General features: G+C 34.3%; 1 long non-coding RNA gene and 2 pseudogenes across 1 annotated transcript; 1 reads left to right on the top strand and 2 right to left on the bottom strand.

The window, feature by feature from the left end:
* The first annotated feature begins 317 nt into the window (after positions 1–317).
* On the top strand, positions 318–8,129 carry LOC104646709 (uncharacterized). Its single transcript, XR_740893.4, has 2 exons — positions 318–1,487; positions 7,832–8,129. It is a non-coding gene; the product is annotated as an uncharacterized lncRNA (long non-coding RNA).
* A 10,600-nt stretch (positions 8,130–18,729) lies between these two features.
* Positions 18,730–36,588, bottom strand: LOC104646067 (ethylene-responsive transcription factor ERF069-like; annotated as a pseudogene).
* A 23,003-nt stretch (positions 36,589–59,591) lies between these two features.
* On the bottom strand, positions 59,592–67,092 carry LOC104646069 (ethylene-responsive transcription factor ERF069-like; annotated as a pseudogene).
* Between the last annotated feature and the right edge of the window lie 4,997 nt (positions 67,093–72,089).

The following is a 72,089-nucleotide window of genomic DNA, read 5'->3' as shown; positions in this document are numbered from 1 at the left end:
CGTTGCTACAAATAATTTATTAGAATTAGACGTTTTCAAAGATTGTAAACGGCACACTTATGTTGTATAACCATTTGAAATAAATTAAAAAGTAATATATTGATTTTTTTACTAAAGAAAAAAATAGTATAAAGTACAGATATTTCATATAATTTTAGGCTAATTAATCATATCTAAGAAGTTTTCTCAATTACAAAAATCTTGAATTTTTTATTCCTTTTGAATATATTTTTTGATTTTCCAATACATTGCAAATGACATATTGAAAGAGATAGATATATATGTATCCAAGAGAAAATAGATGGATTCGAGAGAAAATAGAATGCATCTAAAAGAAAATGAAATATCTTAACTTGTGAATTTATCTAATTTTTTCATGAAATTATATTGAATTCATATTATGGAACTTAAAATATTTATATTTATTATTTATTATTTATTATTATTTTATTACTATGTAGAAGAGCCATGTAGTGGACGATCACCGACAATATGGTAAATACGTTCATTTTAGTTAAAGGGCAAATGGTTTAAGAAATCCACGAGTTAGCCTTTCTTTCACAAGATATTTTGTACATTTTTTAATCACGTGACTGCCTCAGATCCACAAATTAGAAAATTACTGAACTTACAACACTAGGCCAAGCAATGGCACTTCAGAAAAAAACATTAATATGTAAAGGGTAAAATAATAATTTCCAAATCTCCCACTTTTTCTCTTGCAAAGGAGACAGGAGGACTCCCATTAATCTCTTGTTCAACACACTCTTCAATTTCCTCTCTTTCACAACAATTTTTTTGTTAAAATGTTTTTTTCTTTTATATCCTTCAAAGCTTACAACACATCTACATCCGATGGTTTTCTCTTTTACTCCATTAATTAAAAAAGGGAAAGAAGATTTTAAAAAATCAATCTCAATTCGCAACGTATTGTAAATGAAATTCGATAAGAATTATCCAACTTTCTTTGTATCTAGAATTTATTTTTTATTTATTTATTTTGTTTTTTAATTATATATTTCGATTGCTTTGTAGTTTGTTCAATGAAACGATAAATTGCCTGATATTATTTTTGGTAAATCATAATTATTTAATTAATATAATAGGATGAAATGAGAACTACAAGAGGTGAAATAAAAATATTGTTCAAGGAAAATTGTTGTTTAGAAAGTCCGAAAGGAAAACAAAAATGAGAAAAGGATACACTCTTTTATAGCAGATCTAGAGTTATAATAAAAGTATGGTTATACTATTGTACACACAATATGATATGTTTATTGACACCCTATTTGATTTTATTGTGCTTGTTCCCTGATTTCTCTCCACGTGGCGAAATACCAAACACAAGTATAAAAATATTTCTCTCTAGAAATTTCTATTCATGCTTTAAATAAACATGATACCAACTGCCATCAAAGAGCTCATCTTCTAGATTGTCTAGTTGTAGGTTCTAACTGTGCCTGTTGTTTGGCTTCTTTCAATTTCAGGTAAGTCATCTGTGAATTTTTTTTATTCTTCTCTTGAATTTGATATCTCTAAATTCTACTGCATTCAATTTCATTGTCATCTATTATATACTAGGCCGCCATAACGAAGTTTTGATTTTTTAGTGTACAATGATTGTGAATTTTGTGTCTGCCTATGGTGTGGCATGTAAAATTGCATTGGTATGTCGAAAATGTATATTTATACAATAGCTTTCACGATTATCCGTAGTTTATTCTTGTGTGGAAGGTAGGAAAAAACTCTCTTATACGATCCATATTGGTAGAGCTAGATACTTCAGTCAATCACTTAGAATCGCTAATTATACATACTCGGTTAGTAATACTGAAATGAAAAATGAAAATAGGTGGGAGAGGTAAATCATATATAGATATTCGATACTATACTTTGTTAAAATTTATTGGTAGACACTTGTGAAAAGTGTATTGTGTTTGTATAAAATCAGAGTGGTCATTACTTAATCTCAGAATAACATATGGTGATATGGTATTACATGGCCAAACGCTTTAGTACGTAAATATATTTATTTATGTGAATGTTTGCATTTTTCACTGACAAAGTGACAATGATAGTAAAAGTAGTGAGTAATTACTGGAAGACTAAAATCCATTGGTTGAAGTTTCTATAAGATACCTCAATTAAGCTATATTCATTTTAGACACTTTCATGTGGCATTTTGTTGTGTCATTTTAATACTTTTTGATGACATGTCAATTGAGTGTGATGCACTCAACCATAGTGCGTGACAGACTTGATTTAATTATTTTTTAATTTTTTTCTTCTCCAGTTTTCAAGCCACCTCCTTTAAAAGTCAATTTTTTTTATCAAATTTATTTTTAAGTGATTTCCTTCTTTTTCATTGTATTACTTATCTAAATTTGTCATCACTTTCTTACATTTTTTTTGCCGGAAAAATATATATCAATACCCTTATTTCAAATTTATTCTCTCTTTCTTTCTTTTCTTTTTAAAAAATAATACTAAAAATAAAGAAGAAGAATAAATATGAAAAATAGGAAAAGAAAAGAATAATTTTTTTTAAAAAGCACAAAAAGAGATTTTGAATGTAATGAAATACGAGATTTTCTTAGAATAATATACTTATGTTATTTACTAATAGATTTTATAATTATTTTTAACTGAAAATAACGCATGTAATTATTTAATTGATTGTTTGCCACGTCATGAACGAGTGTATTATACTCTCCTTTAGTTTTTTTGTTTATTGTCACTAAAGTGTTAAAATAATATAATGAAATCTTACATGAGGTGTCTAAAATGTGCGATGTAATTGAGGTGTCTAAGTGAAACTTGTTGCCAACTTTAAGGGGTCACTGATGGGTTCGGCCTTATTGGAATCTCCGAAATAGAAAGGGAAAAGGGTCTTAAAATATATCTGAACTTTGACCGAATTGTTGTACGTTATCAAATTTAAAAAGGACATTTTATATCATTCACTATTTAATCATATACTTTAAAGGTATATATGTGTTCACTTGGACATAAAAATATTGTCTAATTATAAATAGTAATATATCCATGTGAACATATATATACCAAAAAATTAGTAAATTCCTAATAGTAATTTTAATAATTATGCAATATTCATATGAAAATTTGATTAATTATACTTTGCGTCGAAATAAGGCCTATTCGAATATAGCGCTCCCTATTAAGATTTTTTTTTTTCATATCCAAGACTCAAAATCAAGATATTTGGCTAAGAGAGAAGCAATATCAAATTGCTTCTCTCTTAACCATATATATATATATATATATATATATATATATATATATATATATATATATATATATATCATAGGAAAATAATTTTTTTTGTAATGATAGATTTATCCCTAATACATTAAAGAATAAAATAATTTTTTGTATATAAAATATAGTCATTAGTGGCGAAATGAGATTTTCTTCAACTACGAAATATATTTAACTATAGAGACAAGTGATTTTGTCACTAATTGAAGTAAAATAACTAGCAACAATATAATTCTGTGCGACAATATAATTCTGTCGGTAGTAATAACCTTTTATTGACAAAACATTATTAACTACAAAAAGGTATACGTACTTTTTACGACAAATAAATTTTGTCCACAATTGTTTAAGGATTTGGGGACGATTTTTCTTTTTGTAGTTAATATAATATTTTCAGTGACGAAGCACTAAATTGTCTTTGTATACTTTTAGTGACGAATTATTTTTCGTCACACAAGATTTTTAATGACGAAAAATTGTTTATAAATGACGAAATTATTTATTCCTGATAATCGAATTTGTTGTAGTGTATAGGCATGAGTTTCTCAACTCAAGGACCTCCGTGGGTAACCGATAGTAGCCCCATGATTAGGAATATAATCCCTAAATGATTAGGAACTCAATACTCAAGACTTAGACCTTGAAGATACTACTCCTCTCAAAGATACTCAACTTATGAAATTCATACCAAAATTTTTGGGCATTAACGACTCGACTTGAGGGTCTAAATAACAATATGGAATTCATGTATATGATTTTTCTCAATTTCATACTTACTTTATCAAAACTTAGCCCAAATCAATAGTTGATCTCAAAGGATTAACAATTGAACTCAAAGACTTTCTTGAACTATACTCTTAGCTCTTTCTTGAATTTGAATTATGAATTAAAGATTTATGATTCATTATATGAAGGATCTCGATGATAATGTAGACTCATGAATATATTTTCATCATTATCATACTCAATTACTCGAGTTTTGAAACAGGTTATTACAAATTAAAGAAGACTTCTCAAAAGAATCAAAAGGACTTTCTAAAGAAGATTCAAAAGAATTTTCAAGACTTAAATCTTAGCTCTAACTTGAATTTGAATTATAAATTCAAAGGTTATTATTTGTAGTGGAAATTTAGATAGTTAATCATGATGAACGGTCAATAAAATATTGTATGAGAGTAATTCCCGACACATATATACATTTAATCACGAAATAATAAATTTTAGATTGAAATATTGGGCCCGTGTATGTCCCGACACATATATACATTTAATCACGAAATAATAAATTTAAGAATGAAATATTGGGTCTGTTAACGGGTCCTTTCTACCCAGTATTATTAATTAATAATTATATAGAAGAGCCATGGTAGGACAACCATGGCTATGAAGAGTTGTACAATGAGGAAAATCAATTGTACTATGTACTTAACCTTGTCTTATTCACTCACCAATAGCCTTTAAACACCAATTGTCTTATGTACTTAACCTTGTCTTATTCACTCACCAATATCCTTTAAACACATATAATAATGTAGGTCTTTTCTCTTTATATCATTACAAATTTACTATCTATTATAAATTTTAAATTCTCAACAATTATTAACTTCATTCAAATATTGTGCACCTCATTTATTTTTTAATATTTAATATATTTTTTTTACCTTCCCTATATTTAGTCTTCAAAATATAAAATGAAGTTAGCTTTTACAACAGTACAATTTTAAAAATGTTTTTAACTATAGAATTTATCTTTTTGGCAATTTTAGAACTCAAATTTAAAAATAAAAAAGAAATTTAAACATTAGAACGCAAATTTGACAAATTATCAATTAATTCTACATATTACTATCCCTTGTCTCATATAAGAAAGGGGATTTATTTCTTTTAAAGTAAATTATTTTGTTTTCGAAATATTATTAAATTTTATTAACATACTATATGACAAATTTAAATTTTAAAATTATTTTATATGTAACTGTAATTCATAAAAAGAAGAAGATTATTAAAAGATTTATTAATTGAATCAAGACAGAAAATATACAAACATAACTTATGCTTTGAAATTACATGTAATATCTTTCAATAGAGACATAAATGACACAAATATTTTAAGTATGAATCATATTACCATGATTAAAAAAAAGTAATACAAATTTTTATTATACTAAAAAGGTAAAATTATTGTTACAAAAAATATTTTTATCTTTAAGATAGACAAAATAAATGTAATTCATCCGATTTTTTTTATTTTGCTATTAAAAAAGTTAATTGAATGGAACTGTAGTTGTGCAAGTTGGACATAGAGTTTTTAATATTTTTTAATAAAATTAATTTATGACTTGACTTTATATATTTAAAGTCCATTAAACTTGTCACTAAATTTTATTTTGATATACAAACTATGACTTATTTCAATGGAATACCTAAACACTTCACACATTTTTTGTTCAAATTTTGAAAATAAAACTTTGTGTGCGTGATTATAAATGCTTATTAGATAGTTATAATAACCACATAAAAATGTCATCATAGTTAATTATATCTACATCCATCAAATTAGAACATTCTTGAGGTTTACCCTTTTTTTATATGAGTTGAATACATAAAATTAAAGAAGATGACATATTTTTTATCCAACATATATTGTAATTTAATTTTATGTTAATGTCTAATATGATGTTAAAATGAACATTAGGTTACATATTCTCTTAATATTAGTCGACATATATATATATATATATATCAACTAATATATTGCGAAAATCCGATGTTGTATGAGGGAGATATGCCTTTTTTTCGGAAGTTGGGCTGTTTAACTGAGCAAAATTCAATCCGGATTTTACTAAGGGTAAAGTTTGTTTTTCACCCTAGTATTTACTAATTCGTATTTAGGTTATATTAGGGGTAAAACCAAGTCCGAAACCAGTTTTATAAAAACTAAGAATGCTTAGGGCTTGGGACAAAAGAGAAAAGACGAGAGAAGATAAGGAATTGTCCAAGAACGCCAAGATCGTTGCGTGGAATTCGTCGTGTGGGTGATCCCTATCGAGATATGTGAGATCATTCGGTGCTGGGTCCTTTCACCCACACCAAATTTGTTTCAATATAGCAAGTTAAAGTATATGGAATGATGAATATGAGAGTTCTTGATAAAAATTTGTTAAATTCTTGTTGGTTGAATTGTAGTGTATCCCAAGTAGATTTAATTATGTTTCCAGACTGTCTTTGGTTCTAGTCTGTTGGGTAATAATTATTTAGAAATCCTAAGTGTTTGGGGTGGGATCCATCGAAGTTTAGGAGGTTTAGAATTGAAAATCCAATAAGAAAAGTCGGAAAACCCATCTAATAGGTCCTGGGGCGGTGTGCCTACCAGCGTGCCTCAAGAGAGACTTTGTCCGTCAGGTCCAGGCGCTCCGCGCCTCTCACAGCGCCAAGAGTCCCTGAAGAACCCGTTCTTTTCCTATATTTTCTTACCAATTCTTAAGTTATGTACCTATCATTCCTATTTGATTTCAACACTCTAAAGTAAATCTAAACATCATGAAATCATCCATAAAATAAGATCATGATTCTTGAATCCATTATCCTATTCAAGGAAATAGGAGTCAAGTTTAAAAGTAAGAAGCAAGTCAAAGTAGGTTCTGAAAGTTTTCAAAGAGTCTTAAACAATCATTTTAACTTTGGTTTAAGGCTCAAGTTTTAAGTTGAGCAAACAATAAAGAGTTGAATTAAATTCTCAAAAGCTATAAGGGGACTACGTGTTTCCTAAGATTTAAGTTTCCAGTTAAGTAAAGAGCAAGAGTTGAGTTCATTTATCAAAAGATATAACGGAACCAATTATTTCCTGAAGGTTTATAAATGTTTCACATTTAAGTAAAAAGGAAACTAAGAGTTCCAAAAGAGTTTTGAACTAAAAGGGACCACTGATTCCAAAGATGGGTTTTTTAAAACTAAAGGGTTCAGTAAATTATCTCAACCCAAAGGAAGGAAATTTATTAAAAGTTTGAGATAAAGTATGTTTTGGGAGTAGTATTGAGCACCGGTATGGGGATGATAGTTCATAATCAACTGAAGTCTCCATGTGAACCATGAACACATAATGGGAATTGACAGGTCATACTTTTTAGATGATCACGTAAGTTTATCGAGTGGATCCACTAAGCTAAGTAAGGTCCTATACTGATGGCAAGGTATAGGATGGTCCTTGGTCAACGTGAGGTAAAACGTTATATCATCACTTAGGCTCAAAGTGATGGTTGTCTTGTTAGAGAATCTCCAACAAAAGTTATATTACTTTCATATATAAGTAAAGTTTAGTTTGTTAATGCATTTGTTTAACGAACTAAGTTGTTTTATTGTTTTACAATTTTTATATATATCGCATGTTTTTTAAATTGCTTTATATACATACTTTAAGTTAAGCATATTCTTGAGTTGAGCAGAGCAAAGGTAAGTTCATCTTAACCCTTAAGTCGTCGTTTAACTTTCCAACTACAATACTCGTACATTCAATGTATTGATGATAATTGACCTGTATCATTTCATGATGCAGACGCAGATAACCAGAATCAGCGCGCAGCGCATCATTGACCCAGTTGAGCACTCTGAAGTCACTTGGTGTGCCTCCTTGCATTCTAGACGACAATTCTTTATTTGTTTTCTAGATTAGTTCATTAGGATGTATGAGGTCTATCACAACATCCATCTCTGTTATTAGAGGCTTCATAGACCGATAGACAGTTAGTAGTTCAGTTTTAGAGTTTGTTGTGCTTTTTAACTTCATATGTTTCAATTATTGAGACTTAAGTGCTTTTTGGATAGATTATTATATTGATTGTTCCTTTTAAACATGTCTATTTCTTGATTGAGTTGAGTTGAGTCATTTGCAGAGTTAAGTAAGTTAGGCCACGGGTTCGCTTGGGGTCCAACAACGGTCTTCGAGTGTCGCCCTGTCCAGTGTGTAGGTTCTGGGTATGACAAAAATTATCTCCCTCAAACTCATTTAGAATCCTAGACTCACTTATCTTATGTTATTTCTCTAGAATTTTAAGAAGAAAATTTTCACGACTCAAATATGGACGTGATTACACTTGTCTTATCCCACCAAGATAAGTCAGCCTAAAACTCAGCCTTTACGATAAAATGCAGATATTTATTATATTCTTAAAAATAAAACCCCAAAAACATTGTATGTGTACAAGCCTCTAATGTGTTATAACAATATTAAAAGAAAATACAAGTCTTAATTGACAATGTCTCTAGAACAGAACAAGATTATAATTAAGGAGAAAGAAGGTGCGCTGAAATAACAAGCAACTGCCTTACAAACTTCCAGAAGAAGCCTCAAACAAGGAGAAGAGAAAATATCACAAAGGTTCGGGCTAGTAACCTACAGAAAATGTAGTAGCAAGGGGTGAGTACCAAACTACATGATACTCATCAATTGAACTTCTAAACATAAGCAAAGGGAATAGAATTCAGGTAATCCTCACACCCCAACCAAACCTCCACAACTATAACCTGTATCAAACAATCCCAACCTAATATTTCATAATTTATGTAGCAACCAGCTCAAGAACAACACTGTAACAATTAAATATCCTCAACAACAAGCTTATTATTAATCAATCACAGCCTGCATAAAATCAGCCCAACCTAACAGTTCACAGTTTATAAAACACACAACTCAACACCAACACTAAAACAATTATACATCCTAAATATTAAGATCATTATTCATCAATCATAAATTTCATAGGAAGGAACTCAAACATCAAGTTCATCAATGATAAATTAATGCAATGCCAAGTATAATAACTCTCTACGAAGTTGAATTGATTTAAAGAATAATACAATCATGATACAACATCAACAATGAGACAATAAGACTTTCAAAACCATTCTCAACACATTACACACCAACGATTAATCACAATGATTTGTACTACCCCTTTTCATCGTTAGAATTATTCAACGTGGACAAGTCAACCCATTACCAATTCTAATTATTCCCAACACATACCACAAGGAAAAATATGATTTATGCAATAAATAAGGGTTTAAAAATTCACTTTTCTCAAATAACCGAATAATCAATACGGACTTGAGTCTTCTCTTTTCGTTGATATTTCAAAAAATGCAATCCATTAATGTACATATTCACAATAAGATTTCAAAACTAAGAAGACCAACATTACTATGTCTTTAGCCTATACATGAAAATTCACTAAGATTTATGATCAAGTTCTTAAATCTTGATGTTAATTATCATTTCAACTATCATATTTTCCATGTTTTGAGTCAAGGATTAAGTCTGAATTCATCCAATATTATAATCTACTTGTAGTGACATAATACCATGTAAGAGTAAATAGGCTCGAAAACTTTAAAAAGAAACAAAGGCTCGAAGGTTAGGAGAACTGTATGCTTAAGTCTTTTCTATTTTTCAGGATATAAAAATACTGGAACGTACATCTTTATTCAGACTTAAAAAGACAAACTACTAAGTCACTGAATGACCATTACTTTTATTAATTATACAACTAACTACTAACCAAAACGCAATTAGGAAGTATTGAACCATGATTAACATATTTTCTAACAATTAGCCCTAGAATATAGGATTCTACTAACAAAAATAATTGACATGGTGATACTTTGAATCACTCTTAAATGTTACCCCTTGATTAAAAGTTACATGCATAAAGCAAAGCCCTCAAATAGACAAACTTGTCTGCTGCCAATGACTTTGTAATTATATTAGCTAATTGGTTATGAGTGTTGCAATGCTTCAATACAATATCCTCCTTTGCAACCAAATCACGAATGAAATGGAAATGAACATCAATGTTCTTCTTTCTACTATGAAATTTGAATTCTTTGTCATTGAGATTGATGCTTTGTTGTCTCAATATATCTCTGTTGCACTTTCTTGCTTATGCTGAAATTATGCTAACATGCTTCTTATCCAGATAGCTTTGCAAGCGGCTGAAGTATCTGCAATGTACTCAGCTTTAGATGTGGATAAGGACTTTGTAGCTTACTTCCTTGAGATCCAATATATTTGTAACACCCCATATCTAGAACAGACAAAAAAAATCTGCAGATGCAATCGATGGTTACCATCGACGAACCGTAGCATGACCGATGACCCGTATTGCACATCCGTCGTTTATAACTAAAACTCTCTCAAAACGCAGCCCAAAAAATGTGACTAACTGTCGAACGACGGACGGACCTACATTCCGTAGGTCAGACTATGGTTCATAGTCTGTGTCCGTCGATCAAGACCCCATTTACCTACTCTCTAACAAAACCACGATTGACTAGTACGGTCCGTAGGTGAAAATTAGCAGACAGTTAGGGAGAAATGCACTTGGGTTAACTTCAAATGATCATAAATCTTAGAAAAAAGTGAATTAGGTGTCCTATGATAAACCAACAAATAATAATTGAATTAGCCTTCCATAGCCATCGACCTTGCTAAAATCAAACCTTCGAGTAAAAAGTTATGTCCGTTTTAGCAAAGCATTATCGAACAGACCCCACTTATGGACCCAAACGACAGGCTGTCGATTGAACGACGGTCCGTTAGTCCAGGTCGTCGTTTGGTCCAACAACAATTAACTCAAGGGCCTTTTGGTCTTTTCCCACTTTATTTAAATCTTAAGATACACCGTTTTGACCCTAAGTCATTATCATATTTTAGTCAGTTTAAGCCTAGAAACATAACATGAACTTACCTAAGTCAAAATCATATATCAAAAATTTGAAAATTAGAAGCAAGAAAATAGAAAAAGCTCAAGAACCCTAGTTCAAGAATGCTATAAGATTTCATCAGTTCCATCCCTGAAATCTAACTATTTCTCTATGGATTTTATCACCAGGCATGTGGGATTTCACTAGTGGGTTCCTTTTACCCATTGGGTCCCTAGTTTTCAGTCATATTCTTGATTCACATATCATGATTAGAACTTGGGTTTCTAGAACTTCAACAGAACTTTATGAATTTGTTAGTTATATGTTCCAAATCTGACTATCATGTTATTACTCATACTATTGCATGAATTTCAGAACCCTAGCAATGTATTTCTTTAGTTTTTGAATTACATATGCTAGGTCGAATATTTAGGTTACTTCAGATATAAATGTCTCAGTTATAAAGGCATAATTACAAGATTAATTATTGCATTCTCAGTTTTCAAGTCCAGTTTTGAGCTATCCAATATTTACAAAAACTCACTCATAATTAGTTAATTACATAATTCATTGGGAGTCACATAATACCGAGTTGGACTGGATTCAGCGTACCCAATTAGTCCCAGAATTACTAGCCAAGTAGGTTATAAGTCTCCTCTGTGGGCAATCAGTTTAATGATTACGCCCGCATGCCTTTATACCTCTTACAGGGTATATGGGTCCTCTCGATAAGGTGTATACATCAGATTCCACATGTAGCTCATGTGGTTTTATTATCGGTTATTATTAGCTCCCACAGTTCAGTCAGACTCTAATGCATTGACCATATTTACAATATAGTTATCATTCATTCTCAGCATGTTATAAATTTGGTCATTGCATCCAGTTAGCTTAGAATTCAGTATATCATGTTCAAATTATTATACTTGCTTTTGTGCTAGTTTAGTTATGTTTTATTTCAGCTTTACTCTATCCTACATGCTCAGTACCTTCAAGTACTGATGCATACGTATGCACATCTTATCGTAATGTAGGTTCAGTCTCTGAGTATCTTGATCGTGCTTAGATCGATTTCCGATCTCCAGTTTAGCAGATTCATGGTTGAGTCCTCATTCTCTGAGGAAAATAGTCATGAGTTCTTTTCAGTCATTTAGTTTCAGTTTTTACTAGACTTAGATGGGGCTTGTCCCAACAATTCTAGTCATTTTAGAGACTATTTTCAGACATAGTTAATTTCAGCTTAGTGTTGAGTTAATAGTTTCTTTGTATTAAACTCATCAGTATTTCATTTATCTCAATTATAGAATATGAGTATGCCTCATCTTTTAAGTTTAAACTATGATTTATATTCCGCGTTCCGTTTATTATCTTTAGTATGCTCATGATCATGCCAGCAGGGTTAGCTTGGGATCACTTGTGGTCCTAGATTTCGTGTCCGTGTCTCGGGGTCGCTCGGGGCGTGACAATATTACTCCTGACCAAGAGTAAAAATATGTGCTAAAATGCTTCGCCTATCATATAATGAACCAGCAGAGTTGTTGCTCCCAATTGCACATGTAAGTGTACGTAGTCGCATAAGTAATATAGTGACTCTTAATAGAACCAGATTATCGATCCCAAAGGACTTGTCAATGAACTATATTTTTACTAAATTATACTGGTCTTATTATTTACTAAAGAGAGCCAAGAGAAGAAGAATGCAAGAACAATATAATAAATTTACTTACAATAATTGGGAAATCCCAGGGCTGCAACATATATTGAATTTCATGTATCATATTTTGGCTTAGAACTAATTTTAGTTATAAAGTTATTGGTTTATAGAGTTAATTGTATGAGTAGGACTATACTCCTCTAGTTGCCTACTCCAATTAGATACCTAACTACACCGTTGAGTGGGGGATAAGTAAACTAATTTGCGAGCATTTAAATTTCATCCTATTTTGTAACCAAGCAAGTTATTTGTCTGGGCGTCACTCCTAAACACGAGCTCAATTTCTCTGGTCTCTGGTCTATCTAATCTCTTCTCTCTCAATTTTAAGATTAGACAATAGATTTATCTCATGGTGATCAAGCACGAAATACTAAAAACAAGATATAAAAGTAACTTATAATGACAACAAAGAATTAATTCAAAACACCATTAGTAATGAACATACAATTCGTAGCGAAAGTCTCAGAACAAGGGTTTTAGCTACTAATCTCTAAGAAAATAAGAATAAAAGAACCCTAAAAAGTATTAACGACTTCTCTTCTAAAGCACCTCGTCTAGATTCCCCCAAATAATTATGTTTATGGACTATTTATAGATGTGGAAAACGCCGAATAAAATAACCAATTCCAAAATAAATTGGGAAATCAAAAACCCAAGAATTGAATTTCGCTTGAACTATGCCACCTCGCTGCCGCCTTTAATAGTGCCACATGGATAAAGTTTAATTTCAAAGTACTTTGTAAGTTTATGTATTATTATATCAAATCTAATCCATTAAGCTGTCTGCTTGATTTCCTTATTCAATCTTTCATATTTAATTCGTTTTAGGTCCAAACTTCTTCAACTTTACACCATTTTACTCCTACAAATAAAATACACTATTTAGCACAATCTATAAAATTCATGCTCAAAAAATAAAAATATAAATATTAAATGTGAGACAAATAATAATTAAAAATATGTATGTTTAGCCTCACATCAATAGTCACTATTGTGAACTCACATAATCTGAAGTTAGACACTTGTGAATACAATATCCCATAGTCCATACTTCAACAACATAATGCAGAACTCTTTTTTCTTCTCCAAAATGAAATTTTTAAGGTTGTTGTATAAACCTGGATATAACACCAACAGAGAATGCAATATCAGGGTGAGTAAGAGTTAGGTAAATTAAACGTCCAACCATGCTTCTGAAACTTCTAACATCATCCATCTCTGCTTTATTCTTAAGCTACAGTTTTTTCCCAACATTTATAGGGGTGTGGCAGAAGGCTTGCAATTAAGCAAACTAAATTTAATTAAAATATCCTTGGCATATTCCCTTTGTAAAAGAAATATTGAATCTTTAGCTTGATGGTCTTCAAGGCCAAGAAAATAATGTTATAACCCCATATCTGACATCTGAAACTCATTCATCATTTGAGACTTAAATTCATCCACCAGAGAAATAGAAGAGGTAGAATAAATGATATCATCAACATAAAGGCAAACAATGATGAAAGCATTACCTTTCTTCTTTACATGCAACGTGGGTTCATCATCACTTCTCATATATCCCTTTATCTGAAAACACCCATCAATTTTGCTACATCACGCTCGAGTGGCTACCTTCAAACCATACGATGCCTTTTTTAGATTTTAGACCATTTTTATGCAACCAATGCTTGAACAAGTCTAACAATTTCAAATTGAGCAACTAGAGAAATAGTTTTTTTAAAAAAAATCAATACCATATTGTTGTGCATATACTTTTGTCAAAAGACAATCTTTATCCTTCTGCAGGGTCCCATCCACTGCAAACTTTGTCTTGAACACCCATTTCAAACCAACTGCATTTTTATCTTCTAGTAATTCCTCCATCTCCCATGTGCCATTCTATTCGATAGGTTTCATCTCTTCTAACATCGCTCTCTGCTACTCTACCTTTTTAGCCGCTTCTCCATAATATGTAGGAGGATCTAACATTGTAAAAGAGAATTGAAATGTTGTATATATGTCATTGGCGTACTTGGGTTCAACTTTTAAAGCCTTGTTGATATTCTTAACGAAATTGTCTCATCTGAAGACTCTTCAAGAGTAGGAAATGAAGTGTTTCTACTCCCTGAAGTTGAATAAAATAAATCAGGATAAGTGGTACTAGAATCGTCTGTCGTAGCTGTAATAGTTGGCTGCTGAATCACATCAAAAGTGGTTCCAGTAGGCATAGGAATCTGTACTTGCATCTTATCATTGCTTCCACTCCAATTCCAGCTTGCTATTTCAGTACATACTACATCTCTTCTAATTAAAATCATTCTACTAAGAGGGTTATAAAGTCTATGCTTTAGATTGTGTGCAGTAGCCTATAAAAACCCAATTTTCAGATTTTTCATCCAACTTATGACGAAATTGGGATTTTACAAAAGCATAAGCAGTACAACCAAAAAACCTTAAATAAATTACAAATGGTTTTCTACCCTTCCAAGATTCAAATGGAGTTTGATACATAACAACCTTTATTGGAGAAAAATTCAATAAATAGACTGATGTTGTTACAACTTCAGCCCAAAATTGATTCGGAACTCCCTTCGCTTGTAACATGCTTCTTTCCATATCCACCATAGTGCGATTGTTTTGATCAACAATGACATGGAGTATAAGGTGTTTTCAGCTCCCTATGAATTCCCTTTTACTCACCAAAAAAAGATTAAACTCCTTGAACAAGAATTCGCGGCCTCTATCTGTACAAAAAGTCTTTATGCACAGACCACTTTGCTTCTCAATTCGGGCTTTAAAGTACTTGAATTTTTGAAATGTTTCTGATTTTGTTTCTAAGAAATAAACCCAACTCATGCGCCTACAATCATCAGTAAATAGGAGAAAATAACGACTCCCACTAAAAGATCTAGTATGCATAGGTCCACATAAATCAACATGTATTAGTTGAAGACACTTTTAAGACCTCCAAACTTTTCCAAAAGGAAGAGACTTCCAAGTTTGTTTTCCATAAATGCACCCTTCACACAATCCAATATAATCAATTTTTGGTAGTCCAAGAACCATACCTTTTTCAACTAGAAATTTCAGGCCCTTTATATTGAGGTGACCATACCTCAAATGCTACAACTTCGAATCATCATTTGTACTTGCAACAAGGGTAAAACTTGCCATGTCGGAAACATCCAGCAGAAAGATCTTGTTTGACATCATAGTGGTGCGAACCTTTTTTCTTTTATTCTTGTTTGTAATGACAAAACCATCTTCATCAAACGAAAGTGAATGCCTATTGAACATTGGTTGTACCAGACTAAACATGTTGTATCCTAAATTAGGTACAAACTAAATGACGTCCAACATTTTTACTATATCGTGGCTAGATTCAATACACACAGTGTCTTTTCCTTCACCCTGCATCTCTTTTGAGTTGAAAACCTGCACCTTATTATTTTGCCTCTTATTTAGCTCCTAGAACAAAGATTTGGTGCTTTTCATATTATTTGAAAAACCACTATCTACAAAACATACATCACTTCGCTTATGATTTGTATCAATGCAAGCCATAAAGAGATAATTCTCTTCCTAATATTCTGTTGCTGCAAATTTTATTTTCTAATCTTTATGCCAACAATTAGCCTTTATATGCTTGTAGTGCTGACAATGATGACATTGAATGCCATTCTTTGTGTAACTTTCCTCATTGGACTATATATGCCCATCATTCCTTCATCTTTCTCTTTCAGAGCCACAACCCCGACCAAACGGAATCCTCCTCTTCCTCGACCTGTGCTTGCTGGACCATTGTTCTCACCATATTTAGTTGTTGCTTCCTTCAACTGGAATTTTTTATCTTAATTATTTTCAATAGATCGATTGAGTCTCGCCTCATGGTCTTGAGGAGATCCCATCAATTCATCAAAGGAAAAAACTAATAGATCCTTAGAGTCTTCTATAGAAGAAACTACTTTATTAAATTATGGAGTCAAGCTCCGTAGTATCTTTTCCACAATCGTTTGATCAGTAATTTTCTTGCTACATGATCAAAATATTGCCACTACTCTGGACAAGAAATCACAATTGATTATCCACTTTTCATAATCAAGGTTTCAAAGTCACGCCGAAGTAATTACTATCTCACCATAATGAATTTTGAATTATCTTAAAAGTCCTACTGCATAATGGATCAAGCTTACTTTGACGTGGGTGCTGCTGCAATCGATGAAAAAAGGGCTATCATGAATGCTAGATAAAAAATAGTGCTTTAGTATCTTGTTTCTTACTGTCTTGTAGTCTATTTTGTTCGTCAGGATGTGCAAATCCCCGTTCTATCAAATCCGAAAGATTTTGATATTTGAGTATTGTTTTCATACGAATACTCCAGAATTCGTAGCTTTCTCCCTAGAAGATCGGAATGTGTGGTTGTGCCAAACTCAATGCATTACCATTAATTGACATGACTCTGATACCAAAGGTGTTGGATTAAATAGAAAGTAAAACTTTAGGAAGAAGCAAAGGTTCGAAGGTTAACAGAATTTTATTTTGAAGTCTTTTTTATTTTTAGTATATGAAATCACAGGAAAGTACAACTATATGTAGACTTAAAATAACAAACTATTAAGTCATTAAATGACCATTACTTCTATTAATTAAACAACTAATTACTAATAAAAACACAATTAGAAAGTACTACACCAGGATCAACGTACTTGCTAACTAGTCCTAAAATATAAGACACTACTAACAAATTTAATGAATACATTGAATCAGTATTCAATATACTATACATCTAATATTTAATTATGTATACCAATATATTAAACCTTGAATTTTAATGTGGCACTAATAAGAACATCACAGAAATTGAGAAGTAAATTACAAACAAAACTAAAGAGAACACTTACCGTTTCAAAACCTTTTGTTTTGGCACAATACGTTTCTATTAACTAATTTATTACATTGATTAATCATGACCTTAATTTTTACATAATGATTGGTCATTAACACCATTGTTCTCCATAAAAAAGGACATGTAGATTAAATATTTTAATTCTTCTAAATTAATACCCACTTAATTGTTTCTTAGTTTGTATGCCAAAGACCTATTAAAATATAAAGTAATTAAATATACAATCCAGTAGTGCAGTAATCAATTCTATTATAGAGTAATATCTCAATGTATGACTACTTGAATTGAAGATTTATCCCTTCAATAAGTATAAATTGACTAAGTATTTATGGCATCAAAGTGAAATTTTAGAGTAGCATTAATTTCACCTTACATTGGTGAAGACGTTTGATAGTGGTGGTAGAAATTGGCGGCAGCAAATAGAGAACTTAAGCAAACCAAGACAATAATTTTGTAGAAAATTAGACCTTTAATACATATAGTCCAAAGGTATAGGGTCTAAAACAAGTTTCAGACTTAGCTCATTATTGTAAACTCAATTAATTATCTAACAATTACTCATCAATTAATTAAGTATAATTATCAAATAGTTCAAATTTTTCAACCGACTTCACCGACCAATCATAAATGACTCGGGAAAACTATCGGGAGTGATAAAATGATAATTTTGTAAAAGTTTTCAAAAATTACCTTGCGGGTGATGAAAAAAATGTACCTACAGTCCATCATGACTTTCATATAGTTCAAAAGATAAAAAAACTCATACACAAACAAATCTAAAGTAGTACAATCTAGACATACATAAATTTTTGAATTTGTTTGCAGAAAAACACATGGAAATAAGAAAATAAGATCTCTTGTCTTCTTACGATTTGAATAAAAGAAAAAATCTTTTAAAATCTCTTATTTATAAGAAAAAAAGATAACTTATAAAAGGACATAAAACTATTTTTATCATAAAAGACTAAAAAAGACAATTTATGATCACAATTTAAAAAATCAACCTCGAAGTTCAAATTGTACCATATAGATCATTATTAAGAAAGAAAATGTTGAGGTGATTTCAAAGAAAGACTGCTTTCATCTATTCAACCTCATAAATCTGTTTCTACTGCCACACCAAAATCAAGCTAAAAAATGCGTACCATGTGAATTTTTATATATTTTTTTATTAGGACGTCTCTATTTACTCCACGTCATCAATACACACATCATACTCATTCATGTGCCTCCAATTGATTATTTCAACAACAACAAGAACATATATAGTGTAATTTTACAAAAAGAGATTGGAGAGAATAAACCTATGGAAACTTGAACAAATAAAGTAACTAAACATATATGGAGTTTCATGTCTTTTGTCTTCCTTAATGGTGGATGGGGTCGCTTTCCTTCCGTGGCGGCTTAAGAATGTTTGTCAAAGCATTTAGACCTTTTATTTCAATGGTTTCCTTTTCATAAGCCAAAACAGCTTCATCCACAGTGGCAAAACTTTCAAACCAATGTCATTTATTCGTTCTTACATCTTGAATCTCTAACCCATCTTCCCCATTTTCGTTGTCTGTACTTCTTTATATTTTCTTGGTGCAGTTTTGTATCTTTTTTCTCTTTGGAGGATACCATCTTTGAAGTGACCTTGGTCTTTCCATTTTTTATGATAATTTCATCACAAATCATTTTGTCGTTTGGACTTCTCTTCTTAATGAATTCCCTCCTCATCACTAGATGAGTATGTGGCATCATTATCCATTATGTAAATCCGTACAACACGTGGCAAGACCACAAAAATTTTGCCCATTATATTAGTGTTTTTCCTTTGGCAACTTTTGAGGGTTTTTTGACTACCTCATTTTCTTGAAGCTCATCTATAGAAGTCACTGATTCAGGAAAGAGAACAAACAAAAAAAAGCACAATTTAATTCCATTAAATCATGCACTTATATACGCTTCATCAATAATCAAATTAATTTTATTTATGTACTCTATCTGTCAACTTGATTATCTGATTTTGATCTAGAACATATAGTTTCAGACTTTGCTCATTATTATTAACTCAATTAATTACATGTCTATTACACGCCAATTTATTAAATATAGTTATCAAATAGTTCAAAATTTTCAACCAACTTCCTCGACCAATAATAAATGACCCATGTCTCATAGAAGGATATCCTTGACAATAAATTCATGTCCAAGTGACTCTAGCACTTTATACTTTCTAGAACTTATATGGAAGGTTAGGTGAGTATAGATCATTCAACAAAAATATACCAATTTGACTTATATCACCTTATCTTTACCCTCAAATCTCTATTGATTCAACATTCTTGACTACAAGCCTTATTTTCAAGACCACAATCATCAATCACCCCTAGCTGTGGCATTCTAATCACATTCTTTATTACTAGGTGAATCTATCATTCATAAAAAAGTTCAAATTCATCGATTTACAAGTGAAGATCCATCATACATAATAAACTATAGTTTAATTCATGTCTATATGTTCCTCTATCTTGAACCATTACTACACATGATTTTATTTAGAAGATCAATTCTAATTCTTCAATTTCACCATTCATGGCATTAACTCTCAAAATATAAAATTCATCAAATAGACTAGGATTTAGCATTGAAATCACATAAATTCATCATATTATAATAATTTAATGTCAATTAAATCATCATTAAATATAATCCACTTGATTGGAATCAAGTTTAATACTACCCACAATAAAGGAAGAAACACTAGAAAGAATTGTGTTTTGACTTGGGGGAAACTTTGGGGATATATGGGTGGAAGATCCATAGATGAATAAGATAACATACCTTAATTCAATCCCTAACAAAATATCGAAACAATGGATGAAATCTGCCCGTCTTAGTTCTCTTCTTCTTCCTCTTCGTCTTCACTTCTAGAGAATAAATTATTTCGAGTGAATTTGGGTTAGTTTTGTGGTCTTGGAAGAATGGTTTATTTACTAGATTATGGGTCTATTATTCTTATATATATGTTTAATTGAATTATTAATTTGACCACACTCAGAAACCCCGTACCCATGGAATGTGGATTGGTCTACGGATCGTGATGCACCCTTGTGGGTGGTTATATGAGGCTAAAATTTGCAGACAAGTGCAGGACTTGACCTAGGACCCCTACCCACGGGTCATGGGTCCATCTACTGGTCATGGATGGTTGTTGGGTCTGTTTTAAGGGTCTTCCTCAAGGACCTAGTCCTTGGGTGGTAATACCTTGACTACCTAACCCTAAAACCCTCATTCTAAGTAGGGAATTTAACCCCCAACTCAATTAGTTAAGTAATACCTATTAGTTATCATTGACGCTTAGAATTGGATGAAGTTTCCTTATACCTGATCAAAATGGTCCCGCTGCCAGGGAGTGCTGTTGTTTGAGAATCTTTAGTTAAGTTGAATGTTGTTCTTGTTAGTTATAGTTGAACTTACTTAATTTTAGTTTTGTTTTGCTGGTTTGTGTCTGGAAACAGAATGGACACAATGGTATCCAAGTAGACACCAACACGAAATAATAAACCTCAATGATATCAACATGCCTAATGCTAATTACCCATATCTTATGGGTTGTATTGTTTCCATTCGCTTGCCCTAATGCTAATTACCCAAATATTATGGGTTGTATTGTTCCATTAGCTTGCCTCCGGCCGAAACAAGTACTATGTTTCAACTTTTGCAATAGAAAGGGTTGTTCGGTGGTTTGGCTCATGAGATCCCTATTAGCATATTAAAAACTTCATGGATGTATATGGACTATTCTCCTTCAAGAACATATTGCAAGAGTCGGTCCGATTGAGGTTGTTCCCATTCTCTTTGATGGGAGAAGCATACAAGTGGCTGGTGTGGTTGCCACATGAATCAATCACAGAAAGAAGATGTGTCGATCCCTATCTAGATTGTTACTTCCCCTTCAGTATCAATCAAGTATTTTGAGACCCAAATGGGTCATATCTCTTCTCGTTTGAACCCGAGACAACAAGGGGGATTTTCCCCGTGATACGAAGGCCAACCCCAAGAATGAGGTTTTAGTGTGGACTTTATGTCGTGCCACGACGTTAAATAAGGCGCTTTATACGAGGCAACCCAAGTTTTTATTTGCTTTCTTTTTAAGTTGAAATAATGGTGTGTTGATTGTGCAGGTCAAAGTGTGGAAAAATGATTGAGAAATGCATTTAGGCGAACCATAAGTCCATTCGGCGCGTCATTAAAGGGGTCAGTGTGCCCGATATGATTCTTTGTTTGACCTATGATAATTTGAAATTGGGTTTTGTAAAACACGTTGAGCCCTTTACAAACTTCTTTAAATTTTGTAATCTTAAACAATAACATTAAAATGATTACTAGAATTTTTTGTCCTTAGATATAAGAGATCTTCATCTTTAAAGAGAAGAGATTTAAAATGGTCATTTTCTTCTATTCAAATTGTAATAGGATGAGAGATCTGAGTTTTGAAATTTTTACACTCACCGACTTGAATTATATATCCTTCTAAAGAACTAGAAAACCATTTCTCTCAAACACACTTAAAATCCTAGATTTTTCTTTTGTTAAATTATTTCTCTATGGTTTCAAATAGAAAACTTTCCACACGATAAAAATGTCATAAATTCATCAATGAATTTCTTATAGTTCAATAGATAAAATATTTTAAAAAATTAAAAAATATTAAATCTAAAGTAGTCGAATCTACACATATATAAGTTTTAAAATGTGTTTGTGAAAACAGAAAGAGAAACAAGGAAATGATATCTTTTTGTCTACTTACAGTTTGAATTTTAAAAAATGTCATTTTCACATCTCTTATGTGTAAAAGAGAAAATTATACCTCCGCCACAGAAATTCACATGTCACGCATAGATAACTTCAATAATATAACTTGTGGTCCATAAAAGTTAAAGAAACTCTATTTTTGAGCATACCTTGAAAAGAAACTCGAAATCTCTCAAACTAATCAGTACTTTTGATCTTTTTTCTTGTCTTTAAATCTTTTTGCATATGATGTTCATTTATATAATTTAAACTTTAGCAATCATTGTTATATAGAAGTGGTAAGAATCTAAAATGCAAATAGTTAATCTTCTATACTTCAATTCTTTTCACTTGTCATTCTTATCCATTATCATCTATGTGGACTAAAAAATAAAATAAATCAACATTAATAATTCATTAAATAGCCATACATGTGTCATTGAACTTTTAAAAAAGACTCATCTATGTCATCCGTTAAAAATTTGACTCATCTGTGTTATTTTCATTTGAGAAGAATATTTTTTTAAAAAAATAAAATGTAAAATATTTTACTCTCTCACTGTACCCCAATCCCCATTTTTTTAGTTTAAATTTCTCTAAAAAGAATATAATTTTTTTTACTTGTTTTAAAATTTTTTAACCATTCCACCTAACCCTTCGCTTACAAAATTAATATCCCTTCATATCAGATATATACATATCGAAAATATGTTTTCCTTACCACCGCAAGACTTTTTTATAATAAATTTTTTGCTTATGTTATATTTGATGCATGAAAAAGTTCCTAGAAATATATGTACATCTCAAAGACAAAACGAGAAAAATGTACAAATAAATTAAGATCCGAGAATTAGCAACGAGGAGAGGGTGGAATTTATATTTATTAAATGTAAAATAATATCAATCTTTTTTAGAATAAATATGTGTTTTTTTTGGAGAGGGGGCGGTGAAGTATAAATTTTTAAAAATATATTATAAAATAAATTTTAAAATAAAATAAAAGATTGGGGATTGTGTGTGTGGGGGGTGGGGGGTGGAGGAGGGGGAGTATAGGGAGGAAGTGGTGAAGTGGGGTAAGAAAAATAAATTTAAAATTTATTTTTTAAAATATTTAATTTTTAATTAATACAAATATTATATTATTTAACTTTTGTCAAGGTAGAATATTTATGCATGTGCAATGTCATGTGTTAAGATTTTTTCAAATATAAGAGAGAGTGCATTACTGTATTTCGCAAACTAATACTTGATAGTTTAGATATGAAAATCATTGTCAATATTAAACTAAAAAAAACTGAATATTTTAGATATGCTTTTGACCCTAATTTCTATGTAAAACAAATAAGTTCTTTAGCTTCGCAAGTGAAAAACTAAATTAAAACTAAATAAGAAAAGTGAAAAATAAAAAAAAAAGGAAAAATAGTTTTTAAAAAAAGATAGAATATGAAAAAGACAAAAAAAACTACAAAAGGTAGGACAAAAGGGACAAAAAGACGAATAAGAGAAAAAAAGAAAAAAGGGAAGAATGGACAGGAAAAAGAAAAAAAAAAAGAAAAAAACAAATTGGAAAACAAGTTTATTTTTGTTTTCATTTATTTATCAAAACAAAAATTATATATTTATATAAAAGAGAATCCTAGGTCCGTTTATGTGGAGCAACCACAAGCATGAATTTCGTTTTAAGTTTATTTTTCCAAATTAGCTTTCATTTTTTATGAAAAGATGTGACTTTTATGAATAGTTGCGACTTTATTGAAGAGTTGTGACTGTTATCAAAAGTTGTGACTTTAATGACGAGTTGTGACGTGTTTTAAAAGTTGTGACTTTAATGTAAAATTTCGACTTTAATGAAAAGTTGCGACTTTTATGAAAGATTGTGAACATTTCGAAGGGTTGCAGCTTTTTCAAATAGTTGTAACCTTTCTAACGAGGCACAATAAACATGTGTTCACACTACTCTTTGTTGTCTATAAATAGAGTCATTTTCTCTCATCTTAAAAAAAATTATGATCTTCTCCTTCTACGTCCGCAAAATTTAATATTCGTTTGATTTGTCCAGTTGAGTAACTTACTGACACTGCTGTTTTTGTGTCAATAAGTTGGTGAATAAAATTGTTCCATCACGAGAGGATGTAATTCTTTAAAGCTATGGTATTGAAGGAGAATAATTTTATTAAATGATACTGTGCATTCAGTGGACTCGGATTTTTCCTTTCTATTGCATTCTATTTTTATATATCCTTGTATGTTTTTTTACACTCTTTAACTTATGCATATGATATTACTTATTATTTTTATTACATGTTTTTAATTATGTGTTTATGTTTCTGCAAAGTTAGTGTCTCCCATTATATTAAACATATGTAGTTATAGTACGTATGTTCATTGTGCAGAAAATAATTATTGTACTCAGCTCCAAGGATTCATGTTTTGAATATTCTATACTAAATTCTATAACTTAAAAGTACTATATATAAACTTAAATATTATATATTTTTACATAGATATGTAATTTCTCACTTTTCAATGAAGAAATTCATTATGCAAGTTCTAACGTTGTAATTGCTTTCATGTTAAAGCGTAATTTTTTTTTTGAATATGTTAACAAACTTTTGAATTTTTTCCTAAGACATATATCTCAATTGTATAACATGAGCAACTTAAATGATTCTTTTTATCATGAGATGCCTTTGTATATATATTCTTATTTTCTTCTTTATTTTTCTTTTAATGTTAATTAAAGAACCAACGATTTATTATTTTATGAATAATTCATTCGTTAGAGATCTTGGGTTATGTGATGATGACAAATAATCAAAATAATGTTGAAATATTGGTAATATATTTTTATGAACCTATTTTTCCATTATTTTTAATGTATGGATATTAGTAAAAAATTATTTACAATTTCAATACAATTATTATTTACGACCGCTCGAAGTGCGGAATAATTACCTAGTTATGATATGTTAAGTTCTTTTTAATTTATTTGTAGGATATTTTTTTAAAAAAAATATTAAATAAATAAAGATTATATTGGTAAAACTTTTCTTTTATGGATATGGATAATTATTATTTAGAGATAATGCACAAGTATTATCTCAACCTATGTCAGAAATCTCAGAGACACACTTATACTATACTAAGGTTCTATTACCCCCCTGAACTTATTTTATTAATAATTTTCTACCCCTTTTCGGCCTACGTGACACTATCTTGTTGGCCCAACGCTGGTCGACTTTTTTTTCAAGCTAGTGCCACGTAGGCCGAAAAGGGGTACAAAATTACTTATAAAATAAGTTCAGGGGTAGTAGAACCTTAGTATAGTATAAGTGTGTCGCTCGGATTTCGGGCATAGGTTGAGGGGATAGTTTTGCATTTCCTACATATATATGTAAGTTTTCCTAGTAGTTTATTCTTTGTTTTCTATTTGTTTGCTTGTACAGTCTTGATTGTTTGAATTTATTAGTCTAATTAATTAGGATTCACAACAAATAAATTCCCCAAGGGCATAAAATGTTTCAAACCAAGTAGTAGTTTAAACAGTATGATGGATTATAAAAATACTTATATTTGGGATGGACCTAAGTATCGAAGCACAAAAAGAAATCGTAAATAATAATAAAAAAACACAAAGTAGTATCATAAAACCACTATAGAATTTTAATATATTAAAATTTAAATAAACCAAAATTTTCATAAATAAATTTAATTTTTCTTAACTATCCCATAAATATCACTCGTTGAAGAAAGATAGAAAGTTGACCACTTAGGTACTTAAATCAATTTTCTAAAGTTAATTTTGACCATTTTGTTTTGATTTCTTTTTATTGAAAAATCAATGTTTCTTTCGTTTGGATTTCTTGCCAGCAACCCCTTCCAGAAGTTATAAGCTACTGTTTTTGTTGGATAATTAATTTTGATCGTGAATTGTCTATGCACACTCATTCGGTCTATTTAGATAAGATTATAGTAGGAACTCTACTAATGTACTATCTCCGTCTTATTTTATATGTCATCTTTTATATTTTAATAGTTAAATAAATCTACTTTTTATGGTAAAATTTTTATGGATCTTTTAAATATTTTAAAATTATCAATTATTGTGACTTATAGTACATTTTACATAGTTTACAAGTATATAAATTTCATTTAAAAAAAAATGAAGATTTCATGCGTAAATTATCAATCAAACTTAAACTGTTTGACTATAAAAACATAAAACGTGTCGTATAAATTAAAATAAAAAGAGTAAATTATATTGTATAACAATATATGTTTTTATTATTTCAAGGTGAACATATCTCACCGGTGAATGTAAGAGAGGGTCATCATTTAGTAACTAGGCAAAATACTAATTAATTAATGTTTAATGTTTTCTTTCTGGTCTTTTTTTTTTCTTTTTCACAAATTTGAATTTATAATGACGGTGTAGACTAGGGATTGTTTGGAAAATCATCTTGGTAATTGAATTTGATATAATTGAGTGTAATTAGACTATTTGACATGTTTGGTTGGTCATATAACTACTTGTTCAACAATTAATTGAGTGTAGTTGACAGTGGGTACTTACACACTCCAATGTTGAGGGAGAGATACGAATTGATGATAATTACATGGTGTCCTTGCAATATGTTTACTTTTTAATTTCCTATTTTTATATTATTCTACCGTTATGTCAAAAAATATATTCTTATTATTTTACATTTCATATTCTTCTCATTTTCAACCCCTACTTCTTGCTATTTTATGCGATTTTTTGTATTATTTGATTTATGTTTATTTTTTTATTAAGATAATTTTTTTATCATTCTAGTTTTTAAATTAAAGTAGAATTCATGTTTAATAAGGTTATAGATTTACATTTCTCTTTTCTTTTAAATCATATTTATGTATGACCTATTGGAATTTGATATAAGAGTATTTTATTAAATTTTTTATTTTAAATTAAAGATTTATGTTATATTTTTAGTTTGATTTGTTTTAGTAGATTGACTTGATATTTACGTTGCAGGTCATTTGTTTTTTGTTTTCTAGTTAGACTTGATAAAATATCTTCAAATATTTTTATACTTTTATGACATTATATTCATGATATCAATCTCTTTGTCAAATATGTATTTCATGAGGTTTATAGAAATCTTGTACTTTTAGTTTTTATTATTAATTTAAGGGAAAATATCCAAGTACCCCCTCAACCTATGCCCGAAATCCCAGAGACACACTTATACTATACTAAGGTCCTATTACCCCCTTGAACTTATTTTATATGTAATTTTCTACCCCTTTTTAGCCTACGTGGCACTAGTTCGAAAAAAAAGTCAACCATCGTTGGGCCTACAAGATAGTGCCACGTAAGCTAAAAAGGGATCAAAAATTATTAATAAAATAAGTTCAGGGGGGTAATAGGACCTTAGTATAGTATAAGTGTGTCTCTGAGATTTCGGGCATAGGTTGAGGGGATACTTGAACATTATCCCTTAATTTAATTACAATTTATAAATTTGAAAAAATAATCATTTGTTTATAATATTAGTGCTGATTAATATGTTTTTAAAGGAAAAAATATATAAATATTTAATTTGATATTATTTATAAAGACCCTTATTTGTCTAATGTAGATTTTTAATTTTAGATAATTAACTTTAATTTTAAAATTTTTATACAATCTTATAGTTGTGCATCGAAACACTACATATGTAATTATAGTATAACAAATAACACGTCAACATAATTACTAAATTTTGTAATTATTAACCTACTAATTACACCAAATCCAATTATTTATGGCTTTCAAAACAGACCTAGTAAACTTTTCTAAAAATATATATTTTTTATTTTTTATAATTCATTTTCTTCTCATTCTCAACCTTTACTTCTTGAGATTCTATGCGATTTTTCGTAGTATTTATTTTATCCTTAATTTTTTAAGAAACTAAAGTAAAAGTCGGTGTTGAATAAAGTTATAGATTTACATATCTCTTTTCTTTTAAATCATATTTATGTACGACATGTTGAAATTTGACATAAGAATAGCATTAAATTTTTTATTTAGATTTAGAATTTATATTATATTTTTGGTTTCATTTGTTTTAGTAGTATTGACTTGATATTCACAGTGAAAGTCAATTTTTTTAGTTAGACTTAGGGGTGTCAAAAATGTAGTCAAACATAGGTAGCCCGCAAACCCGTCCAAAATTTTAATGTTGGGCTCAATATGATTTGAATTGGGTTCAATCTCAACTCATTCAAGCATAACCCATTTGAATAGAATCCTCAACTGAATTCAATTCAAACTTCAGTGCCACGCCCGAGCCTACACCCTGGATGTGGCCGACACTTGAAGACCATTTTTGTCCTCGAACGGATCCTTGGTCTGACTTACTTACTCAGCGGAAGACTTAAACAAAAGAGATAACTCAAGAATTAACTTAAAAATAATAATTGACCAAAATGACAACCCAAGTCTAAATCGTTTACAAGTGAAAGAAACTAAAATTTTCATAAATAAATTCGAATTTCTTAACTACCACGTAAATACCACGCGTTAAAGAAAAATAGAAAGTTGACCACTAAGGTACTCAAATCAATTTTCTAAAGTTAATTTGGACCTTTTTGGGTGTGTTTGGTACGAAGGAACATGTTTTCCATGGAAAATGTTTCGTGGAACACAAGTAAAATTTTTACTTATATTGTTATGTAGAAAAAAAATTCGTAATTTTTTTAGTGTTTCATTTATGAATTTTTTTTTTGCAAAAATATTTTTTATTTTTAATAAAGAGTAGAAATAATTTGGTGGATTGAAATTGAAAATATTTTTAAAAATAAACTTAAATTTTTTAGGGGGAGGGTGGATGAAGCTGGGGGAGGGTAGGGTAGGGTAGGGGTGAGATGGGCTAAAAAAATAAAAAAAATAAAAATTAAAAATATTTTTTTAAAAGAAAAGCTTATTTTTTTTTGTAGGGGGGGGGGGTCGCGAGTAGGGTGTATAACAACCCGTAAAACGAATAAGTGCAACTAGAGCTAACTAGTAAGTGTCAGTTTTTCATGAGGTTTGAGGTGGTTTAATGTTGTTTTAAATCATGGTTGAGGGGTTTAGGGATTAAACGTCAAGATACGACTCTCCATGGACCACCCTAGGGGTCTATGAAGAGGACCCTAAGCCTAACCCCCCATGACCCCTTGAAACCAAAAAGTTGCCAAAATTTAGTGACCTACGGTAGGGACCCATGACCTGTAGGTCCATCCACGCTTCGTTGATGGCCTCCATAGGTCAAGGGCACCCAAACAAGTTGCAGCCTCAGACTACGGACCAATTGTACGAACCTGTAATACTCCGACAGTCTAAAGCCTAATCTAGAGCCTAACATGGTATTCTAAGAGTTGTAACATTGTTTTAAGTCAATTATAATGAATATAAGTCGTTTAGGAAGTTTTAAAATCAAAATGTCAAGGAACGTCCATGACGTCCGGAAACTAGCTTGAAGAGGTGCTAGTGTACCTTAGCCTATTTGACAAGGTTTTAAGAGTCGAAAAATGATGAAATTTGGTGGGAAGGTTTCTAACACGTATTAGATTAAGTTTATAGTCTAAATTTCTGGATACGACTCCCCAAGGAGGAAACAAGGGCCCTTGAGGAGGACCCTTGCAATTTGGCAAAAAGCTGCCAATAGGCATTGTCCATCAACGGACTGCAGGCGACGAGGCATAGTTGGATGGATGGGGCATCGATGCCTCCGTAGACCAACACTTATCCATTTTGGATAATCCATTTGTACCAGTCTCTCACACCAAAAATGGATGTGCAGGACGGAAGGGGTCTAGGGCGTAGATTGACCTACAGCCCGTCAATCGGGATCTCGTAAGTCAGATCTGTGTTTGGATGTGTTATTTTAATGAATTCATTTAATTATTTAAAAGTTTTGTTAGTTAATTAAGGTTTAATGGAGGTTCAATTAAGTTAATTAAGGACCCCTTTAAAATACTTAGCCTAATTAAACTAGAGCTAACTCCCATATTTTCCCAAACCCAATTGCTCTTCCTTCTCTCTCCCAAAGAAACTCCATAAAAGACCAAGCAAAGGAGGGTTCTAGGTCTGTAAAGGATCAAGTTTTCTCCATCAAAATTCATCAATTAGTAATGTATGAGATTCCTTTGTTTTTTGGGATTCTTCCCCAAAGGGTTCCTCAAAATTAATTTTAAAAAGAAGAGTTTTAGATGGGTTTTCTTCTATTACGTAATTGATCTTTCAATTGGATTTTTTATGATTTATTTTGATAATTATCGGTATATTATGATGTATTGTAATCCAATTATGCTAGTTCTTAATTAATGAACCTAGGTTGTGAAGTAGAACATGAATTTAACCTTAGTTCCTAACCCTAGGCTATGAACTATTGATGAGTTGTTGTGTAGTGATTCAATTGTTTACATTATTGTGTTAATTACTATTGAGTGATGATATAACACCCATTGTTGGGTTTAATTGTATTGTTGATGGTAAGACTATGATGATGGCTTGTGAAGGAGATTAGTGTAAGTCTTGTGATTTCAATTCTTTACTTCAATTATGATTACTTGTGTTTAGTGATGAAGCTATATTGAACTATACCTTGTGATAATATTGATGAGGATTGGTATGATGTTAACTTGAAATGTCTTGAATTATGTGGTTGGTCTCTATTGCTAAAGTATGATGATATTTACTCTTAATGATATAATATGTGAAGTTGGGCATTGCTTATGTTTCTTGTTGAGTTTACTTGGTGGAGTGAGGTTATGGGGCCCTACTTGGCCATTGCACTAGTGTACTTAATAGGGGTGTATGAGTGATGGTATTTATTTAGTTATGATGTTATGAACTCTTATACATGCTTGTTGATATTATAACTTGATGATAGTGTTGTCTTGGTTATGTGCTCAATTGTGTAGATATACATTTTGACTTGATTAGATTTAGTATGGTTGGTCTTGTGATGTACATGGTCTTGACTTAATGAATATGTACTATTGACTTGTATCGGTTCTTGATTGTGCATAAGGCTTTTCAATGTAAATTATCATGCTTTAATGAAATATACCTTTTTAGCATGATTTTTATGTTATATGTGCGTATGGTCCTCTACTTAGTACAAGTGATGTGTTGACCCCGTTTTCTCCCTTTTACCCAATATTTTAGGTTCTGATCGTTGAAGGGTTTGTGAAGAATCTTGAAGAAGACTTGGATCCTCATTCTCTAAGTTGGGTATGTCCTCACCACTTCGAAGATAATTCCACTTTCTATCAATGGATGTTGATTAGTCTTAAAGACATTTTTTTCATTCTCTTTCATTTGATTACTAAAGATTGTATAACCTATATGTGGCTTTATTGGTATTGATGTATGGGCTATGCCCAATTGTTATACTATTGTTTAGATGGTTTAATATGAGACATCCGTCTTAAGACTATGTTATATATAAGTGTCATAAAAGTAGAAGACTGTGTATTCTTATTATACGAAGGGTCTATGTATACTCGATTTGAATATATATTATGTGTATTTTAGATGTCTATGTAAACCTCATGATAGGTAGAAGCAAAGTTTTTATTATTTTTTTTGCGATTTTAACGTATGAAATGTAATGGCGAATGAATGCTAGTCTAGTCTTTGAGAACAACGATCATCTAAAAAGTATGACCTGTTAATACCCATGATGGATACATGTAGACTTGAGTTAATATGAGCTCTCATCCCCACACCAGTGCTCATTACTACTACCAAAATATACTTTAGCTCATGCTTTAAAAATATCCTCTTTGCTCTTGGGTTGAGATAATTTGCTCAACCCTTTTTAGCTTTAAAAATCCCCCTTGGAATCAATGTTCCCCTTTTAGTTTCTCAAATTTCTTCTGGAAATCTTAGTTTCTCTTCAACTTAAATGTGAAAACATTTATAAACTTTAGTTAGTACTTAGTTCCCTTATAACTCATGATAAATGAACTCATGAACTCAGCTCTTACTCTTTCCATAACTTGAAACTTATCTGTTAGGGAATATTTAGTTGCCTTATAACTTTTGAGAACTTAACTCAACCCTTTTACTCTTTACTCAACACATTGCTTGAACCTTAAAAAAAAATTAAAATGTTTGTTTAAGAATCTTGAATGCTTAGAACTTACTTTGACTAATTTCTCAACTTTTAGACTTGACTCTTAACTTTCCTTGAATTGAATTATGGATTCAAGGATCATGATCTCATATTTATGGATGATTTAATGATATTTAGACGTACTTTAGATTGTAGAAATTAACTAGAAATTTTAGGTACATAACTTAGGAGTTAGTACGAAAAGATATGGGGTCTCCAGGTGACCTTGGCGCTCTAAGAGGAGCGGAGTTCCAGAGCCTGACGGACAGACTATGGTCTGAGGCTCTACATAGGTCCTTAGCTAGTGCATACACCTAAGATATATTATGTTAATTCTACCTTAGGCAAGTTAGACACTTCTTTCTGGTGTGGGGGTAAGATAACAGATTCCATGTAGCTCAACATGGTCTATGTCGGTTAAGGTCATATCTCCCTATATGATATGAATATATGAATATGACAAGAATGTGAACTATAACTATGACTTCTTAAGAGGTACTACCTTGTATAAGTGGGGGTTTGGTACTTATTTGTTCATTGCATAAGTAAGCTTCAAGAGTAGTTGTGGTAAGATTCTCTTAAGCTATGAAGACTTATGAATTATGTAGTATGATGTGTGATGTTGGTAAGGATGATTCTACTTGCTACAATTTATGAACATGAATGCTTCCCTTGTAAATGAGGATTGGCTATGAAGGAAGTTAAGGTATGATATGCATGATGTTGGTGATCAAAATATGACACTTGGCATTTGGTAAGGTTATGTGATCTTGTCTTTGCATTGCACTATTATAGCTATGTGTTGCTTATGATATGATTTGACTTATGTTTCGTAACAAATAAGCATGATTGATACGCTCAAATTTACTTGTCAAAAAGAATTATAAGTGGTCGTATCAAGTAAAGAACCTATATATGAGGTTGGGGTCGATCCCACGAGGAAAATGATTTAGACTTAACTTTAACCTACAAATATTCTATTTAATTAAGTCCTTTCCGAAAAAAGATAATAAAAGGGGGGGGGGGTTTAAATAACAAAATGAATTAAATATTTCTAAGTAAACAAGTAGCAAGTATGAATATTCTATATTTATCAAGTGATGAGAGTAACTAGGGCATAAGTTTTCCCTACAGGTTCATAACGCGGTAATTCTAGCTATAACAATCCTTTCCTAGTATCTTTCATGCAAAGTGGTAAGTTATGTATCCCTAATTCCTTGGTCCGGCAACTAGAGAATTTCACTCCGCACCTTGGTCCGCTACGTGTGTATGCTTTACTAAACCTTACCTTTACTTAATATTAAGCATCATAATCGAATGTATGACTTAGTTGTTACTTCGCACCAATCGACACTAGCCTATTAGATAGTGTATACTAAATCTACGTTGATAATTCTATTCTTATTATCTACCTCCTTGGTCTGGCAAGTAGCAACAAGGCAAGTTCTAATGCGTGCACTCATTAAAAAGACTTCTAAACAAAAGAATTATCAATACATGCAAAACACTATTTTAGAATTGTTATTTTATCTAGTTTTTACCTTGTTATTTACCCATGGTTCACACAACCCTAGTTATGGATTTAGTTACCTATGTTAACAATCACACATCATATTGATTAGACAAGAATTTATGTACATACTTTGATGAGATTTGAGAAAATCTAGAAAATTACTTGAATAATTCAAAGTCTTGCAACAAATGATTCCAGCAAGTAGAATATTTCTCAAATCTCAAGTTCAACAACTAGGATAATAAAGTAAAAAAATACCAAAAAGTCAAACCCCCAAAACGAGGTTTTTACAATTATTTATAATAAAGAAGTCCTAACATAAAAAGGATATTTATTTAAGGAAAATCTACCCAAAAACGCATTTGAGTCAACGAGCGAACTGACGGACCGTCGAAGCCTCCCGTCGTTCCACTCTTAGAATCTTTTTCAGCTCCTTTCTTCTCCAACTCACTGATACCATCAACGGACCAGTATCACAATTCGTTGAGTGCACGACGGTCCGTCGATGGATTCCGTTTCTCCACACTTAGAATCATTTCAAGATGGGTACTGGGGCTACATTCTGTTAGCAATGGCGGATGAGCAGGACTGTCCGTCGTGGAGATGATGGTCTGTTGATAGATTTTGTAGCCCCACACTTGGTCAAAATTCCCCGATCTTCCTTCAACAACATTTTATTCAAACGACGGTTGCCACCTATGGACCATCGATGGGTAAAAGGATCGTCGATGGCTCCGTATGTCATCACTTTTGCAGTTTCAACACAGTTCTTCCGCCTTTTCATTCTGGACAGTTTTCTTGCAAATCAAGAGAATAATACATTAAACTACAAAAAGGCCTTAGACACACACTAAACTTATGGAAAAATCGTTGAAAGTACCGTGAAACCATGATACATCAACACCCTCAACTTAAATTCGTTATTTGTCCTTAAGCGACGCACTAGGACTTACCACAAAACCTTTGTACAAAAGTATCCTTATTTTAGCTTTCGCAATCATCTGGATATCAATCCCGATTATTTTCATTATGTTTATGCATGCTATCACTATTAGGATCGCTCATGTGGATCATACCATGACACAGACTCACCACACACCGACACCTATTCTCTATGATCCTTCACCAAGGTACCAATTTTCCGGTATTGCAACTAATGTCCTCACTTCAAAACAGCATCCTCAATTTTCACACAATGATTTCAGTTTGAGTATAAGGATTATTTTTTTCGGCACTCGCTCTCAGAACTACTTCACACCTCATTTATACTTGTTGCCATAGGCTTGCCCTTATTTTCATTGCTTTAAGTTCACCACAATGGACTCTTAGGATCACACAGAGACTTTCTTAGCTTGTAACTTAGGCTCAGGGTTAGGTTGGGTACATTTGGATGTATTTTAGTGACTTATTGCCCTTCTTGACATAACGGCTAAGCATCCTAGCTTTTCATTGTTTTATTCCGCCATATTTCTTAATTCTTTTATATTCTTTCGCCTTACTTTTGTCCTTTCTTTCTCCTTTTGTGTAAGTGATTTTCTTTTTAATTTTTTTTCAATTTGCTTTCAACTTTCTTGAGTCACTTTTCTTTTGTTCCTTCTCTTTCTTTATTCTTTCTACCCTACTTTCCGGAGCGTTCCTCAACTAGCCACCCTCAACTCATGGTTTTGCCATGAGTCAAGGTACACAATACCCAAGGTTGGGTCAGGGCCACGACAATATTGTTTTCTGCATTAGACACCCTCAACTTATGTTTTTGGCATAAGCTGAGGTGCACATGTCCAATCAAAGACCAGGGCTAACACATTGTTCCCAGAAAAGATCAGTTGAGGTGAAAAAGAAAGGTCTATTTTAAGATTAAATCATTTGGATCAAGAAGGGATTAATTTCATTCGGTTTTCTCTTATCTAGGCTAAAGATTGGCTATCTTAAACAAGTGCCTATGATCCTTTCATAATTGTCTATCACAACTTACTTTTAGAAGGACGAACCAAGCATGTTCTTGCACAGTACTAATGGTGGACTATTCAAATTTTTCTCACACTCACTTGACATCTCATTGCTCTACCAGATTATCAGATACCTAGTTTGAGTTTTAGATTTAGGGTCAATGTCGTGGTGTATCTCGTTATCATGCTTAGATCCACACATTCATTAATTACTATGCCTAGTCATGCAACATTTTCTTTACAATCAGGATATCATTTTGTTTAGCCATGATGCTTCAGATTCCATTTCTATACTATGTACAAAAGATACTAACATGGCGGTTCAACAATAAAATAACCAGTCTATTGGTGAAAAAGAACATAGGAACTCAGACTCACCCTAGCACTCAGTTTCCATTTACCCCACCCCCCAAAAAAAGACATGCAATTGTCCCCAATGCGTAAAAGTATATAAAATAGGGTGGTAGGTGAATCAAACCCAAGGTGCAAAGCGCCCATGATCAACATGGTGACAGGTCTGGTATCCCCAAACCCGCTCCCTATGTAGTCGGGATACAACCAGTGGTGTACTCAGCAATAACAACACTATGAGTAGTGCTCCTCTCAGCCTCAAAAACTATAGAGCTAGACGCCCCAACAACCATTTCTATAACCCTCAACTAGCGGGCCTCCTTATCAACCAGCGAGGCTATCCTCGCGGCCTCCAACTCATTGCACACTTTTTTCTATGCCTGAGACTCATCCTAATCTATAACTCGGTGCCTCCACAAAGCCGGATGCTTCTTCAGAACAGAAAGCCTCCTCGGAGCCATAATCTCCCTCAGAATATGCAGCCGACCCAGAAGGTGTACCGGTCATTATACGCTCCTCTTCAGACTGGGAGGCAGTGACTCCGCTGGGTGTGGCTCTAGTTGTGCAGGCAGAATGGGTAGGAGTGAGGGTGCCTGGTGGAACGTACTCCAGACCACTCTCATCATCTGAGCCTATGACCATCCATTTAGACGGGGTGACATACTTAGAACGTCCTCTCGAGTAGACACGGTCTTGCTTGGGTTCCATATATACCTGTAAAGAGAAGTTACTAGTACCACTAGAAGCCTGTAACACATTCAAAAGCATCAAACACAAGAGTAAAACACAAAATGGAATGGCAGTGCAGAAGTGCAGCACTGCCTGAAGGATTCATCGACGGTATGTCTAAGGGACGACGGTCCATCATGGGGGTCCGTCGAGGGACACTTAGAAGAATTTTTGAACACATCAGAAACAAAGGTTCTGATAGTGTCGATGGTTGTGCAGGACAGACCGTCGAAGGGACGAAGGTCCGTCAGTGGGGTCTGTAGACGAACCCTTAGAATATTTTTTTAGAAAATCAGAAACAAAAGTTCTGACATCATCGATGGTTGTGCAAGACAGACCGTCGAAGGGATGATGGTCCGTCATCGGAAAAAATAGCAATTCCTAGTTCGAATCCTGGACCTGGTTCACGCTTGAAAGCAGGGGTCCATCGAGGGACACTTAGAATAAATTTTTTAAAACATCAGAAACAAATGTTCTAATAGTGTTGACGGTTGTGCAGGATGGACCATTGAAGGGATGACAGTGCGTTAGTGGGTCCGTCGATTGGTGCACCAGACCAATTTTTTTGCAGATTTCTGGTGATTTGATCCCTGCACATTTAACACCTATTAAGCTAATATTTTTGTGTTTTCTGGACACTTTTTTTTGATGCGGACCCTACTCTACGCTCTAGCCAACATTTCTAAAGATAGATAAAAGAACATTCAGACGTGACATAAGTAATAAAAGCAAAGATAATGCAACTATGCCTGGAAAATCACAAAAAACCTATAGTATGCTAGAGGATACATATTGGGTTTCTTCCCAATCAGTGCTGGATTTAACATTGCGACACAACGGAGGACTCTTCTTTACTGTGACTTTAACAAGATGGTATCCCTCGATCACTTCATTCGCCTTTTCAGCATGCCCTAGATAGATTTTGATTCGCGACCATAAAAAAGGTTATTTACTGCACTAGCCACCCTCAACTTATGCTTTTAGCATAAGCTGAGGTGCACATGTCCAAGGAGGGACCAAGGCCAACACATTATTCTCATAAAAGATCAGTTGGGGTGAAAAAGAAAGGTCTAATTTAAGCTCAGATCATTTGGATCAAAGAAGGATAAATTTCATGTGGTTTTCGTTTATTTAGGCTAAAAATGGGCTATATTGAATAAGGGCCTATGATCCTTTCCTAATTGTCTATTACAGCTTACTTTTAGCAGGACGAACCAGGCAAGTTCTAGCTCAGTACAAATAGTGGACTATTAAAATCTTTCTCACACTCACTTGAAATCTCATTACTCTACTTGATTATCAGACACCTAGTTCAAATTTTAGACTAAGGGTAATGTAATGGTGTACCTCTATGTCATGCTTAGAGCCACACAATTATCAGTTACTATGCCTAGTCATGCATCATTTTCCAATTTATCAGGATATCATATTAGCCATCATGCTCCAGAATTAAACTATGTACAAAAGATATAGACATGCCAGTTCAACAGAAAAAGTAATTAGTCTTTTGGGGAAAAAGAACATAGGCAAGAAAACCCCAAAAGAGGATAGTGAATTGGGCTACTCAGACTTCACCCTAACACTAACTTTTCATTTACCCCACCCCAACAAAAAAAAACATGAAATTGTCCTTAATGCATAAAAATTTAAATACTAGCGTGGTAGGTGAAGCAAACCTGTGGCGCTAAGCGCCGTCGATCAGAAAGATGGTGGGTCCGGTTCCCTGGAACCCACGTCCTCTGTAATCTGTACACCCTCAGTGGTGTCCTCAGCAACAACCACGCTATCACCAGTGCCTCCCGCTATCTCCACAGTTCGGGAGCTAGACGCCCCAGCCGCTAACTCTCCTGCTCTCATCAGGTACACCGCCTCCTTAGCAAGTGAGGCTCTCCTCGCAACCTCCATCTAACGGCTCTCCTTCTTCCGTGCTCGCGCCTCGTCCTCTGCTCGACTCCTATGCCTCTTGGCATGCTCTCGAGGGGGAGGTTGTGGAATCTCTGAGGTGGCGTATAGGGCCGCCAATACTGTGTCTTCAGCAGGCTCGACAAAAGGGGCCTCAGACTCCGGCACCCTAGCGTCTAAGATCGTGTCGATATCTTTGCGAAGACTGTCGACCGCAACCTGAAGAGTCGACACATCTACCGGAGGGGCTGGCCGGGCTAGCACCCGCAACTCAAAAGCGTCCAAGCGCTGGTGAACCTCAGCGATCTTCCGCTCTTTATACTGGACCATTTTCCGCTCAAGACGCTCTTCTGTCTCGGTAATGGACCTCTGCATCCACGACTGGATATGATGCAGAAGTGTAGCCATTTGCGCCTCTAATTTTGGATCCTAGCAAGCGGGACCAACGCGGGTAGAGGGGCTGTGCGAGAGGAGCTCGGGGCAGTGCTACTACCCGAGATTAACTCGACCGGGGTAGTGTCAGTGGACACCGCCTGCGTAGCCGTGTGGGCTTGGGCTACCGTATCAGCAAGATCGTCAGCAAGTAGAGGCAACTGTGGACGGGGCCCTCTGAGTGGAGCCAACTCATTGGCCTCATCAAAGATGAGGCCTACATCAATAGTGCCCTGCGGGGTCTTGAGCTGATCTACGTGCCATATAGGCACACCTGCGGACTTGTAGAGAGAAAATATCATGCACGGGAAAGGGTAAGTAGTTGTCACCTTGAAAGCCCTCTCGTGCATGACTGCCTGTAGAAGCCACACGAAATCCACCTCGAATCCGGCTATCATCGTCGCCATCAACACTGCTTGATCCCATGTAGCGATATTATCAGCGGTTGTAGGGGAAAGGAAGTGGTGGACAATCAGCTACAAGAACTTTGCCGTGAAAGTTAGGTAGGCCTTCTTAATGGTCCCTTTTGGCTCGGTCACCCAGTTGGCACCCTCTCCATCAACTGACAGATACAGGGCCATCCACCTCTTGGTGGTCTCTCTCAGCGATGGCTCGCGCAGGTTTTGGCCATCTTTAACAAGCTGCCATCGGTATTCAAACTCGGCAGTGAGAGGGGACTGAGTAGCATCAACACCCTCGGCGTATAGAAACCGGCGGATGGCAGGCAGGAAAATGTCAACCTGAACGCCCCGTATTCGGGCCTGCTCCAGTGGGGTCTGTTTGGCGGGGGCAGCTCGCCTATGAATCTGTGATCGGAGAGTCGCTACGTAGGATGCGTAGAACTGTCGGACCATTTCTTCACTGTAACGTCTTAACGGACGTGCTGTCCACTCCAGACGATGCCTGATGAAGAGATTGTGGATCTCAGGCATCATTGGGACACTCTCTGTAAGGACCCGCCGCTCCAAGGTGAGTGTTCGAGTCATAACTCCTTTCTCAGTCAGGAACTTGGCGTCGGAGTAGACTTGAAATTATCCGTCGACACACCACCCGTTGGGCTGGTCAATGGCAGGGGTAAGGGCCTGAGATGGTGAACCTGATGTGGATTCCGAACTGTCAGCCTCATCAGATGAGGTCGACGCTGCAGCGGTGGCGAGTGCGGGCACCTTAGCAGAGCCGGAGGCTTCCTCCGACCACGATACTCCTAAGGAGCCAAACGCTCCTTCTTTAGACTGGAAGGCAGTGACTACGCTGGACGCCACCTTTTTGGGTGTGGCTTTGGGAGCACGTGCAGCACGGGAAGGGGTGGAAGTGCCTAGGGGCACATACTCGGGGTCACACTCATCGTCAGAGCCAATGACCATGCGGGCAGACGGGGCAACAAACTTCGATCGCCCGCGTGTATAGATTCGATCTTTCTTGGGTGCCATTGTAGATAGTACCTGTAAAGGATCAATATTAGTACGAGTAGTGGCAAACAAGACAAGCATAACCGCACAAAAAAATTAAAATAATATGATATTTCTGTAGTGACAATGAAACATGACGGGCCAAGTGACGGCTCGTCGTGGCGATGATGCACCGTCATGGGGTCCGTCATGTCTCACTTAGACTATGTATATATGGAGAACCCTGAAGGAGAGTCTCTGGCTAGTATGACGGTATATGGAGGACGGACCGTCACAGGTACGACGGTCCATCGTAGGTGTCAGTCAGAGGACACTTGGAAAAAAATATGGAGACCCTTATGAGAGAGGTCTCTGACCGTCATAGCGGTCATGCAGGACGGACCGTCGTGGGTATTGACGGTCTGTCGTAATCATCCATTTGAGGACACTTAGAAAAATTGAGAGAGACCCTTAGAAACAGGGTCTTTGACAACCAGAACGGTTGTGCAGGACGGACCATCGTAAAGACGACGGTCTGTCACATGGGTCCGTTGAAGAAAACTTAGAAAAATGGAGAGAGACCCATAGAAACAGGGTCTCTGACAACCAGAACGGATTTGCAGGATGGACCGTCGTGAAGACAACGGTCCGTCACATGGTTTCGTTGAAGGACACTTAGAAAAAGTGAGAGACCCTCAGAAATAGGGTCTCTGACAACTAGAACGGTTGTGCAGGATAGACCATCGTCAAAATGATGGTCCGTCGCATGGGTTTGTTGGAGGGCAGTTAAAAATTTTTGACAGTGGGGTGTTAGGGCTATTGGAACGGACCCTACGATTATCCGTTGTGGGTACGGCGATCCGTCATCGGGGTATCGTTCTGTAGATCACTGATAAAACTGGGGGTACCCCAAGCATCCCCGATGAACCCAAATCGAACTTGTAGTGTTTTGGACCTACATTTGTCTAACCCAACTACCTAGGAAACTAGCGATGCAAAAACACCTATGTTTAGGGTTGTAAACACGGCAATTTGGAACATTTTTAACCTAGGTTTGACAGAATCTTATATAAGAGAAGCGAAGATATTACGAAGAACTAAACTAATACTAATTAATAAATTAGAGACACATACCTTAGAATTGAAGAAAAACAAGATGGACAAGTACTCGGTGACCAGGAAGACACCTACAGCAGCAGCTCCGACTAGTACATTATAACTTTAAGGGCTTTGGAGAATTTTGGGGGAACAATGATCGAGGGAGAGATTGTGGAAGTTGAAAAGAGAGGGAAATGGGAGGAATAATGAAGGAATGGGGGGGGGGGGGTGAAATGAGGGGTTGGGGGAGTTTAAGTGGTATGATTTTGAAAAAGACTCCAGCCGGGTCGGGTCGGGTACGCTTCAGTAATGACGCGACGACTCCCCCACTACGGTCCATCTCAGTTGTGACGACCCGTCGTTGGGTTCGTCGTGTGTGCCCTAGTTTGAGAATAATAGAAAGACGTACCTAGCACGATGAATTCATGCAGCGATCCGTCGCAGGCGCAACGGTCCGTTGCTATATCCGTCAATGACTGCTGCGGAGTAATTTTCTGCAGAATTTCCTGGTGATGTGCCTGCAAATTTAAAAACCCATTAGTAGAAAAATTCTACCATTACTAAAAAGACTATAAGTATTGGGTTGCCTCCCAACAAGCGCCTGATTTAATGTCGCGGCACGACTGTGGACACTTGATTACTCAGACTTCATCAAGATGGTATGCCTCTATCACTTCATTCCCCGATGCTTTATGCCCAAAATAGAGTTTTATTCAATCTCTATTCATCTTAAACCGCACTCCCTCCTTGGCTTTTAACACAACTGCTCCATGAGGGAATACTTCGGTAATCAAGTAAGGGCCAGTTCATTTAAACTTGAGCTTGCCCGGAAGACAAGGCGACCCAAAACTGTCTAAAAGCACTAAATTCCCAACCATAAACTCTTGTTTTGCAGTTTTTTGTTCATTTTTCTTCTTCATCTTTTATTTGTGGGATATGACAGATACAGATTGGAGCTCGCCACTTTGCCTCATGGTCCTACAAATGTTGAAGGTCGCTTCTTCGTTGTTCAACCGAAATTTCATCTGTCCCTTTTCCATATCAATTAAGGCTCTACCAGTAGGAAGGAATGGCCTCACAAGAATAATAGGCACTTCAAAATTGACTTCACAATCAAGAATAATAAAATCAGCCGGAAAGATGAATGACTCCAGTTTTACTAGCACATCATGGAGTATCCCTATAGGACTTTTCAACCATCAGTAGCCGCATCGCAGTGGGTTTTGGACCCCCCAAACCCAACTTCTTGTAGATCGAGAGGGGCATGATATTTATGCTTGCCCCCAGATCACATAATGCTTTCGCAAAATGTAATGACCCAACTGTACAAGGAATAAGGAACGCACCCAGATCTTCTTTCTTTTGTACGAGGGATCTTGTAGCAATATCACTACAATGCTGCAGTCTATCATCATCCTCAAAAGTGACCGATCTTTTCTTTGTGACCAGATCTTTCATAAACTTGGCATAACCGGGCATTTGTTCTAGAGCTTCTACCAAAGGGACATTGATAGAGAGCTTCTTCAGTATTGTTATAAAACACCGATATTTACCATCCTCAGTCTTTTTCACTAATCTCTGAGGGAAGGGTGGTGGTGGTCTAGGCATGGGAATTACCTGCATAGGGACTTCTGCATCTTTTCCATTGCTCTCTTCTTCCTCAACACTACCCTTTACCACCTTATCATCATCCTTTCGCACATTTTCCTCATTAGACGACATAGGTGGGTCAATGGTTTTCTTCCCACCCCGAGTAGTGATTGCCACACAGTGCGCATCATTTTTTGGATTTTGGACGGTGTTGCTAGGAAGAGTGCCCGGTTGCCGTATGTTCACTGTCGTAGATAATTGGGCCATTTGCAATTCGATCTGTTTAATCGATATTGTATGTGTATCAACTCTTTGCCTAATACTAGCTAAATCACCCCTTAACTCTTTAATGTGCTCATCACTAGCATCGAACCTCCTCGTCATTTTGTGCAACATATCCTCATCTCGCGCCATACTATCTCCACCATCCCTAGGAGTAACTTCACGATTTTGAGAAGGGACATAGGGCCCATTCCTATCATTTCTGTTACCGTAGTTACCCCTGTTGAAGTTGGTATTACGATTGTAGTTTCCATCTCGGACATAATGACCCTCACGGTTATAGTTACCATAGTTCCAACCTTGGTTCCCTTGACCTTGGCACCAATTATCCTGATTTGAGCATTGGGCGCTCGGTCGGAAACCCCCCGTCTGCTCATTTACCGCATAGGAGTCCTCCGCATAATAGCATTCATCATTAGATGGTGGTTTCGACAAGTAGTTGACTGCATTTATCTATTATGCACCCCCAGTGACATGTTTTAGTACCAACCCAAGCTCAGTTCTCATCTGAGCCATTTTTTCGTGAATCTCATATGTGGCTGGGTTGTGAGTGGACTGTACTGCGAAGGTGTTTCTCCCTGTATAAGACTTCTTAGTACTCCAAGCTTTATTATTCCGAGAGATTTTCTCTAATTTTTCAGCAATCTCAGCATAAGGACATTCCCCATATGATCCACCTGCTATAGTGTCCAACACCGCTTTATTATTATCATCCTGTCCCCAATAGAAGTATTCCTTCAGTGACTCATCATCTATACGGTGATTTGGGACACTTCTCATGAATGAGGTGAATCTATCCCAAGAACTACTAACTGACTCTCCTGGTAGTGCCACAAAGTTATTCACTCTGTCTTTGTGGTTTAGTTTCTTGGAGACCGGATAGTAGCGTGCTAAGAAAATATCCCTTAGTTTGTTCCAAGTGAAGATTGAGTTATATGGGAGCTCAATGAACCATATAGCAGCCTCTCCCGTCAGTGAGAGAGGAAACACTCTGAGCCCTATTACATCTAAATCCAAGTCAGGCCTCCCTACACAACTTTTACACACTGCCTTACCTTATCTATATGGGCATGTGGATCCTCAGAAGGTAGCCCTGAAAACAAACCTCTGGCAGTGAGCATTTGCATCAGGCTACTAGTTACCACAAAGGTGTGGCCTATGGGTAGAGGATGTAAGACAAGTGGCCCATCGTAGTCTACTATGTTATCATACCCTCTGTAGTATGCTTGGGGCCGTGGAACGGGATTTTGTCCCCTCTGTTAGTGTTCACCCGGGGCATCGGGTAACAACTGACCATGAACATCAACCGGAGCTGGGATGTTCTGGTTTGGATCATCATCATTTATTCCCAAGTTTCGATTCATATTGCGTAATGTACGCTCTAATTCGTGATCATAGGGAAACAAGGGTTCCCTTCCTCTCTGTGTATTTGGCATACAAGGAGGATAGTTCTGAAAGAATCAAAAATAATAAAATAAAGTAAAATCAAGAAAATATCAATTAAACTATAGTAATAATTTCAAGTTAATCTAAAAGCTATAATCCCCAGTAGTGGCGCCAAAATTTGATAAGCTCAAACTTACTTCTCAAATAAGAAGTAAAGCGGTCGTGTCAAGTAAATAACCCAACAATTGAGGTTGAGATCGTTCCCATGAGGAAAATAGTCTAGACTTAACTTCAATCTATTATTACTTTTGTTTAGTCAATGACTTCCTTGGAAAGTAAAAACAATAAATGGGGGGTTTCTATTTCTAAATGAATGATAATAACTACCTAAATTTAAAGAGACACTTAACAACTTTGAATGTTGGATTTTAATCAATTAATCAAAGTAACTAGGGTTTACGTGTTCCCCACAGGTTCATAATTTGATAATTCTAACTATAACAATTCTTTCCTAGTATCTTGCATGCAAAGTGATAAGTTATGTTTTTCTAAATCCTTGGTCCAGCATCTAGAAAATCTCACTCCGCACCTTGGTCCAGCTACGTGTGTTGCTATCCTAACCCTTATCTTTACCTCATATTAAGCATCGTATTCGATATTTGACTAAGTTATTACCTCGTACCAATCAATACTAGCCTATTAGATAGTATACACTAAATCTATGTTGATAATTCTTTTCCTATTATCTACCTCCTTGGTCCGACAAGTAGCATTAAGGCGAGTTCTAACGTTGTCCATCAGTTAAAAAGACATCTAAGTGAAAGAATTATTAATACATGCAAGACACTTCTCTAGAATTGTTATTTTAGTTAGGTTTTACCTCATTATTGGCCTATGGTTCCCACAACCCTAGTTATGGAGTTTAGTTACCCATAGTCATAATCACAATATTCAAATATATTATATAAGAATTCATGTACTTACTTCAGTGAGAAAGAGTAAAATCTGAAAGTTTGCTTGATTAATCACCAAAAACCACCAATAATCACTTGCAAGAATCTCAAAGTAATCAATAATCTCACAAAAAGTCTAACGATAATCAAAAGGTGTCTAACAATACGGAGTCTAATAATGATCTAGAGTCTAACCTCAAAAACGAGGTTTTTCAAACTATTTATAGAAAATAAAAACCTAATTAAACAAGGACTCTATTTGCTGGAAATCTGCCAAAACGCGGCTGGGTCGATGGACCTCGCGACGGATCGTCGTGGTCACGACGGACCGTCATGGACTCCGTTGTCCCATACTTGTGCAATTTCTTCTGCTGCTCTCTTTATACCCTCGACGGCAAGTATGATGGACCGTCACAAACACGACGGTCCGTCGAGGGTCTTCGTTCCAAAATACATCAACTCTTGGAATATGGGTACTGGGATTACTTCTCTGAACTTTATGACGAACCTGCAGGACGGACCGTCATAGACGCGATGGACCGTCATGGACTCCGTAACCCCACACTTGGTCATACTTCCCCATCTTCTTTCAGCAGCTGCACTACGCTGCCACCTACGGACCGTCACAAGCACGACGGACCATCACAAGCTCCGTAGGTGGTCTCTTCTGCATTTCTTCGTTCAAAATCTCCGCATTCATCTTTGGATAGATTTCCTACAAATAAAGAGAAACTTAAATAAAAATTAGCACAAAAAGGCTTTTGGACACACTAGTCTTTAAGGAAAAAGTATTAATAATACCGTGAAACCACGGTATATCAGCTACCCGTTCACCTTGAACCTTACACCTTTCTTGTTCTCCAACTCAACCACACCATGAGACAATAGTTGGGTGATCAAATAGGGACCAGTCCATTTAGAATTGAGTTTGCCCGGAATCAAGCACAACCTAGAATTGAACAAAAGCACCAAGTCCCCAACCAAAAATATCACGCTTCTCACTCTTTTGGTCATGGTACATCTTCATCTTTTCTTTATAGAGGGCTGAATTTTCATATGCCTCTAAGAGAAATTCATCAAGCTTATTCAACCCTTTTAACCTCTGTTCCACAAGGTGAAATCATCTTTTTCTTTTCTTTTTTGGTAATCCATACACACCCTCCATCCAGTCACTGATCTCATCGGGACATGCTCATTTTTCTCATTGTGGACCAAATTCATTCTCTCTTTCTTAGGTAAACATTTAACAAGGCATACCCAAATACTATCGACGATTGGATAGGTGGATTTAAACGTCTCTGATGCTCAATACTTGGCTTATGATGGGGCATGAGTTGGATTTTATGTGAACAAATCCTGGGAGGGATTCCAATAATATCCGCAATAGCCCACCCAATAGATCTTTTGAACCTTTTAAACACTTCAACCAAACATTCTACTTGTTGCATATTCAAATCTGATGCATTAATTACCGGCAAAGTGTCACCTTTTCCCAAGAATATATACCTCAGATGAGGTGGTAGAGCCTTAAGTTCTACTTTTGGAACCTTATCTATAGATGTTTTCGCGGGTGGAGACTCACGATTTGTCATATCTAACTCCAACTTCTTTGGTTTAAACCGAACATCACCTCGATCAAGTGCCACGACCAATGACCCATACTCTTAAATGTAATCACTATCAAAATTCATGATCACTGCCGCTAGTGCTTCTACACCCAGACGCTCTTCTATTTGTACCTCAGATGACTTTTCAACCCTATAAGATATGACAGATACTGATTGGAGTTCACCACTCTGGCTCATGGACCTAAAAATGTTGAAAGTCACTTCTTCATTGTTGAACCGAAATTTCATTTACCCTTTCTCCGTATCAACCAAGGCTCTATCCATATAAAGGAATGACCTCCCAAGAATAATAGGCACCTCAAAATCGACCTCACAATCCAAAATCACAAAATCAGCCGGAAATATGAATGACTCCACCTTTACTAACACATCGTGGAGTATCCCAATAGGCCTCTTCACCATTCGATAAGCCATTAGTAGCCGCATCCAGCGGGATTTAGGTTACCAAACCCAACTTCTTTTAAATAGAGAGAGGCATGAGATTTATGCTTGCCCCAAGATCACATAATGCTTTCGCAAAGTGTAATAACCCGATTGTACATGGAATAGTGAAGGCACCCGTATCTTCTTTCTTTTGCACTAGACACCTTGTTGCTATAGCACCATAATGCTGCATTCTATCATCATCCTCCAAAGTGACCGATTTTTTCTCAGTGACCATAGCTTTCATGAACTTGGTATAACCGGACATTTGTTCAAGAGCTTCTATCAAAGGGACAGTGATGGAAAATTGTTTGAGCATAGTGATAAAACGCCGATATTTACTATCCTCGGTCTTTTTCACTAACCTCTATGGGAATGAAGGGGGTTGTCTAGGCATGGGGGTCACCTTTTAGGGTAACTCCTTTCTCCGTTTTGTCTCCTGCCTCACCACATCACCTCTTATTACATTTTCTACACTAGACGGCATCGGTGGGTCAATGGTTTGGATACCACCTCTAGGTATGACTGCCATACAATGTCCATCATTTTTTGGATTTTGGACGGTATTGCTAGGAAGATTTGCCGATTGGCGTGGGTTCGTAGTAGAAGAGAATTGGGCCATTTGCAACTCAAGATGCTTGATCGAGATTGCATGTGCATCAACTTTTTGCCTAGTACTCGCTAAGTCACTCCTCAACTCTTTAGTGTGCTCATCACTAACATCAAACCTCCTCCTAATTTTCTGCAACATATCCTCAACTCGCGCCATATATCCTTCACCATTCCTAGGAGCAACTTCACGATTTTGAGGTGGAACATAGGGCCCACTCATATCATTTCTATTATCATAGTTACCCTGGTTGAAGTTCCTGTCGCGATTGTAATTCCTATCTCAGACATAATGACCCTCTCAGTCGTAATTACCATAGTTCCGACTATATTTCCTTGACCTTGGCGCCAATTCTCCTTATTGGAGCCTTGGGCGTTTGTTCCGAAACCCCACTTCTGCTCATTTACCTCATAAGGGTCCCTCTAATAGTAATATTCATCAGTCGACGGTGGTGATGTAAACAAGTAGTTCACCACATTTACCTTTTCTGAACCCCTAGTGACGTGTTTCAACACCAACCCAAGCTCATTTCTCATTTGATCGATATCTTCACGAATCATCTGTGACTGGGTTGTGTGCGGATTGCACTGCAAAAGTGTTTCTCCAAGTATCTGACTTCCTAGTGCTCGTAGCTTGATTATTTTGGGAGATTTTTCTCTAACTTATCAGTGATCTCAGCATAAGGACACTTCCCACAATAACCACCCATTATCATATCCAACACTGCTTTATTTTTATCATCTTGTCCCTGATACAAGTACTCCTTCAGTGACTCATAATCGATACGGTGATTGGGGACATTTCTCAAGAACGAGGTGAACCTATCCCAAGAACTGCTTACTGACTCCCCTGGTAATGCCACAAAGCTGTTAACCCTATCTTTGTGGTTTATCTTCTTAGACAGTGGGTAGTAACGTGCTAAGACCCCATCTTTCAATTGATTCCAAGTATAGATTGAGTTATAGGGGAGCTTGGTAAACCACATAGCAGCCTCTCCCGTAAGTGAGAGGGAGAATACTCTTAACCCAATGGCGTCCATGTTTAAATCAGGCCTCCTCACACAACTCTTACACACCGACCTCACTTTGTCCATGTGAGCATGTGGGTCCAAAGAAGCTAGTCCCGAAAATAAACCTCTAGCTGTGAGCATTTGCATCAGACTATTAGTTACCACAAAAGTATGACCCTGTTGTAGAGGAGGAAGGACAATTTGACCATCAGGTCAGTGATATTAACATTTCCCCTATAATACTCTTGAGGGCGTGGAGCGGGAGGTTGCCTCCTTATTTCACCTTTCCCACGATTTTAACCTAATAATTGATCATGAGCTTCTACCGGTGGTGGAATTTCCCAGTCGAACTCATCTTCAAGATTACCAAAATTTTGGTTCATTCTGCACAGTGTACGGTTCAGTTCGGTATTGGGTGAGAGTATAGGTTCTCCGCTACTCCGTGTACTTCACATACAATGAAGTTTGATCTGCAAGAGATAAAAATGAAGAGAAAAAGTAAAATTAGGAAATTATTGACTAAACTTCGGTAATGTACTTAAAGTTAATCTAAAAGTCACTTTTCGCGGCTGTGGCACCAAAATTTGATACTCGCAAATTTACTTCTCGAAAAGAAGTATAAGCTGTCGTATCAAGTAAAGAACCTAACTATGAGGTTGGGGTCGATCCCACGAGTAAAATGATTTAGACATAACTTTAACCTACAATTACTTCTATTTAATCAAGTCCTTCCCGAAAACATTTAATAAAAGGGGAGTTCTAAATAACAAAAGAAATTAAATATTTATAAGTAAACAAGTAGCAAGTATGAATATATGATATTTATCAAGTGATGAGAGTAACTAGGGCATAAGTTTTACCCACAGGTACATAACGCGGTAATTCTAGCTTTAACAATCCTTTCCTAGTATCATGGATGCCAAGTGGTAAGTTATGTATCCCTAATTCCTTGGTCCGGCAACTAGGGAATTTCACTCCGCACCTTATTCCGGCTACGTGTGTATGCTTTACTAAACCTTACCTTTACCTAATATTCAGCATCATAATCGATGTATGAGTTAGTTTTTACTTCACACCAATCAACACTAGCCTATTAGATAGTATATACTAAATCTACGTTGATAATTCTTTTCTTATTATCTACCTCCTTGGTCTGGCAAGTAACAACAAGGCGAGTTCTAACGCGTGCACTTGTTAAAAAGAATTCTAAACAAAAAAAACTAACAATACATGCAAGACACTATTCTAGAATTGTTATTTTAGCTAGTTTTTACCTTGTTATTTACCCATGGTTCCCACAACCTTAGTTATGGATTTAGTTACCCATTTTAACAATCACACAATTAATATTGATTAGACAAGAATTCATGTTCATACTTTGATGAGATTGAAGAAAATCCAGAAAATTACATGAATAAATCAAAGTCTTGCAACAAACGATTTCGGGAAGTAGAATATTTCACAAAATCTCAAGTTCAACAACTAGGATAATAAAACTGAAAAAATACCAAAAAGTCTAACCCCCAAAACAAGGTTTTTACAAGTATTTGTAATAAGGAAGTCCTAACATAAAAAGAAAATCTATTTATGGAAAATCTGCCAAAAAACACGTCTGAGTCGACGAGCGGACCGAGGGACCATCGAGGCAACGACAGACCATCGAGGCAACGACGGACCATCGAGGCCTCTCGTTGTTCCACACTTAGAATTTTTCAGCTGCTTTCTTCTCCAACTCACTGTTGCCATCGACGGACCAGGATGACGATCCGTTGAGTGCACGACGGTCAGTCAATGGCTTCCGTTTTTGCAAAATTAGAATCTTTTCAAGACGGATACTGGGGATACTTTCTGTTAGCAATGACGGATGTGCAGGACGGTCCGTCGATAGCTTCCATATCCACACACTTGGTCAGAATTCCCCGATCTTCCTTCAACAACATTTTCTTCAGACGACGGTTGCCACCTACGGACCGTCGAGGGGTCGACGGACCGTCGATAGATCCGTAGGACATCACTTCTGCAATTTCAGCATAGTTCTTCCGCGTTTTCACTCTGGATAATTTTTCGGCAAACGAAGAGAAAAATACAAACTTAAGGAAAAAGCATTGAAAGTATCGTGAAATTACGGCACATAAATGATGGCATTAAAAATTGATAAATGCATGATTTTAACTAAATGTCCCTTTTATGCATGTTTTAAGGATTTTCTGTCATACAGAGCCTACCTTGAGGGACTTTGGTAGGCGCGGCACCCCAGGGTTTGTCAGACAGGATTTTCCGACTTTAATTCTAGATTTCCAACTTTAAAACTTTCTAAAGTGCCACATATCTTTCCCCAAACACTTAGGATCACTAATACCTCAATTCCCAATAGTTTAGACTTGTAAAACATCCCTAAAATATTAATCAAACAACTAAATATATGAACAACCCAAACAACAAGAATTCGACGATTGTTCATCAAGAATTTCAATATTCTTCATTAAATCTAATTAAAACTCGGTTAATTGAACATGTTGATGTATAGGTGAACGAACGCAACACAAAAAGATCTCACATACCTCAATAGGGATCACCACTGATGAATTCCACTTGAATCTCTTGGCGTTCTTGGAGAAATCTTGCTCTTTTCTCCCTTCTTCTTTTTCTCTTGTGTTTTCTCCCAAACCCTAAGCGTAAAAAGTATTTTCTAATCTGAACTGAAATTTGGTTTTACCCCAATTAGACCCTTAAAAAAATTTAGGAAATAGTAGGATAAAAAGGATACTTTATCCTTGCCAAAATCCGGATTCGATTTTCCTCAGTCCAACAATCCAACTTTCAAAAAACATATCTTCCTCATACAACCTAGAAAATGCGCAAACTCAGAGTCAAGGGAAAGATATCTGGAAGAGATTTCCAATCATAAAAAGAACTCACACTAACTTCTCCTGATCTAGGAGTTATGACCATTTCAAAATGACCAAAAGCTCACTTTTACAACAATTTTTCAGATTTCCCTACTTATTTCAAAAATTGATTATTCTTTGTTTCTTTACCTATTATTAGTTATTTCAAGTTACAAGTTGTAATAGTTTAACATATTATGTCACAGTACAACTTCTATAAGATTCTTGATACTTTCATTAGACAACACCTATATCATATGCATGTGGCAGTAAAAAGGAGAAAATTTCAATTCTACAAAAATAAGGTAGAAACGTTAAAAAATTAAATATTTTTAACAAAAAGTGATGTTTCTCATATATTAAAATAAAATGATGCTTCTAATATATGTATATCTAAAACAAAGAATTTATCACTCAAACCTCAATTTGACCATCATTCGTCACAACAATAGAGGACTTTTTTTTATATGTAGAATTACCTGTCTATTATAGTTTTACTCAAATATTAATTGGTAAAAGATAGATTATGTATAAACATAAAATATTAAAATATTTTTGATAATTCTTATTAGTAGCATGCACATATTAAATTCAAATAATGAATATTTAAGAGAAAAAATAAACTTAAATGGTGTCCATCATTTATGTTCATAGCTACAACCGGAAAGACTATTTGTGACATTTTTTAAAAATTGTCCTGGTTATATTTATTTACAAAATTGAATGAACTAAATAATATTACTTCTAAAGAAATGTCACTTTCTTTCCAAATTTAAACTTTAAATCTATTTTGAAATGTTTAATAATCTTGGTGATTTTGATGTCAAAATAAAAGTAACTGTATGATAATCTTTATAAATCATTTAAAAGCACTTGTCCTACGTCTATAAATTTTAATTATTAACTAAAAAGATTTAATTAGTAATCTTAATCAATTTTACAATATCATATACTATATATACAATATGCATGTGCAATGCACGTGGTGTAAAATTAGTAAGGATAAAAAGAAAATAAAAGAAATATTATCTTAGTCTCAATTTAAGTGGTCTTTTGAGTTAAACATATTCTGATAGTGGCTTTTTCATACCACTTCCAAATATTTTTAATCGTCAATTACTTGACTTATAGTAATTTTTACATAATTGTTAAAAATAAATTTTTATTTTGGAAACCTTATAGATTTCATACCTGAATATACCATCACAATTTGGAAAAATTGACTTCGAAGTCTTAAATATCCCATATAAATTCAAATAGAGACCTATTAAAGAACGTGTTTCCCACATAAACATGTTCTGTTCTCAAGGATGAGCATACATAAATGAAAGTTATACAAAATTTCTTTGGAAGCAAATGAGTCATCTTGCCTTTTATCATTTTTTTTTAAAAAAAGGTATGTCTTTTCACATCTCTTAGGTGTAAAAATATTAAAATTTCACAACGTTATTAAATTAAAAGCAATTTGTTTAGGGTAGAAAATATTTTTTGCCGGATTTTATCCACTTTCACGAATGAAGACTCCATAATTTAAATGAAATAAGATCTCTTGCCCTCTTACAATTTAAATACAAGAAAATGAAATTTTAAAAATATTATTGTATAAAAATGAATATATTTGAAAACTAAAAAAGCTCTTATTTATAAAAATGCTATAAACTAAAAAGATTTTGGAAAGGACTAGAAAATTATCTCCCTCAAACTCACTTAAAATCCTAGATTAACTTTTGTTATGTAATTTCTCTAGAAATTCAAGTAGAAAATTGTCTCGACTCAAAATGGACGTGGTGACACTCGTCTTATCGCATCAAGACAAATCATCCTAAAACCGACTTTCACGATAAAATGTGGAAATTTATAATCAACTTAAAAATAATACCCACAAATGTTGTAGGTGTACAAACCTCTAATGTGTTATAACAAAATTGAAAGAAAATAGAAGTCTTAAATGACATTGTTTCTAGAACAGAACAAGATTATAATTAAGGAGAAAGACGGTCCGCTGAATTAACAAGCAACTGTCTCACAAACCTCCAGAAGAAGCCTCAGACAATGTGAAGAGAAAATATCACAAAGGTTTGGGCTAGTAACCTACAAAAAATGTGGTGGCAAGGGATGAGTACAAAATTACAGGATACTCATCAAGTAAACTTCTAAACATAACCGAAGGGAATAGAATTTGAGTAATCCTCCACGACTACAACCTGTATCAAACAAGCCCAACCTAATATTTCACAATTTATATTGCAACCAACTCAACAACTAAACTGTAACAATTAAATATCCTCAACAAGAAGCTTAATATTCATCAATCACAAATATAACCTGCATAAAATCAACTCAACATAGTAGTTCACAATTCACAGTTTACCGGACACACAACTCATCACCCACACTTACACAATTATACATCCTAAATATTAAACTCAGGCACTCACAAGATCAAGTTCATCAATGATAAAGATGTACAATGCAATGTCAAGTATAATAACTCGCTATGAAATTATATTGATTTAAAAAACAATACAATCATGATTCAACATCAACAATGAATCAGTAAGCCTTTCAAAACCATTCTCAACACATTTCACACCAACAATTAATCGTAGTGCTTTTACTACCTCATTTTCATCGTTAGAATTATTTAACAGGGACAATTAATCCCATCACAGATTCACATTACTCTCCAACACATACCACAAGAAAATACACTATTTATACACTTAATAAGGGTTTAGAAGTTCGCTTGCCTCATATAACCGAATAATCACTTTGGGACTTGGATCTTCCGTTTTCGTTGAGATTTCAAATAATGCAATCTATTCCAGCACATATTCACAATAAGATTTCAAAACTAAGACCCACATTACTATGTCTTTAGACTTAACCTAAAATTCACTAAAAAAATTATGACCAAGTTCGTAAATCTTGGTGCTAATTAACATTTCAACTGTTATATTTTCCAATTTTCAAGTGTAGAATTATGTATGAGTTCCTCCAATATTATAATCTAATGGTATTGACATAATACCATGTCGCTGTTAATAGATTGGAAAACTTTAAGGAGAAATAGAGGCTTGAAGGTTAAGAGAATTATATATTGCAGTCTTTTCTACTTTTTAGGATATGAAATCACAGGAAACTACAACTTTACACAGACTTAAAATACAAACTACTATGTCACTGAATGAACACTACTTCCATTAAATAAACAACCAATTATTAACCAAAACACAATTAGAAAGTACTGCACTGTGATCTACATATTTGCTAACAACTAGCCCAAGAATTTAGGACTCTACTAACAAAAATAATTGACATGGTCATACTTTAAATCACTCTTCAATATTCCCCCTTGATTTAGAGTTACAAACACCAAGCAAAGCCCTCAAATAAATAAACTTGTCCATTGCCAATGAGTTCGTAAATATATGGGCTAATTGGTTATGAGTACTGTAATGCTTCATTAGAATATCCTCCTTTGCAACCAAATCACGAATGAAATGGAAATGAACATCAATGTTCTTCTTTCTACTATGAAAATTTGGATTCTTTGTCATGGGGATTGATTATTTGTTGTGAAAGAAATATTCAATCTTCAGCTTGATGGATTTCAAGGCCAAGAAAATAATGGAATAACCCCATATCTGACATCTCAAACTCATTCATCATTTGAGACTTAAATAGAAGAGCTAGAATAAATGATAACATCAACATAAAGACAAACAAAGATCAAAGAATTACCTTTCCTTTTTTCATACATCATTAGTTCATAATCACTTCTCATCTCTCCCTTTCTCTAAAATTACCCATCAATTTTGATACATCACACGCTTGAGTGACTACCTTCAAACTAACAATGCCTTTTTCAGTTTATAGACCTTTGTTTCATCACCGTTCTTTATAAAACCTTCAGTTTGTGCGATGTAGACCTATTCTTATAGGTCCTATTGAGAAATGCCGATTGAACATCAAATTGATAAACTAGCTATCGTGACTATGTAACCAATGCTAGAACAAGTCTAATAGTAGATGAAGAGTTTCTGCTCCCTGATGTAGAAGAAAATAAATTAGAAGAAGTGGTAATAGAACCAACTGTTGTAGTTGTTGGAATTGTCTGCTGAATTACATCAAAAGTGATTCCTGTAGGCATAGGAATCTGTTGTCGCATCATATCATTGCTTCCACTCCAATTACAACAAAAAATTCTTAAATAACTTATAAATGGTTTTCTACCCTCCCAAGATTAAAAAAGAGTTTGATACATAACAACCTTTATTGGAAACAAATTCAATAAATGGACAGATGTTATTACAGCTTTAGTCCAAAATTGAATTGGAGTCCCGTCGCTCGTAACCTTCTTCTTGCCATATCCTCCACTATGTGATTTTTTTTCTCAACAACACAATTTTTCTCCAAAGTATAAGGTGTTGTTAGTTCCCATGAATGACATTTTCCTCACAAAAAAGATTACTCCTTGGTCAAGAATTCACAGCCTCTATCTGTGCAAAATATGTTTATGCACATACCACTTTGCTTCTTAATCTCTTCTTCAAAGTAGTTATACTTTAAAATGTTTCCGATTAGGTTTCTAACAAATAGACTCATCTAATGCGACTACAATCATCTATAAAATAGGAGAAAATAACAACACCCAATAAAAGATGTAGTGCATAGGTCCACATAAATCAACATGTATTAACTCAAGAAAATATTGAAGCCATCCAAGCTTTTCCAACCGGAAAAGACTTCCAAGTTTGTTTTCCATAAATGCACCCTTCCCAGATTTAAACATAATCAATTTTTTTGGTTGTCCAAGAACCATACGTTTGTCAACTAGAAACTTCAGGCCCTTTATATTAAACTGACCATACCTCAAATGCAACAACTTCGACTCATCATTTTCACTTGCAACAAGCGTAAAACTTTCCAAGTTGGAAACATGGAGCAGAAACATCTTGTTTGACATAATAGTGATGTGAACCTTTTAGCCTGAATTATTATTTCTAATGACACAAGGATCGTCATCAAACCAAAGAGAATACACACTGGACATTGGTTGTCAACCTAAAGATATTGAATCCTAAATTAGGTACAAACTGAGTCCAACACTTTTACAATGTCGTGACTAATTTCAATACCCACAATGTCTTTTCCTTCAACCTGCATCTCTTTTGCGTTGACAAGCTGCACCTATTTCTTTTGCTTCTCATCTAGCACCTGGAACAAAGATTTGGTGCCTATCATATTATTTGAACAACCTCTATCTACAAACCATACATCAATTTGCTTGTTATTTGTATCAATGAATGTCATAAAAAGATAATTCTTTTCCTCATTTTTCTGTTGCTGCAAAGTTTATTTTCTAATCCCTATACCAACAATTAGCCTTTATATGTCCCTAGCACTAATAATGATGACATTGAATGCAATTCTTTGTGTTACTTTGCTCATTGGACTGCCTATGCCCATCATTCCTTCCTCAACCTCTTCCATAGCCATGACCTTGACCACTACAGAATCCTTCACCCTGGATGTCTGTTTGCTGGACCATTGTTCTCATCATATTTGGTTGTTGCTTCCTTCACATAGAATGCTTTATCTTAATTATTTTCAATAGGTCGATTGAGTTTCACCTCATGGGCTTGAAGAGATCCCACAAAATAATCAAAGGAAAATCTGATAGATCCTTAGAATCTTCTATAGAAGCAACTAGATCAAATTATGAAGTCAAGCTTTGCAATATCTTTTTTTATAATAGTTTGATAAGTAATTTTCTCGCCACATGATCGAATTTGGCTAACAATTGCCACTGCTCTAGACAAGAAATTAGTAACTGATTCTCCATTTCTCATCATCAAGGTTTCAAAGTCCTGCTGAAGTGACTGCGATCTTCCCACAATGACCTTTGAATAACCTTGAAAGTACTTCTGCAGAATGGACCAAGCTTACTTTGATGTGGTTGTTGCTGCGATCCATGAAAAGTGGCTTTCATGAACTGCCTGCGGGATTAAAGTCAGTGCTTTAGCATATTCTTTCTTACTATCTCGCACTCTATTTTCTTCTTCAGGATGTCTAGATTTTCGTTCTACCAAGTCCCAAAGATTTGATGTTTGAGTATTGTTTCAATATGAATACTCAAGAATTCACAATTTTCTCCCTTGAAGATGGGAATGAGTGGTTTTTCCACACTAAATGCATTGTCATTCATTGACATGAATCTGATACCAAAGGTGTTGGCAAAAATAGGCAGGAAAACTTTAGGATGAAACAGAGGTTCAAAAGGTTATGAGTATTGTATGCTGAATTTTTTTTCTATTTTTCAATATATGAAGTCCCACATCGGTGATTAACGAGATGGGTGGACTCCTTATAAGGATTGGGAAATCCTCCTCCTTTTGAGCTAGATTTTGGGGTGTGAGTTAGGTCTAAGACCTAATTAGACATGGTATCAGAGCAGGGGGATCCCCAAAATCAAAATTGCCCACGCACCAGATGCTAAGCACTGGCGTGCGGTGGGGTGCTAAAGAATGAAAAAAAGTCTCAAATCGGTGGTTAATCAGATGAGTGGACTCCTTATGAGGCTTGGGCAATAATCCTCCCTTTGAGCTAGATTTTTGAGTGTGAGTTTGGCCTAAGACCTAATTTCACATGATAGCAGAACAGAGCCCGTCTCACCCGATGTTGGGGTCCCCAAAATCAAAATTGTTCATGCACCAGATGCTAAGAACTAGGAGTAAGGGTGTAAAGAATGAAAAAAGTCCCAAATTGGTGGTTAATGAAATGGGTGGACTCCTTATAAGGCTTGGGAAATCCTCGTTACTTTGATCTAGTTTTTAAGATGTGAGTTAGGCCTAAGACCTAATTTCAAACATATATGGTGTAACTTTACAAAAAGAGATTGGAGAGCATAAACCTATGGAACTTGAACCAATAAAGTAACTAAACATATATGGACTTGCATGCCTTTTCTCTTCCTTAATGGTGGATGGGGTTGATTTCCTTCGGTGGAGGCTAAAGAATGTTTCTCAAAGCATTTGGACCTTTTATTTCAATGGGTGCCTTATCATAAGCCAAAGCAACTTCATCTGCAGTGGCAAAACTTCCCAACCGATGTCGTTTATTCATTCTTACATCTCGAATCTCTGCAACCCATCTTCCCCATTTTTGTTGTCTAATTCTCATGTACTTCTTTACATTTCCATGGTGCAGTTTTGTATCTTTTTTCTCTTTGAAGGATATCATCTGTGATAATTTCTTTGCAAATTCATTTTTGTTGTTTGGATTTCTCTCCTTGATGATATTCCTCTTCATCACTAGATGAGTCTATAGCGTCATCGTCCGTTATGTAAATGTGTACTACATGTCGCAAGACCGCAGAACAATTGCCCATTAAATTGTTTTTTTTTGCTCTGGCAACTTTTGAGGGTCTTTTGACTACCTCATTTTTGTGAAGTTCATCTTTAAATGTCATTTCTTCAGGAGAACAAACAAAAAAAGCAAGTCCATTTAATCAGGCATGTATATATGTTTCATCAATAATCAAATTGTTTTTATTTATATTCTCTATAGGTCAACTTGATTATCTGATTTTGACCAAGCACATAGAGTTTTACACTTTTCTCATTATTATCAACTCAATTAATTACCCGTCTATTGCTCACCAATTAATAAAATATAGTTATCGAATAGATCAAAATTTTCAACCAACTTCCCCAACGAATCATAAACGACCCATGTCTCATGAAAAGGATGTCCTTGACAATAAATTCATGTACAAGTAACTAGCACTTTATACTTTTTAGAACTTATATGCTAGGTTAGGTGAATATAGATCTTTAACCACAAATATACCTGTTAGACTTCTATCACCTTACCTTTACCCTCAAAGCCCTATTGATTCAACAATCTTGACAACAAGACTTACTTTCAAGCCTACAATCATCAATTACCCCTAGATTCTGAGGCATTCTAATCACATTCTTTATTACCATGCAAATCTAGTCATAGTTCATCAAAAGGTTTAAATTCTATGCTTTACAAATCAAGATCCATCATACATAATAAAATCTAGTTTGATTCATGTCTATATGTTCCCCAATATTGAACCATTACTACACATGACATTAATTTTAGAAGATCAATGCTAATTCTTCAATTTCTCCTTTTCTAGCATAAACTCCCAAAATATAAAATTCATCAAATAGACTAGGGTTTAACATTGAAGTAACATAAAATCATCATAATATCATAATTAAATGTCAATTCAACCATAATTAAGTATCATCAACGCGATTGGAATCAAAGTTTATCACTACCCACAATGTAGGAAGAAACCCTAGCTAGAATTGCGTTTTGACTTCACAATTGGGGAAAACTTTGGGGATGTATGGGTGGAACAATCGTATATGAATAATATAGCATACCTTAATTTTAATTCCTAACACATTGAAACAATGGAGGAAATCTGCCCGTCTTAGTTCTCTTATTCTTCTTCACTTCTAGAGAGTGAATTATTTGGATAGAATTTGGGCTCGTTTTGAGGTTTTGGAAGAATGATTTAATTCACTTAGTTTAGGGGTCTATTATTCATATATAGGAGACTACCAACCTCATTTACCCCCTAACTAATTGTCAATTAACCCCTAAGCCCTCAACTTAAAATATAAACTCTATATTTGACCCCACTCAGAAAAACCCCAACCACGGACCGTGGATGGGTCTACGGATCGTGTTGCACCCTCGTGAGTGGTGAACTAAGTCTAAAAATTTCAGAAAAGTGCAGGACTTGTCCTATGACCCCAAACTACGGTGTGTGGGTCGATCTACTAGTCAAAGGTGACTGCTTTTTGACAGCTTTTTGGGCTATTCTAAGGGTTCTCCTCAAGGACCCCTTGGGTAGTCCTTGGTGGTCATACCTTGACTCCGTAGCCCTAAAACCTTAATCCTAAGTAGGGGAATCATTTTTACGATTTAAACAATCATAGCAAACTCTAAAACTCTATAACAAGGTTCTAGAACTTTCTAGTTTAGTTCGCTAGTTTTTGAGGAATAACAATATCTCCCCCTTGGACTCATTCATCCTCGAATGATGATTCTAAACATTGATTGAGGTCACCTCTCTAAACTTGCAGCCCATCATGCATGCAATCAAGGAAGAAAAATTTGTTTCCAAGATAAACACATCTAATGCAACAAAAGGGAGTAGGAACTACTTCTAACAACTCAAATGTGTGAACTTCTACATTTACTCATTTCAAGGAGGAACTAAATTCTCCAAACTAAAACATGATCAACACACACTCATGGATCCTAAAGCAGTTTACTCTCAAAAAGCCTTTATTAAATGAGGAATCTTTCAAATCCTAACTAAGGTATGTTAATTAGTTCATCTCATGATGTTTATATGAAATTCCAAACAAATGCACCAAAACATGAGGCAAAAAAATGGATGTAAGTCTTTTCTATCAAGACCTAAGATATTTTCATGAACATGCATATAAGGAAAATAATGGCAATAGATAAACACACGATGACCTTACTTTTTTGGAACATTATCTTCCCCTTGAGAGTAAGACTATATAATCACATATGTACATCATTCATGCTAAAAATATCTTCAAGGTCCGACATAGCAAGTCACAAAAGACAAGAAACCCAGAAACTAATAATGTATAATAAACATACCGTAGGCAACATGAGCAGATTACTCATGATCTTCTCTAGATTGGGGAGCATAAAACCTATTCTTCTTTAGAGAAATCTCATCTGGAAAACTAGAGGAAACTTATTACCCCCCCCCTTCCATTAACCTTAAGAACTGGCCAATCTCTAATTTTGTGCCCATCATTTCCACACCCAAAACAACCATCCAAGCAAGTTAGGCCCTTACTGACGAGTCCACAATTTAGACTCATTAGGGATTTATTTTAATAGAGTTAGTGTCCTAAGAGACATATTTTATATCAATGTAAATCCTTGAATTTCTGATAATCGAATTGAGGAACAAAACATGAATATTAATGAGCACAAACGAATAAGGGAGCTGAAAGAATGAAGAAAAGAAGGCCTGATGATTGCCTGTCTCATAGGGAAAGTCTCCGAAAGGACATGGTCTCACCTAAAGTTTGAATGTGCAAAACCCTCAAGGATAAAATCAAGTCGGCGATAGAAAAGTGTAGTCGAAAACGGTTCCACTATGCAGTCACCCAAAGTTACAAATTTGAAGATACTGACAGTTAAAGCAAAAAAGTGGTGGAACTGATCAAAGGGCTGATCACTGAGTGGATCGGCGATACCAATTTATTGCGCTGATTGATCTTTCACAACATATTTTTGGCGACCATAAATTCATTTTTTAGTATTTAGTTTAGTGTCGATTGATCTATCATTCTATCTAGGTTTCAATCTATAATAAGAATTATCATTTTGGATGTTTTGAACGGAGTTTAGAGACAATATTTTCTTTAGCTTTAAAGAATTGAAGATTGCCATTTTTGAGAAATTGGAAATGGGTGTTTAAGATTTGTCAAATTAGACCTTTGTAAAGATGAAATAAATCTTACCCATTTGATGAAAACAAAATTTGGTAACAACTTCTATCTTTTAATGATATCTTGCTATAACTCCAATTCTTGGGGTGTGATATGTGATTATGGATTAATTTAGCTGTTAGTATTTTTGATTGTTAGTTTTATGGCTTTACATGAAATTTTTGTCCTTACTTATAAGAGATCTTCATTTTTAAATAGAAGGGATTTAAAATGGTCATTTTCTTATATTCAAATTGTAGTAGGGTGAGAGATCTTAATTTTCAAATTTTTACACTCACCTACTTGAACTATATATCCTTAGAAAGAACTAGAAAACAATTTCTCTCAAACTCACTTAAAATCCTAGATTTTTCTTTTGTTAAGTTGTTTCTCTAGAGTTTCAAATACAAAACTTTCAACGTGATAAGGATGTCATTAATCCATCAATGAATTTCTTATAGTTCAACAGATAAATCTTCAAAAAAAATAAATCAAACCTAATGTAGTTGAATCTACACATATGTATGTTTTAAAATGTGTTTGTAGAAACAGACAGAGAAACAAGAAAATGAGATCTCTTTGTCTACTGACTATTTGAATTTTATAAAATTTCATTTTCATATCTCTTATGGGTAAAAGTGAAAATTATATTTGCAGCAAAGAAATTCACATTTCGTACATAGATAACTTAAAAAATGTAACTTATGGTCCAGAGAAGTTTTTAAAAAAACTCAGATTTAAGCATACCTTGAAAGTAAAATCAAAAGCTCTCAAACAAATCAGTAATTCTGATCTTTTGTCTTTTCTTAAAATTTTTGCATTTGATTTTCATTATATAATTTAAAATTTATTAATCATTTCAATATAGAAACGGTAATAAATTAAAATGCAAACAATTATACTTTTATACTTACAATTTTTTTCACTTGTCATTGTTAATCATTATCGTATATGTGGGCTAAAAAAAGAATTCAACGTTAATAGTTCATTAAGTAGTCATAAATGTGTCATTTAACTTTTAAAAAAGACTCATCTATGTTATCTGTTAAAAATTTGGCTCATCTATGTCATTTTCATTTGAGAAGAGACTTATGTCTATATTGTTAACTAAAAAAAGCTTCGATTGTGCAAAACCATTTTTTACACATGGTTAATTATGATCCATCCACGTCATTGATTAAATTATTCTTTTTAAGAATAAAGAATAAAATATGTCATCAAACATTAAGAAAATGTTCGTCTATGTCATCCGTTAATAGTTTAAATCATCTATGTCATTTCAGTTAACGAATAATGACATGGATGAGACTTTTCTCAAATAGAAATAACATAGATGAGCTAAAATTTTGTCGGGTGACATATATTAGTCTTCTATGATTGTTTGATAAGCCAAAACAACTTCTAAAGCAGTGTCAAAAGTTCCCAACAAAAGCCGAGTTCTCTTTCTTGTATATCGAATCTCTGCTGCTGTCACGACCCAAATCCGGGCCGCGACTGGCACCCACACTTATCCTCCTATGTGAGCGAACCAACCAATCTAAACCTTAACATTTCAAGGTAATATCAACATAAAGTAATGCAGAAGACTTGAACTCATTAATAAAATCAATAACTATTATTGTTCCCAAAATCTGGAAGTCATCATCACAAGAACATCTATAATAATATTATTAAACTAAGAGTATTCTAAGAAGCTAAAAATACATAAGAAGCTAGTCCATGCCGGAAGTTCAAGGCATCGAGACTCGAAGAAGAAGATCCAGTCCAAGCTAGAAGCATTAGCTCACCCTGAATTTCCGATGTAGTAAGACTGGCTTGAGTTACTGTTGAGTCGAAGATGACGGCACGTTTGCTGCACTCCACAAATAAACAAGAAGAAACAATAAAAGTAGGGGTCAGTACAAAACACGAGTACTGAGTAGATATCATCGGCCAACTCAAAATAGAAAACAGTATGTATTAAGCAATATCATAAAATCAACTAATATCCTTAGCATGCAGCATTTACAGTTACCATAACCCTTGGTTACCACACCAAGCACATCAATGAGGACTCACACCTCCTCATCATACTCATTTGGGAATTAGGTTCATTAGATTGAATATATTAACATCTTTCAAGATTCATTATCTTTATTCCCCTCGTGTCGGTACGTGACACTCCGCTCCTCAATATACTATCCTGGTGTCGGAACGTGACACTCCGATCCTCATTCTATCCTGGTACCAGAACGTGGCACCCGATCCATATTCTATCCTGGTGTCGGAACGTGACACTCCGATCCTCATATACTATCCTGGTACCGGAACGTGGCACCTGATCCATATTCTATCCTGGTGTCGGAACGTGACACCCGATCCATATTCTATCCTGGTGTCGGAACGTGACACCCGATCCATATTCTATCCTGGTACCGGAACGTGGCACCCGATCCATATTCTATCCTGGTACCGGAACGTGGCACCCGATCCATATTCTATCCTGGTGTCGGAACGTGACACTCCGATCCTCATATACTATCCTGGTACCGGAACGTGGCACCCGATTCATATTCTATCCTAGTGTCGGAACGTGACACCCGATCCATATTCTATCCTGGTACCGGAACGTGGCACCCGATCCATATTCTATCCTGGTGTCGGAACATGACACCCGATCCATATTCTATCCTGGTGTCGGAACGTGACACCCGATCCATATTCTATCCTGGTACCGGAACGTGGCACCCGATCCCCTAATCTCACTACTTTCATTCATCAAGCCTTCTTTTATACCAAGGCATCATCATTAACAAAGTAGATTAGGGTTTCTTTTCAAGATTTGGAATTCAATAGCTTCATCATGCTTATTTATTCATAATTACATAATCACATCATTCATGCAAGCATACAATTAAGCATATAGAAGGGTTTACAATACTACTAACACATATCATTCACTATTAAGAGTTTACTACGAATAGCATGAAAACCATAACCTACCTCCACCGAAGAATTGAAATCAAGCAAGTTAATCCTCAAAGCTTGGTGTTTTCCTCTTCTTCTCGATCGTTTCTCTCTCTCCCTTCTTGTTCTTTCTATTTTCTTATTCAAACCCTCTTTCTTTTACCCTAATTAGTATATAATTAAGAATAAAAGATGGCAATAATACCCCCACTAATTAACCCAAAGTTACCTCTTTTATCCCTCAAGAATTTGAGTTATTAATATAAACCCACGAAATCTATAATTAAGGCAAGAATAATCAAAAACATCCCTTAAAACTTAACCAGAAATCCGACTCCAACTGGGATTGCGCAGTCTGTGACGGGCCGTCGTGCCTGCGACGGTCCGTCCTGCAGGTCGTCGCAAGGCTCAGAGAATGGATTTTTACTGAGGTCTCTGTGACGGTCCGTCACGCCTGTGACGGTCCGTCCTGCCATTCCGTCATGAAGTTCAGAGAGTCGATTTTCAGTACCCAATTTCAGATTTTCTAAGTGTTTTGAAACGAGACCCTGCGACGGTCCGTCGTGCCCATGATGGTCCATCGTGGGGTCCGTCGCTTCTGTCAGTTTTTCCAGAAATAACGTCTGCTGCTCAAAACGACTAAACAGGTCGTTACAGCTGCCCACTTGCCTCATTTTCACTCTCTAACCCTCAAATCTTCTTGCATCAAATTTGAGTCTTTCTTCTCTTTGTAATTCTTCTTTTAATTGACGTTGGTCCTCCATTCTCGATGACAATTTCCGTTACACGCGTCCTTTCATGTCCCTCAAACGTCTCTTCTTTATCCTTATCCTCCTCGTCACTAGGTGAGTCACTTGTGTCATTGTCCGGCACACGAATACGTACATGAAACAGAAGGACTTGGGATTTTTTCCCTCTTGATTGCTTGATTTTTTTACTACGTCAATTGGTGAGGGTTTTACAGCTCCATATTTTACCTGAAACTCTTCCTAGGAGGTCATTGCTTCATGTAAAGGGAAAAAAGGTTCATCAGACCGAACATGCATACACTTCTTATATGTATGATTAGAAATTCTTTTATCAATATGAAGTGATCGTAACCTATATCCCTTGAGAAATTTGTAGAAGAAAATTCCAATAAAACATAAATAAAACTGCTCACTCTAAGAAAATCGTAGTACCTCTTAATTCAATGGCTAACTCACCATAAGCCGAAGCAACTTCTTTAACAGTGTCAAAAGTGCCCAACGAAAGTCGAGTATTGTTTTTTGTGTCTAGGATTTTCTGCTGCTCATTTTCTCCATCTTCGTTGTCTAACTCCATTGTACTTTTACGTATTTTCTTGGAACTACTTTATATATTTCTTCTCTTTTGACACTCCCTTTGTCCAAATTTATGATCACAATTTAAAAATCCATGTCGAAGTTCATACTTTACCATATAAATCATTATTAAGAATAAAAATGATGAGGTGATTTCAATGAAAAATCTACTTTGGTCTATTCAACCTAATGAATTTGTTTCTATTGCCACGCAAAAATAAAGCCCAAAAATGTGTACCATGTGATTATATTTGTCATATGAGGTCGTCTCTATTTAGTAGATCATGTTTGAAACTAAAGCTTAATTATTAATAATTTAAAAAGAAAAATGGTATCACCTTAATCCATTTTAAGCATAAATTTACATTTAGTGAGAACTGTACAAAATTAACCTAAACATGTAATTAATCTATTAATGAATAAAATGAGTAACAATCTATGTTTGATATAAAACAATGTAATAAATAACTTTGATCAAATTTCTATTTCAAGCTCCTCATGATATGTTAAGGGAGCAAATAAGAAGTTGCTTCATGTAAATAATTTAGCTTTTCAGAAAAATTTCAATGAAATATTTAGAACAATATCTTTCAATCACTTATTTTACGAAAAATGTTGAAATATAAAAAACATTTCTATTACATTAGAAATATATTGTCTACACTTTTTTTAAAACCCAAGGTGGTTTATCTAGCAAAAGTATTTTTTTAGATAATGTTCTTTTAGAAAATCTTTAAAAGGAAAATGACAAAAACAACTCCGCGTCATCAATACGTAAATCATAGATATTCATTTTCCTCCAATTAATTAGTTTAACAACAATAATAATACAGTGTAGTTCCTTAAATAGAGTTTGAAGAGGGTAATCAAATATACACGAACCTTTCTTTTCATTTTGTGAAGAAAGATTGTTTCCAATGACCCACGATACAAAATAAAAGTTATTAGGAAAAATAAATTTTCATAAGAAAAAAAAGAGGGCAGTCTAAAATCATATATTTATATAAAAAAGAATCCTATGTCTGCCAACATGGAGGCACCACAAGCTAGATGTTCCAATTAAATTTATTTATTTCCAAAAATAGTCTTTCCCCTTTTTGAAAAGGTGTGACTTTTATGAGAAGTTGTGACTTTTATGAAGAATTACGACTTTTACGAAGATTTACCGTAAAATAGTCATCCTCTTTCATGATATGATGTGAATTTAATGAAAAGTTGTGACTTTTTTAAATAGTTGCAACTTTAATGAAGAGTTGTAACTTATGAAAAAATGTGACTTTTATTAAAAGATGCGACTTTAATGTTGAGTTGCAACTTTTATGAAAAGTTGCGACTTTTATGAAAAGTTGTGACTTTCATAAAAGATTGTGACATTTATAAAAGGTTGTGTCCCTTACAAATAGTCTTAACCTTTTCGATAAGGCACAATAAATATTTCTTCACACTATATTTTATTTTCAATAAATAGAGGTGTTCCTCTCATTTTAAAACAAAGAAAATTTTGAACCTTTTTTTGCTTCTTCTTCTTCTTCACAATTATATATTTGTGTACTTTTCTCATGAGTGGTTCAGTGATAACATTGGTTATGTTAGAGATCTTGATACGAATTTTATCGTAATTAATTTATACTTATGTTATTAAGGTTAAATGATACGATGTAATAATTTTTATTTTCCTTTACATTATGAATATTTTAGGTGATATAATACAGTGTTTTAGTTTTAATGACCGATAGTTTTTAAGTATTATTAAATTCCCATGAGAAGGGTTGTTAATTTTATACTTATTCTTCAGTTAAATTTTCACCATATTCATGTAAATTTCCACCATGTTCATTCTCCATGTAAATTAACACAGACTTTTTCCTTTACTTATTGGTCAAATCTCACATGTTTTCAAAAGATATAAATGAATGTACAATCAAAATCTAGTTTTTATTTTTTTACACAATAAAGAACCTACTACCTTATCTATTTTTCTTTACAAATGTTATTTAGGGTAGAGGGGACCTTCACCCTTCATCCATTGAGTAGTTTTTATTATTAGTAAGTAGAAATCACTTTTTTCATGAGCGGAATTTTGGGTTGCAGTGAATCCCTCTCCAAATAATTGTTGTTGCGATGAAAATGTATGTAAGTTTTTATCAACTTTTACATTTACGACTCATCTACAAAGTAGTTTATATTTTCGTATCCTCTATTTTCAATTTAAAATATATCCTAGCAACTCACAAATATTCCACAACATTACACTGATATTTTGAAATCTAAGAGCAAATTAGAGTTCATTACATGATTCGCTGTAGGTCTGATTAAACTTATGAAATTTTTATTTCATTTTTTTCGCATTTCTACAAATTATTCAGCTTTTAGGTGTTTTTGCTATGCTCATTGTTGCGTAAGTGTAGGAGACGATAAATTGTTTTATTCCCTCCTTTGTAATATGTTTTTTTGTATTTTTTCTTGCGAATCTAATATAATATGTCGATAATAATCAGCTTCACCAAGAGGAAATCTCAACTTTTAGAACAAGTATTCGAGAATGTATGTCATAATTGTTAGATTAGATGAGGTATATCACATACATTTTACATTTCCTTCGACCATACAAGATACCTTACTGTAAATGGTGTACAAAGTCAAAAAGATAACCATCATGGGTAAACTTAACAAGGATCATTACAAAGTCTTTAAACATGCATATGTAGTGAAAGAAGGATATTTGGAGTTTCTCAGTTTGCTTACTCTTGTATCAATTTTGCTCTGTCTAAATTTTGACAGTTGAAACCTCATTTAATTGGGAAGGTAGATTGTTTTGGTTGACAAGTGATTTTTCAGGCCGTAGTTTGGGACTTGGAAAAGCATAGGATTGTTGTGGTCGTAATTTGAGACAATCAAGCAAGATAATAAACAAAAAGAAATTAAGGGCAAGGAAATAGTGGTTGGAATTTAAGCTGACATATGTAAGGAATTAGAAGTAGTGCACTTAAACCTTTAAAATTTTAAGGCATAGCCACATTGAATGAAGCTTTGCAATTTAACTATCCTCGAGTGAGGTATTGGCTATTACTTTTCATTATCATTTACAATTGTAAGAAAAATAAAATAATATCTTTATTCCTTTTATCCAGTGTTGACACGATGAAGGGTAGTTAGAATTTCTCTATATTCTTTAGAAGTATTTGTTATAATTAAAGTGACAATGCTCGAATCTCATTAATTTGTGAGGGTATACTGTCTCGATAATAGATGAATTTACATGTTGTAGATTTTTTTTTATAAAACTAATTAATAATTGTTTAGTTTTGTATTCATGTTTTTTTTTCCTGTTTAACTTGCAAGTTCAAATAAAGTCATACTTATTCATTATATCTCTCTTCTCAAAAAAGTTAAACCAAATTATATTAAGAATGTAACATATTGGCCAACTTTTGTAAATTAGAGATGTTTCATCCGGCTGTCAAAATTATTTTCACGTATGCAACCACACACAAGCATTTGTATAGTGAATTAACGCCAATATTTCCAAATTAACTCATATCTAATATAGAGGAAGATAACACAAACATTTCAGGCAAATAAAGTATCGTAGTAAGTGAAAATAGAAAATATTTGCATTGTCCAAGTATTAATTGAAATATTTCTTGCAAATGGTATTTCTGAAAAGAATTAAGATAGTCTGTGCTTTACAACATTTTGAAAGATTCATTTGTTACTTAATAAATAAAAGTAAATATTACAAGAGCACCATTTTACAAAAGGAAGTGTTTAATTAACATGGAGGAGATGAATTAATGCATTTAGATATAGAGCCTCGAAATCAGAGTATTTATTAGTTTAACATCTGAAGTCAAGCTTAAGTTTATGTCTATATATTATCCCGCAAAAAAGAAAATTGCGGCAGTGTGATAATATTATAAAATTCTATCAAATAAAGGTCACAAATATAATGCAGATTCTATTGAGGTAAAAATGTCTATTTTCATGAATCCAAATTAGTCAGGCCCAACATAAATAAACATATTTTTTTATACAAAATTAAAAATCACAAAGCTTTATATGTTTTTAATGTGTTGCTCGAAACCAAAACAAGTAAAAATGTCTTTTGACAATACAAATTAGTACCATAACTGATTTTGAAGCACTTGCTGAGACGTCAATTCAAATGTTCATATGTTATTTAGTTTAACTCAAAAGATATGTAAGTTAATAGAGGTAGTTTACCACCGCGCAAAGCGCGGTTAGTTTAACTAGTTAAGATATAAAGCAAAATGAAGCAACAAATAATAAAAATTATATATGATTACTAAATACTTCTGCCAATAGGGAAGAAGATATGGGGCTAGCCCCCGACATCTCCCCCCAGAAGAAACTTTTTTTACTTATAGTCATGTCTTTCAACTACTAAAATTCAGCTTTTGAACTCATGGTTTCGAAGGTGAAATGGATAAATCTATCGAAAGTTGAACCAATAAAGTAACTAAACATATAAGGAGTTGCATGCCTATTGTCTTCTTAGTAGTGGATATGGTTTATTTCCTTCGGTTGTAGCTCAAGAATAATTATCAAAGCACTCATACCTTTTATTTTAATGATTGTGTTGTTGTAAACTAAAGATGCTTCATTCGCAGTATCCAAACTTCTCAACCAACATCGTTTATTCGTTCATATATCTC

This window comes from Solanum lycopersicum, chromosome 1 (assembly GCF_036512215.1).
Source record: "Solanum lycopersicum chromosome 1, SLM_r2.1".
Lineage (NCBI taxonomy): Eukaryota > Viridiplantae > Streptophyta > Magnoliopsida > Solanales > Solanaceae > Solanum > Solanum lycopersicum.
This window is presented reverse-complemented; position numbering and strand designations above follow the sequence as displayed.